At 42.5% G+C, this 72,089-nt stretch overlaps 1 protein-coding gene across 4 annotated transcripts; it reads right to left on the minus strand.

Annotated features, from left to right (window-relative positions):
- Nucleotides 1–12,260: 12,260 nt before the first annotated feature.
- gpr61 (G protein-coupled receptor 61) lies at nucleotides 12,261–26,246 on the minus strand. Of its 4 annotated transcripts, XM_062978403.1 has the most exons (4): nucleotides 25,068–26,205; nucleotides 23,449–23,559; nucleotides 15,487–15,547; nucleotides 12,261–14,130 (listed from the first exon to the last, which is right to left on the minus strand). In XM_062978403.1, the coding sequence occupies exon 4, from the start codon at nucleotides 13,756–13,758 to the stop codon at nucleotides 12,394–12,396; it is 1,365 nt and encodes a 454-aa protein (XP_062834473.1). In that variant the 5' UTR covers nucleotides 13,759–14,130; nucleotides 15,487–15,547; nucleotides 23,449–23,559; nucleotides 25,068–26,205; the 3' UTR covers nucleotides 12,261–12,393. The 4 variants fall into 4 exon arrangements, 3 of the variants coding, with proteins under 3 accessions (XP_062834473.1, XP_003220279.1, XP_062834474.1); XM_003220231.4 differs by lacking the exon at nucleotides 15,487–15,547; XM_062978404.1 differs by lacking the exons at nucleotides 15,487–15,547; nucleotides 25,068–26,205 and adding an exon at nucleotides 24,983–25,005.
- Between the last annotated feature and the right edge of the window lie 45,843 nt (nucleotides 26,247–72,089).

Below are 72,089 nucleotides of genomic sequence, written 5' to 3' on the forward strand. Positions count from 1 at the left end.
CATGAGTCTATAACTACTACATAGTTCTAGGCCAGGCATGGGAAACTCGGGCCCTCCAGCTTAAGTGGCTGAGGGGGGAAATGAAAGGGCCTTAGGCTGTTAGGAATGGTGGGAGTTGAAGTCCAAAACACCTGGAGGGCCCCAGTTTGCCCATGCCTGTTATAGAGTCATGAAGTTATAGAATAACTGAAACTATAACTGCATAATTGTAGTTGTAGTTGTAGAATCTTGTATAAATAAGGCCATGAGACTTTTCTGCCCAGGCTTCCCAATCTGCAACTCCCAGGATTCCCTAATATTGAGCCATGGTAGTCAAAGTGATGTCAAACCCCATTAATTCTGCAGTGCAGATGCATCTTCAGACTGCATGTTGCTTATCCCTTATCTGAAATGTTATGGACCAGAAGTGCTTTGCATTTCATGTTTTGGAAAGAAACGTACTTGCATACACAATGAGATATTTTGGATATGGGACCCAAGTCTAAAAATGAAATCCATTTTTATATACATAGCCTGACTGTAATTCTATACAGGCAGTCCCCAAGTTATTATTATTATTAATAATAATAATAATAACAACAACTTCATTCTTATATTCCACTCCATCTCCCCGAAGGGACCCGGGGCGGCTCACATGGGGACCATGCCTAGCAATACACAATAAATACAATCACATAAATACATTTAATACATAGGCATAAAATCATTAAACATAATACATTAAAACATACTCAAAACCAATTGCTAAGAATTAGTCGCAGTGAACATATTCCACTGTGGGAAAGGCAAATCTTGTCATATAAACCTCTATTGAATGGACCCGAAGAAGTGCAGTAGCTAGATCTAGGTGGAAGTAAGGGAGAGTCATCAATTTATGCCAATTTAGTCAAATGCACATTTAAATAGCTAGGTTTTTAGGTCTTTACGGAATGTGTTCAGTGTGGGGGCTAGTTTACTTTTTTTCGGGAGGGAGTTCCAGAGCTTGGGGGGGGGGCACCGCCAAGAAGGCCCTCTCCTTCGTCCCCACCAACTGTGTTTGAGATGGCGGCGGAAGTGAGATGAGGGCCTCCCCAGCAGATCTCAGAGACTGAAAGCTCGTAGTAGGAAATGCCAGACCCAAACCATTTAAGGCGTTATAGGTGATAACCAGCACCTTGAATTGGGACCAGAAACTTATTAGCAGCCAGTGGAACTTTTTTAATAGGAGGGTTGTCCACTCTCTATAACTCGCTCCCGTTAATAACTTGGCCACCGAGAATTGTACAAGTTGAAGTTTCCCGACCATCTTCAAGGGCAGCCCCATGTAGAGTGCATTGCAGTAATCCGATCTGGAGGTAACAAAGGCATGGACTACTGTAACTAAGTCAAACTTCTCAAGGTATGGTCGCAATTGGCACACAAGCTTTAACTGTGCAAAGGCTCTCCCAGCCACCACTGACACCTGAGTTTCAAGTGTCAGCACTGAGTCCAGGAGGACCTCCAGACTGCGGACCTGTGACTTCAAGGGGAGTATAACCCCATCAAGCACAGATTGCCAATGATCACAGGGACAGAAACTGAGGTGAAATTTTCTAAATAGTGTTTTACTCAGGAAATGAAAATTCAATGGGGAGGCATTTATAGGGAAGAGAGATGTAGCAAAAGCAGCCAAAAAATAATGCAAAGTCAGACCAAATAACATATAAGAAGACTTCAAATGTAGCGAATAGAGCAAAATCAAAGACTAGGAAAAATTGTTAATTTTTTTGAGGTCCACAGTTTGTTCCTTGCAAGTGTATTTTTCTAGCAGCAAAGAGACAACTGTATTCATAGACATCACCTAATGGCTAGTATAGAAACCCAGAAGAGTACATACATATTTGGATGCAGAAAATGGAGAAAAACAAAACCAGGAGCAGAATGTGGCACAGACCATGAATTTCTAATATCAAAAATTGGAGTAGAGCTGAAGAAGGACACTAGGCCAACTATCATGCCAAAATGCAACCCTATAGAATTTAAATATAATGAAGAAAAGAAGCAGCTGCCCAACCCACAGCAGTATCTGGCCCGAATCTTCTCGTCCTACTGCAAAAATAGATTTTGCACTATGAAGCCTTATTCACCAAGAGCCAGAAGAACTCTAATGCCAGGGACTTTGACAGGGAGGAATACAAAAAGACACTTCTGTAGCAAGAAAAAAAAGCAAAGCTTCAGTGGATGACAAATGAAACTTTTCAAGCAGTTTAAGGGCAGATGAAACATAAATGTAAAAAATGGAGAGAAACAGTCAGAACTCTTAATGCAACTGTTTATTGACATGTACACAGGGATAAGAAGAGCTACTGTAAAAGCCAATACAGAGAAAAATAGAAGATGACAATAGAAAAGGATGAACATGAGACTGATTCCAAGATATTTTCTTTGAATACCTAAACTCTACTAAATGCACAATTGTTTATGTTTGAGAAGAAGTAATTTGCCTCTTTGCCTGATCTCAGGTGGCTTAAATGGGAATATACCAGGAGGCTATGCCTATTCAGACAGCAGCCTATTTCTCTTTGTTGACAGCTGTATCTCACTTTAATGCAAAATAATAATATATTTCCAATCCTCAAACACTTGGATCTTTTGAATCTTCTTAACAATCCTCTGGAACTATGGAGCATAAAACATTCTGTTCTCACCCAATTGGACAAGCGGCCAATTTTTAACTAGAAAAACAAATGACAATTGAAACAGAATGTGTCTGTGGATTGCTTGTTACAGGAACTACCCCTAAAAAGGAAATTGTGACTCTTCCTCCTATTTCACAACCTAGTCTCCAAAATAGGGAAGTTGCTGTACATGCTGTTCTGTCGCCCCCTAGGGACCTTTTCCTAATAGTTTCAGTACCTGAAGAAAATGATAAGATTTGGAAATAAATTATTCCAGGGTCAAGTGAACCCCTGAATGACAAAAGATGTTTTATTGTAGGAGTATAGTGCCTCTGAGTTTGGGTTTGGCCAGTTTAGAGAACTTTTCTGTGAATCTGTCCCAAATCCTATATTACAGTGGTAGAGAATAATGTTTTCTACACAGAGAAACAGAAATATTTCACATTTGCTGGGGTTAGTGGAATAAGACTCCCAGAAAGTGAAAAGCCGTGGATTTACTATTTTTTAACCTGAAATAGAACCTTTCAAGAAATTTCTGTATCTTCCAGCATAAATTTTTTTCAACCTTCTATTGGAAGCTGATCACAGAATTGCAATGGAGTACTTAGAGATTCTTAGAGAGGTATTCGCTCTAGAAATCTCTAGGTTTTCTAGGATGATTGGAGGAACTTAGCTATAGGGACACACTGGAGGACCTTAAGATTTCTACAGAGACAGTTTTAATCAGATTCATGAATAACCAAATTCACAAAAGTCAAAAACACAAATGTGAAGGGATGGCTGTATATAATTTTTCTGTAGGAGTTGCTTATTCCCTCCTGCCTGAATTTCTATGTGAAGGAAAAATATTTTTTTATGACAATGACATGATGGAAGAGGAGGGGGGCAGGTGCTTACTCTTTATGAATAAATATAAGGAATAGTTATTACTTTAGTGTAGGGTGAATCTAGTGCCAAAGTTATTTGGCTGACTCTAACAGTGTTTCACACATGCTTCTGGATACTCAATACCTACTCTAGATCAGAGCTTGGGAAAGGTACATTTCTGGACTACATATCCCATCATCCGAACCTACTTGGTAGATGTTGGGATATGCTCTCCAAAAAGGGACTTTTTTAAGCTTTATCAAGACTGCCACTATATTTGGAGCTGATTATCAAAGCATTTTCTACAAACAGACATTAATAAAACATTTACCAAGTCTTTTGACCCAAACAAAATGAGTACAGAATTAGTTTCCAGACATAGGGAGGGAGGAAGAGAGACACCCGTTGCAGATTATAACTCTGTCACTTCCTCCCACTTTAGAAGTAGGTGTGGATGCTCATAATTCCCCAATGAAAACAGACAAAATAATCCTTTGGAACTGGCACTCACAGAGAACATAAACCAGTTTTGCCAGGAAATACACTATAATAAAGGTTTTTGGGTCTGTGTTGCCATCTAGGGACTGCACATCAGAACTACAAGCTGGGATTTCTTACTTACCTTAATAAGGGTAAAGGAAATGCCAAAACCATCTCCGACAATCCCTTGCCTAAGGAAATCCATAGTAATTCACTAGGTCCCCATAAGTTGACAGGGACCTTCACATCACATATACTCACACAAGGATAAAAGGAACTATAGGCAAATATTTTATCTATATGGAAATAGCAACTCCTCATTTATAAATACAGTACAGTCTCACTTATCCAACACTCGCTTATCCAACGTTCTGGATTATCCAACGCATTTTTGTAGTCAATGTTTTCAATACATCGTGATATTTTGGTGCTAAATTCGTAAATACAGTAATTACTACATAGCATTACTGTGTATTTAACTACCTTTTCTGTCAAATTTGTTGTATAATATGATGTTTTGGTGCTTAATTTGTAAAATCATAACCTAATTTGATGTTTAATAGGCTTTTCCTTAATCTCTCCTTATTATCCAACATATTCACTTATCCAACATTCTGCCAGCCCGTTTACGTTGGATAAGCGAGACTCTACTGTAGTTTGCAAAGGAATTTATAATGTTATCTTCTAAGCAACTCTGAAACATTCATTCCCAGTGTTGTAGTCAAAGAATAGTGAAAGCAAGTACAGTAGAGTCTCACTTATCCAAGCTAAACGGGCCGGCAGAAGCTTGGATAAGTGAATATCTTGGATAATAAGGAAGGATTAAGGAAAAGCCTATTAAACATCAAATTAGGTTATGATTTTACAAATTAAGCACCAATAATAATTGGTGATTTAATAATAAATCACTCTGACCAAGAGGTCATGAGTTCGAGGCCTGCGTCTTGTCTCTGTCTCTGTTATATGTTATGGCATTGAATGTTTGCCTTTATGTGTGCAATGTGATCCGCCCTGAGTCCCCTTCGGGGTGAGAAGGGTGGAATATAAATGCTGTAAATAAATAAATAAATAAATAAATAAATAAGACATCATGTTACACAACAAATTTGACAGAAAAAGTAGTTCAATACACAGTAATGTTATGCTGTATTTACTGTATTTACGAATTTAGCACCAAAATATCACGATATATTGAAAACATTGACTACAAAAATGGCTTGGATAATCCAGAGGCTTGGATAAGCGAGGCTTGGATAAGTGAGACTCTAGTGTATGTGTATCAGCTCACTGAGGCTCTAGTATAATGGTTCTCAACCTGTGGGTCCCCAGATGTTTTGGCCTTCAACTCCCAGAAATCCTAACAGCTGGTAAACTGGCTGGGATTTCTGGGAGATAATAATAATAATAATAATAATAATAATAATAATAATAATAATATAACAACTTTATTTTTATACCCTGCCTCCATCTCCCCGAAAGGACCCGGGGCGGCTTACACAGGATTGAGCCCAGGTAAATATGATAACAAAATGAAACACATCAAATGAAAAAACACGCGCAATTATAAAATTTTAAACATTAACATATAAAGATAAAATGGCAAGGTTAATAAAACATGATTTAAACACGAAAATAAAAGTTGCAGGCCAAAACACCTGGGGACCCACAGGTTGAGAACCACTGCTCTAGTAGAAATTAAGGCAGAAACAGATGGTTGTCCCATGTGGAAAGAAAGAGTCTTTTCTTGGTACCTTCTAAGATGAGTGTGATTGCACCCACCACCTTCCCCGCTCTTAAGCCCAATTGTTTTGCTTCCAAGAAGGGTAGGGCACATCTGACTGGATCGAAGAAGTCTTAGCTTTACACAAGTTGAGCGTACAGGTCTGCCCTTTTTTCACCCTTCCCAAGTCTAATCTCACCATGGTTAGGTTTTATGATATGGCACAGTGGAAGCCCATAGCAGATTTAGGTAGGTCACTGACCTCAGGGATCACTGAAGTTGTCTACACTGCCATATAATGCATTTTCACAGTGCAGTTTAAGTGCATTGAACTGCATCATATGACATAATGTAGTGCAATGCAACTAAACTACGTTATGAAATTGCATTTTTAGGCAGTGTAGACTGGACCATGGTCTTCAATATGCCCTTCCTCCCAAAGTCCCCTAAACCAGCAGTAAAGTCTTTTCATCCCTGGAGTAATTTCCCTTCTGTTGAAATAAATGGGGATGGAATCAGAGGATTTGCTTTTCAAAATTACGGGATTAAAACCACCATGTACTTTTTTTTTTCCGTGTCAGGAGCAACTTGAGTCACTTCTGGAGTGAGAGAATTTGCCGACTGCAAGGATGTTGCCCAGGGGATGCCTGGATGTTTTGATGTTTTTACCATCCTTGTGGGAGGTTTCTCTCATGTCCCCACATGGAGCTGGAGCTGATAGAGGGAGCTCATCCGCACTCTCCCCAGGTGGGAATCGAACCTGGCAGCTTTCATGTCAGTAACCCAACCTTCAAGTCACGAGGCTTTAGTCCACTACGCCACAGAGGGGATGAAAGGGGAAAAGGGACACATTGCTTGGGTTGAGTTACAGCTTTACTATAGGCAGAAGGGAATGAAAGGGGAAAAGAGACACATTGCTTGGGTTGAGTTACAGCTTTACTATAGGCAGAGGGGTTCACAACCTCTGGAAAGCGGTGTGTGAAGAGTGATGGCAATAACGGTAGTGTCAGTCCATGTCTTCTGTTTCATCACTCTTTCCAGTTGTTCCTTTCTTTTGAAATACAACCCTATATTTGCCATGCAGCCTTTCTGAGTATTTTAGATTGCTGCCCTAGACCTCTGGTGGAGAGCGCTATCTTATTACCAATGCTAGAAGTAAAACTGCATCTCAGGATAGGAGTCATGCATAACCCTCAGATGTTATTGGATGGCATCTTCCAGCATTGGTTATCATTGTCATGATACTGAAGCTTGCAGTTGAATGATATTGGGTGGGCAGCATGATCCCCAGCTCTGGTGTATCGATACTACACCACTAATGACTTCAGCTAGTATGCCTTTACCTCATGAAGGAATTTGTAGTTTGGTATTTAGAATTCACTGCTAGAGAGCCTTGGTGGTATAGATCAGGGGAATGTGCTTCAATTATTTTATAGGGAATGCTATGCAATAGTATTTCACCAAACTATAAATCGCACAATTCCATAGCACGGAGCATAGCAATTAAAATACTATCAAGCTGCTGTCAACTGACAACCCACTAAATATTTGAGGCTGTTCTAGCCTCAAGCCGAGATATACCTTGGCCTGCTTCTGACACTCCTTACACATTTAGGCATTTCTCTGAACACATGAGGACCATAATTAGGATGAAAGGTGGAGTTGTCCTTCCATCTGCTTGGTCCCCACATTCCTGAGCTCTTCACCTAAATCCAAGTAGAAGATCCATTCAGACTTATCTTCTCAGCCAGTGAGCTTCCTTCCAAGGCCCTATATCCCAGGATCTGATCCCAGGTTTTCTGCTTTAAACTGGATTATATGAGTCCGCACTGCCAGATAATTTGCGACAAACAGAAAACCTAGTTTCTGTATTATGGCTAACAGTGTCAGAAAGAACTAGGTTTTGATTTGTTCTTTGCCAGCTGTACAGGTGCTTTAGTGAGCTGAAATCTGAATATAAACGCTTCCTAGATTTGGGAGTGTGGAAAACAGACTGAAAACCACCCCAGGTCTTCCGACCACAATCTTCTCCATTATGGTTATAAACCATACGGTATCTCTGTTCAGAAGTAATTGCTATAATTTGAGTAAAAACAAGGAAGAATCTTGTGGCACCTTAAAGGCTAACCCATTTTATTTGGCATTTATCTTGATGCATCCAATGAAATAGGCTACAGTTCGCAAGAGGTTATACCAAATAAAACCTGTTAAGCCTCTAAGGTGCAGCAAGATTCTTCCTTCTTTTGCTACAAAATAACTACTCCCTTTAATTTAAGTAATATGCTCTCGTTTAGATTTATATCTATACGTACAAAGCATGTAGTTCTATGCTCTTTTTTATTATGGCTTTTATCTTTTTGGCAACATGGGCATGCCCACACAACTCACACTGCCTCTGAGACTGATGTGGAAAACCTCTTTCCTTCACAGGCTTTTGTGCTGTATGTCTTTTGAGTTCCCAGAGCCTGTAAATTATTCATTGTGTTGAAACTTGCCATTGTTGGCTATATAAAAAAGACATACACACAACATAACTCTTGCTGTAGGGGACACTGGAGGCTGATGACTCTGTAATCAGTGGTATGATAAATCTGAGGTCTCAGTTCACATTTTGAAGGATTTTTCTGTCTATCCATGGCACTGAACCTAAAGAAATAAGTTTAGCTCCTTTAAATTTTAGACTAAAACCCAGAACAGATAAATTGTTCCAATGACATTGTCTCTAACCCTCTGCTGTTGTGGACTGGACTAATAGAAGGTGGAAATCTACACATTCTGTTGGATTTGAGGCTTCAGTTACTCACTCACCTGGTCATAAGCTCCTTTAAACTAACACCCCATCTACACTGACCATTTAAAACAGTTTCAAACTGGTATTAAAGATAGTGGTTTCATCATACAGGCAACTACATAGGAAATCCTGGAACCAGTTTGTGGCATGGATGATGATGACACAAACCACAGAGCCCTAGTGTGCATTAATAATTAAGGATTTTTTTTTTGCATGCTTTTGTGGGAGTTTGCTGTCTGGCCACCGCAGTTGGCGTCTCTAGATAGGTATGGACTGGATGCTCATGTTAATATAGTCCTTGTGATTTCCACATTCTTGTTCAGGTATCAGTCTCCTTGTTATTCTATCAAGATCAAAGGTTTGCATCTCTACAGAACCATTTTGTTTTCTCTCTCATCTGCTACATAGTTAAATGGCTCTATAATCCCAAAGAGTTCTACATTCTAAATAAGTAAAAAAATAGAGATGAAATCTGCCCTAGAATACAGTCTCAGCTGGTTGTATGAAAACACAGGGTGCATTCCCAACCCTATTCACCTGTCTATTCCCGCTGTGTCTCCACTAAAAATTTTCTTGAGGAAAAAATTGGGGAAAAATACATTGAAGATGACTTGGGGGAAAAAACATTTAAGATAGAAAGGACAACAGACAAATAATTTCCTTTTGACTATAACTCAGCAGGTTGCTGATCACAAAAGAAACTAGTACACATCCCCAGTTCCAAGTCAAGCAGCTGGAAAAGCAGCATCAAACTAGGTGATGTTATTGGGGCAACCACTTTCTTAGTTGGGAGCCCATTATTCACACACCAGCAGGAAGCATATTTCATAATAAATAATAGCTTTGTTTCTTACTCAAGAATTCAACTGGCCTACATTTAAAAACTCCTTTTTTTGTGAGGTCTCCTCTTGAAAAGTGTATATGTATGCCAGAGGAAGAGCAAGTTTGGTGTAAGATTTCTGTTGGCATATCACAGAAAGCACATGACCAAAAGTAGATCCCCTTGAGGCCAAGGAGAGAAAGCACCCACAATTGGCAAGGGTTCTCATAGCTAAAGAGCTAAGAAATCTGGGTGGAACCAAACCCAGTTTTGCTTTTTTTAAAAAGGTTTTGGCAATCAAATACATTTCTGAAAATAGATTGACATAACTACATAATGTATCTAGTTTTCTAGTTGCAATATGTTGAATGTCTCTTCTCCTCTGTGCTGGCCTGTGAAATTTTGTGGGGACCACTGCAATGTTAAAAACTGATTCTCAACTCTGGGTTTCCAGAATTGCTGGGCTTCAGTTCCCAGGAACCCTAAGCAGCATAGCCAAGGCTTTCATGGCCGAAATCACTGGGTTGCTGTGAGTTTTCTGGGCTGTATGGCCATGTTCACAGCAACTCAGCATAGCCAAGGTCAGAGATTCTCGGAGATGTGAGCCAACAACACTTGGGGACTCCAAATTGGGAAACATTGTAAAAGACATGAAAAGGGAATATACTGATATTCAAAAGGAAAGGTAATGAACAAAGAAGGCATAACAGGGAGCTCTGTAGTGTACAAAATTCCTCTGATCCTTGGTTGTCCCATTAAACCTTCTTTGGAACTGCTACTAAATAGTTGAGACTGCAAAGTTTCTGGAAAAATGAAATAAAAAATAGATTATTTACTAGCAAGCAATATGTCATATTTGATAGTACAATCATATTCATACAGTGAATTTGTTTGTTTTTGTTGTTTCATTTCGTTTCATTTGCAGGTCACCAAATAATTCAAGTTTGAATGATTTCAGAGTCCCACATTGCATTGCGGACCACTACAGCAGAGGCATGGATTGCCTTTGACCATTGCAAACTTTCAATGCTGTTATCATCCCCAAGTTGCCAACAATTCTTTTGGTCAAGGGCTTATCAGTAAACACGTAGTATATGATTCTGGTGTCTGAAGATGGGAAAGATAACTGCTTCCAACCTTACATTGTGTTTAGCAAGTAACTGATTGTGGGAAGAGGCAAATACAGTGAACCCTTGATATTCCCTGGAGTTTGGTTCTAGGATCCCCTGTTGATACCAAAATCTATAGATTATGAAGTTCCATTATATAAACAGCATAGTAAAATGGTATCCTTTATATGAAACAGCTAAATTAACATTAGCTTTTTAGGGTATTTTCAAACCCTGGATGATTGAATCCATACCTACAGAATCCAGAAGACCATCTGTAGCAGCCTCTACCCATAAATATGGAAGCCCGACTATAGATGAAAGATTGAAGTGGCTACTTATTTGAGCAGTGAGGCAGGAATCACCTCCCTTCCTGGTATATTTTTCAATAAGATCTTGAAATGGAATAAAGTTGACCTTCGACAAATGCCAGTTCTAAGGCAGCACGAACGAGTAGTAGAGTTCAGGCCATTCCTGAAATATGTCATTTGTGCAAGTTTGTGTGTCTGAATGACAAGTCGTGAGCAACTGTGGCTGGTATCTAATGTATAACTTTTGATGACATCACCAGGAGCTGTCACTAGGTCTCGCTTTTTGTCCCAGAAACATCAGGGCCTGAGACAACTCTGAACTGTAACCTTTAATCTTGAAAGAGACTATCCAGTTTTAACAGAGGGACATTGGCAGGGGATGTAATAGAAGTGGATTCACAGAACTAGGTAAGGTCCAATCCAAAGGTCCAATTAGTCATACCTTGCTCCAATGCGATGAAACTTCATAGGGCTTTTCCACACAGCCATATAACTCAGAATATCACATATATGGAGAGATATAGATATAGATACACTCACATACACACTCACAATCCACAATATCTGCTTTGAACTGGGTTATCTGAGTCCACACTGCCATATAATCCAGTTCAATGTGGATTTTATATAGCTGTGTGGAAGGGGCCTTAGAGGTCTCAAGAAGTCATTAAAGGTAGACCCTGAACACAGCAGGCACCAGATCCTTATGAATTCCATGCATTCACTACTTCATCATCACTATCCAGTCCCTTGTTGAGACCCAAACTAAAAAAGTTTCTAGGCCAGAACTCATGCAGAACCCAGAGGCTGTTTAACGAATTGAATATGTAATAAAAATATTGAGTAGCTGTGGGGGCAGGAGGGATTCAAATGGGGTAAAATCTGCCTCTGACATTGATCTTTTTTTGTTTCCTTTTAAGATCAAGCAGCAGTGGGAGTATGTGCTATTCCAGTAGTTGCTGGAGTGAAATCCCCAAACAATTCTGACCAGTATAGCCAGTAGTAAGAAATGAGTTCCACTCCACCACCATTTTTCCCAGTCTTGCTATACAGAAAACACAAGTGGCCTTTAAACATTGTTCCTACACCCCAAGTTTTCTGCCACTGAAACAACTTCCTTCAACCCCTGCATTCTGTTGTGGCTCAGCTACAATATCTAACTCCAAGTGGGGGCTTTTGTATACAGATAAATAGGTAGCCATAAATAGAAGGGAGATGGAAAGAGGAAACCTTGCTGGTTTCTTGTTCTTTAACAGGATTGCTTCTCAAAGAAAAGAAGTTCAAAGCAGATGGTTAAAAATTACAATGAATGCCAATAAAAATTAGGAAACTGGCAAGAGGTGGATGGAAAGTGCAGGGGATTTGACAACATGAAGCTGTTTCTAATTCCAGACTTTAAAAATGAAGGCTGATAGGAGAATGGGAGAGTAAACAATTGCCATCCCACATTGGCTAAACTTGAATGAAATGACTCAGATACTAGTAGCAGCTGTTTCTTGGCTGAGTAATGAGTTGGAGAGATAAAATTCCAATTGTCACGGTTGTATTTATTGAACACTCTCCCCACCACACCACACCCCTCCCATTCCCACTTCATCAGCTGCTATAATCTGCATTATTTCACACATCAGTAAACTAGATTGTCAAGTGCAAAAACAGCTACAGTTCTGGCTTGGGTGTGCATGCTGCCCTGATGTAGCTATCTGAGACAATGATCTCACTATTCATATGGTGGTCCAGGAACTCGGAAGTTTCTTCTGCAATTTGCCCTGGAATTCGGAAATCTATGGTTGTTTGATCCCTTTGGGGGCTAGGTTGGGAAAGATTGTTTCTGGCTTCAGCACTACAACCAGTCCCTTGCAGGAACTGCAAGAAGTTCTCTTCTATGGAGCCATCTCTGCTTGGTAACCTGAGGTCCTCTTCAGGAGGCTGCTTGAAGAAACAAGTGAGGTGCTTGCTGAGTTCTCCTCGTATCTGTCGGTTGAGGCACCCGTAGAAGAAAGGATTGGAGGTGAAGGAAAAGTAGCCAATCCAAGTCACCACATTCTCTGTCTGCTGGCCAGGAAAATGGGAGCTCATCACAGAGTAGAGGTGAAAGGAGAAATACGGCAGCCAGCAAAAGAGGAATTGTCCTCCCACGGCCAGGAGGATGATGACTGCTTTCCCACCCCCAAACGTCCTCTGAGGGGTAGTCCGAGGGGCCCCTGAGCTAGTCACCATAGTGGATCTGCTGCTGAGGGATTCTGATCTCTGCCGTGGGGTATCCATCCAATTGGGAAGTGGGCCATGGTGCATGGCAGCTACCCTGGCCACTTTGAACATACTGCAATAGACAACCAAAATAATTGAGATGGGCAGAAGGAAGTAGAAAATAGCAAAGAAGACCACAAAAAATTTGCAGTAGGCACTCTGACTCCACTGCAAGGTGCAGGTTCGTCCATTGTAGGCTGGAGTACTGCTGACATGGTCTTGAGAAAGCCATCCCAGGATGGGGAGGAGGGACATGACTACTGCTTTAATCCAGACACCAGCTAGGACACAAGCCACCAGGCCTATGGTCATTTTCACTTCATAGCGCATGGGGTGCACCACATAATAATACCGTTCTACATTAATGGCTGAGACTGAGAGTATGCACATGGTAATGAAGCACACGCTTAAGAACAGGTAGGTACGACATATGGCATCCCCCATCACTGTGCCATCAAAGAAGGCTGAGCTGGACAGTATTGCCAGAGGCATCAGGGTGACAGCAGCCAGGAGGTCCACCAGGCAGAGGTGGAACACAAAGACAAACTTTCTCAGAGATGGGGTCTTGAGAATGACCGTCATAATGGCAACATTGCCTACTATGGCTGTCAAGTCAATCAAAAGCATGAAGAAAAGGCCTACAGATTCTGAAGCCACATCTCTGGTCTTGGTACCAAGGCTGGAATTGAGAAGCACAGAACTCTGGGGTGTCTGGAGAAGCTGCCTTACCCTGACAGAACTCTGCATCCACTGGGCAGGTAACGGAGGCTCCATGGAGACTAGCACCTCCTGTCACAAGTCCATCACCCATCCTATTCTGGGTTACCAGAGATTAATCACAGAGAATCAGTAGTTGTAGCAGCAAAAGAGCGACCCGGAACCCTGAGATGATATTTTGGTCATCTTCTGTGCTGGCATTAGAGCCCAACAGGATCGATGTGCCTCTGAGGGTGCCACTCAGTTTTAGAAGTCATTATGTATCACATTTAGCTAAACGTGTCCATTTTCAACTCATTCCAATGGTCCGTCATTGAATTGAATGGCATGGTGATGTCAAAAAATCACGGGACCTGTCCTGATATGAAAAGAAAGAAGCTTTCCTCACTCAAGGTGCAGGACATTCTTCTTCCCAGGGAATGTTAGCACCTAAAATGAAACATATTGATAGGTTAATCCACCTGTTGGCCAAAGTTCTTAAACATTTCCTAAAGACAGTCCTGTCAAGTTCACTCATTTACCAGAGCTTGGGAAAGTTACTGCTTTGAACTACACCTCCCAGAATCCTCTAGCCATGAAGGCCATGATCATTGCAGGGGCTAGGAATGTAGCCCTACAAAATAACTTTGGCAAGTTTTATCATAGTATCATAGAGTTAAAGGAGACCACAAGAGCCATCCTGTACAGTGCCTTGCCATGCAGGGATATACAATCAGCATTCCTGACAGATGGCTATCTCCTTGTTTGGAGGCTTAAAAGCCTCCAAACAAGGAGATTGTCACCAGGGCCGGTTGAACGTAGAGGCTGCTGAAGCGGCCGCTTCAGGCGCACGCCGGTAGGGGCACTGTCGAGGCATCGACAGCACCCCTGTAGCACCGCCGATGCCACCGCGCCGCTGCTGTTGAAGCTCCGCGCCAAACTGCACAGTGCAGATCGCCCATTTCGCCCAAGGCTGCTGGACACAGGCGCAGATCGGCTGGCCGATCTGCGCCTGCGTCCAGCAGCCTTGGGCGAAATGCACCTGCATCCAGCAACTTCGGGCGAAACGGACACACGCATGCGCGGGGCTTTGATCGCTCGTGTCCATGCGAGCAATCTACACTCTGCGCATGAGCACTGCACCATCGCCCAAAACGCAAGCGATCAAATCCGCACAGCGGTCTTGTGAGCGGTGCATGCACAAAACATCTTCCACATGGCGTGTGGGACTGGGACAACCATCAATAATACAACAGCCTTTTTACATAATCCAGGGGATACAACAGGTCTCCAGCAGCCTTCTGAGCAAGGTAATCCAGGCTGTCCGAATTAGTGACAAGTTACAACTAAACTTACAAGTCAATCTTACAGTAGTTTACCAAATGGATGGGCATTTGCTCTTGTGTTTTCATGTTTCCTAGCTTCTTAGTACTATAATCAGTTTTAGCTTTTTTCTTTGTTGTCAGGAGTGACTTGAGAAACTGCAGGTCGCTTCTGGTGTGAGATAATTGGCCATTTGCAAGGACGTTGCCCAGGGGACACCTGGATGTTTAATGTTCCCATCCTGTGGGAGGCATCTCTCATGTCACTGCATGGGGAGCTAGAGTTGACAAACGAGAGCTCACTCCCCTGATTTGAACCGCTAACCTTTTGGTCAGCAGTCCTGCCAGCACAAGGGTTTCTTATTTAAAAACTCAGTTTTAGCTAAGGCTATGTAATATCTTTGATTTTGTACTTGGGATCTGATTGCTGGATATAAATCACAGAACTGTGTTGGGTTCTATTACACCTAATTGAGCAGCATACCTCTCATAAAGGATTATGGAATTTAAAATTGGTGAGTAGAAGAATTCTGGTGTGATTATTTCTGAAAGAGAAAGACGGGGTATAAATAGAGTAAATCAATCAATAAAGTTGACTGTGTGTATCAATTGTACAATATTAAACAGTATAAAATATATAGAAGCATAGAATAAGAAATGGAAGTGGATGGGCCAATTTCTAATGTGTGTGTCCATTCTAATGTGTTAATTCTTTCATCTATGGAATCATATTTTTGTAGTAATGTGAGAAATTATTTCAAAAATGTGATATATTTAAATATTATTTTGTATATGCTTTCTTTAAAAGGACATGTTCTACCTTTTATTTCTTGGTTATTGGGGGGGGGGTTGGGGGGGGACACCAAAATCCTGTTTCGCTTACACTTGAAAATTTCCTTGGGCCGGCTCTGACTGTCACCACTCATCTCTGAATTTATCCTCTCAACCACATTGTGAAAAAGTAGGCAATGCAGGTCCCATCTCCTTCTAAGTTCTGGAATACTGTATCAAGAAACTTATTTGCCTTTAGAAACCAAAGCAGACTGAGGATTAGGAGCAGTAAAATGACTCCACTTCAAAGAATTCTAGTTCAGAGACTGCAAATAAGCTCAAAGCAGAAAGAATAAGAAGATTTACTAGAGGATGTTTCATGCCATCATTTCTTTAAGCAATATGTCAAGGACAGAACGCCACAAGATTCAAAGTAACAGAGTTTATTAGATTACAGAACTCAAAAATGCCCGTAAAACACAAGGGCCAGGCAGTTTTTGCCTTTAGGAGCAAAAAGGGGCAAAAGTAAATGTTCAAAAGATAAACCGGATTAAACCGGAGTTTAATCCGGGTAAAAACAAACTGCTTGCTTCAGCCTGGGTATAAACGAAACGAAAGCCAAGGAACAAAAGGTACAAAGAATGCAACTAATTGGCAGCAGATTCCTCTCTGCTGCCAACACTGTGCTTAGAGTAACTTGCGTCGCTCCCCCACACACACAGCAGACAGGATCTCCAACACGAGTAAATCAGCCAAGGATTGTAGCAGTTGAGTAGACCAGTTCCGTTCCGTAGATCAAAGCCAGAAGCAGACGTTTGTAGTTTTTCCAAGTCCAAGAAGAGGGGGAAGACAAGCCGTGGTCAGTTCAGTCCGAGTTCTCAAAGCAGGAGATGGCGTCCGTCAAGAAGACGACGGAAGGTCAAGCTAATAAGAGTAAGCACAGGTTTGCACAAACAAATGCCCACACAATCCCTCCCGCCGTCTGACCCTGGATTCCAATCAACTTACGTCACAGCACAGGAAAGCACACAAGTCTTCAGGGAAGCGTCCCACACACACACGGATCCCAAGCGTTTGCCCAGATTACCTTGCCCAACGCAATTTGCAATTGCTCCCAAGCCCCATTTTATGCCAGTTACAAATCTTCATCACTGTCAGCTGTCCTCCTTAACCCGGGCGTTTCCTCATCACTTTCCTCGTCAGAGCTGGAACACCTCTGACTACGCCCAACAGCATCTCCAGCTGTGGATCCCGTCCCATCCCTCCAGCTAAACCATGGGTCTAATCCTGAAGGTCCCCATTCATCTTCTGTCCCATCATGGCCAGTGGCACCCACTTCCTCCCTTACCCGAGTCCAATCCATCTCATCCTCCTCTGAGCTAACCAGCCCCTCCTCCATTCTCTCCGTAAACCCTTCGAAAGACTCCTCGTCAGATGGTGCTGCAAATATGTCTCGCAGTCTTTTTCTCTCTCGCTCCTCGAGAGTATCTGACTCTCGAGGAGTCTTACGCCCACGTCTGTCAGTAACAGAGCCATGAGGCTCAATCATAACACTATCCCCTCTCACAAAGGCCTCCTCCCCCGATGGCGAAGAAGTGGCAGTGATACCCTCCGCTATAGCACCACGACGACTAGAGGTATCAAGTTTCAACAGCGAACGATGAAAGACTGGATGGACCTTTAAACTAGACGGTAAACGCAAACGAAACGCAACAGAAGAAATCTTTTTAACGATAGGAAAGGGACCCAAATACTGAGGCGCAAACTTTCCCCCAGCCTGTTTAATATGTTTGGAAGATAACCACACCAAATCCCCTTCTTCCAACTCCTCCCCTGCCTGCCTGTGGCGGTCAGCCTGAGTCTTCTGCGTTGCCTTAGCTTCCAACAGTAAGCGACGGGCAACATCATGCAATGCAGCCATTTCCGAAGAGCGGTACACAGGGTCCGAAGAGACCACATTGGTCGACGGCGCCACACCTCCCCGTGGGTGAAAACCATAAGTTAGCTCAAATGGCGTATGCTGACTAGACGTGTGCACCGCATTGTTGTAAGCAAATTCCGCCACCGGTAACCACTTTACCCAAGCCGTGGGTTGATCTAAACAAAAACAACGCAGATACTGCTCTAAGAGCCCATTAACCCGTTCCGACTGTCCATCCGTTTGCGGATGGAAAGCTGAAGACACGTTTAACTTAGTCCCCAAACACTCATGGAAGTGTTTCCAAAAGCGTGACACAAATTGCGGAGCCCTATCTGAAATAATCACCTCGGGTGCTCCGTGCAAACGATAGATGTGCTTTGTAAATAGTAAGGCCAACGTAGGGGCCGCCGGAATGGTTGAACAAGGAATAAAATGAGCCAGTTTACTAAATAAATCCACCACCACCCAAATACAAGTATAACCCCCAGACTTAGGCAAATCTGAAATAAAATCCATGGAAATGATTTGCCATGGCCTCTCCGGAACAGGTAAAGACGATAACAACCCTCTAGGGCGCCCAACAGGCGTCTTACTCTGCTGACAAACGGCGCAGCTGTCACAAAAGCGCAGAATGTCTTGCCGCATCTTTGGCCACCAGTAGCTCCTGGTGATAAGCTGTACGGTCTTGAACCTGCCAAAGTGCCCAGCCATGGGTTCGTCATGGTGGGCTCTAATCACCTCCAACCTGAGGGTCCCTACTGGTACGTAAACCTGCCCCCTACGCACCAATACCCCGTCTTGATCCTGGAGATGCGGCAGTATGGTACGGTTACCTGCAGAGAGCAGCATCAGTTGCTCCTGAGTCCACACATCATCCTTCTGAGCCTCAAGGATCTGGTCATGTAACCCAAGCTCATTATCTACAACACACAGAGAGGCAATAGGCAAGATGGTCTGACATACTACCTGCTCATTGGTCTTAAATTCCGGCTTGCGGGATAAAGCATCGGCCCGCAAGTTTGCCTTCCCCTCCACGAACTGCACCTTGAAGTTAAACCTGGAGAAAAACAAAGCCCAGCGGATTTGACGCTGGTTTAACTTCTTTGCTGTTTGCAAGTGCTCTAAGTTCTTGTGATCAGATCTGACCACGATCTGGTGCCGTGCCCCTTCAAGCCAGTGCCGCCACACCTCAAACGCCACCTTAATCGCCAACAACTCCTTCTCCCATATGGTATAGTTCTGCTCGAAGGGTGTTAGTTGCCGCGAGTAAAATCCACAGGGACGCAAGGTCCCTGAGGAATCCTTCTGAGACAATACAGCCCCCAACGCGTAGCTAGAAGCGTCCGCTTCTACCACGAACGGTCTGTCAACATCAGGATGGGTTAGTATGTTGTCCGATTGAAAACTAGACTTTAGTTGTAGAAACGCCTCGTGAGCTTCCCGCCCCCACACAAATGGCTGTTTCTTGCGCAGAAGCTGCGTCAAAGGTACCGTGAGCTTTGCAAAATTCGGAATAAACTCCCGGTAGTAATTAGCGAAACCCAAGAACCTTTGTACATCCTTCTTAGTCTTCAGCTCCTGCCATGAGTTGACGGCGTCAACCTTATGTGGGTCCATTTTAAGTTCCCTACCTGACACTACATGACCTAGGAACTCCACTTCAGGCACATGAAAGACGCACTTGGAAGCCTTGGCGAAAAGCCCATTAGCCCGCAGTCGGTGCAGAACCTGCGTGACATGTTGACGATGTTCTTTCTCGTCCTTAGAAAAAATCAAGATATCATCCAAATAAATCACTAAAAATTGGTCAATTAGGTCCCTGAACACATCGTTCATGAACCTCTGGAATACCGCAGGAGCATTACAAAGCCCAAAAGGCATGACTCGGAACTCGTGGCATCCGAAACACGTGTTAAATGCCGTCTTCCATTCATCCCCTTCCCGTATACGGATTAAGTTATAGGCCCCCCGCAGGTCAAGCTTGGTAAAGACCTTAGCCCCTTGCACCCTTGATAACAGTTCCGAGATTAAAGGCAGCGGGTACCTATCCCGAATGGTGTATTTGTTTAGGATCCGATAATCGCAGACCAGCCTAAGTTCCCCAGTCTTTTTGGCTACAAAGAATACTGGTGCCGCAGTTGGAGAACTAGATGGGCGAATAAACCCCTTGGCTAAATTTTCATCTAGAAACTCCCGCAAAGCTTGCCTTTCCGGTACAGTCAAGGCATACAGCCTCCCTGCTGGCAGTTTCGCACCTTCTGCCAACTTGATGGCGCAATCATATGGCCTGTGCGGTGGTAATTTGTCCGCTTCTCTTTTACAAAATACATCAGAGAACTCCCCATACTCAGCAGGCACTCCCTCCATATCAGAATGAGTAACATTTAGAGTGCAACAATCCTGCCTCTTTAAGATCACTTTACGTGTTGCCCAATCTACATGTGGGTTTACTACAGCTAGCCAATCCATCCCCAGGATCACATCATATCTAGGCAAGCTCGTAATATCCCACACAAACGTTCCCGTTACTCCCTGCACCTCCCACGTTACTGCTGAGGTTTCATGGTTAACCACCCCAGTCTCCAGCAGTCTCCCATCTGCTCCTTCCACCCACACGTCGCATGCCTTGCGCACTCTAGGAATGCCATGCTTCCTAGCAAACTCAATATCTACATAGGAGACCGTAGCCCCTGAGTCCAGCAGTGCCAAAGTAGAAACAAGTTCCCTTCCCCCAACAGATAATGTAATGGGTACGAAAACATGCTTCCTCCCCTCAGTTGACTGCTTGAGGAGCCCTAGTGCGTTGGACTCACGTCGCACTAGGGCTGGCCTTTTCCCGAAAGCTGGGAAGGTTTCACATTACAATTTTTGGCAAAATGCCCAGCATTCCCACAGTACAAACACAAGCCCAGCTGCCTCCTACGGCTCTTTTCCTCTGTAGACAGCTTTTTAAAGACCCCAAGCTCCATGGGCTCTTCCCCCATCACCACAGGTGCCCTGGTTACATGCATGGGTGGCGCACACATTGCTTTTGAGTGTTTACGAGCCTCGAACCTTGCGTCTAAACGCAGCACCTTAGCTACTAAGGCGTCCCAGCTTTCAGCCGGCTCCAAGCGTGCTAATTCATCCTGGAGCATATCACTTAACCCGGCAGTAAATAAAAGCATGAATGCATTTTCCCCCCAATCCAGCTGGTGGCGATACAGGTTAAACTTATTTAAGTAATCCAAAACAGTCCCCTTTCCCTGTTTCAACCGATACAGAGCCCACCCAGCGTTCTCCGTGCGGAGAGGATCCCCAAAAGTATCAGTTAACAACTTTTTGAAATTATTCAAATTGTCCTTGACTGGGTCATTTCCCAAAATTAAATTAGTGGCCCATTGTCCTGCGGGACCGGTCAACAAACTCAAAATAAAGGCCACCTTGCTAGTGTCTGTAGGAAAAGCATGAGCACTGAGCTGAGAAAAATAAAGCTCCACTTGTGCCAAAAAGGTTGGCAACTTGCACCTGGTTCCGTCAAAGCGTTCAGGAGTCAAAACATGTCCTTTCACAGCCTGAGCTGTTTGGATAACGGTAAAAGCCGTTTGCAATTGGTCTACTTTGGCCCTTAACTCATCCATCGTCTTCCTGACGGGTTTATTGCTGCAATAAACTTTTTATGGGCGTTGGGCAATCTGTCAAGGACAGAACGCCACAAGATTCAAAGTAACAGAGTTTATTAGATTACAGAACTCAAAAATGCCCGTAAAACACAAGGGCCAGGCAGTTTTTGCCTTTAGGAGCAAAAAGGGGCAAAAGTAAATGTTCAAAAGATAAACCGGATTAAACCGGAGTTTAATCCGGGTAAAAACAAACTGCTTGCTTCAGCCTGGGTATAAACGAAACGAAAGCCAAGGAACAAAAGGTACAAAGAATGCAACTAATTGGCAGCAGATTCCTCTCTGCTGCCAACACTGTGCTTAGAGTAACTTGCGTCGCTCCCCCACACACACAGCAGACAGGATCTCCAACACGAGTAAATCAGCCAAGGATTGTAGCAGTTGAGTAGACCAGTTCCGTTCCGTAGATCAAAGCCAGAAGCAGACGTTTGTAGTTTTTCCAAGTCCAAGAAGAGGGGGAAGACAAGCCGTGGTCAGTTCAGTCCGAGTTCTCAAAGCAGGAGATGGCGTCCGTCAAGAAGACGACGGAAGGTCAAGCTAATAAGAGTAAGCACAGGTTTGCACAAACAAATGCCCACACAATCCCTCCCGCCGTCTGACCCTGGATTCCAATCAACTTACGTCACAGCACAGGAAAGCACACAAGTCTTCAGGGAAGCGTCCCACACACACACGGATCCCAAGCGTTTGCCCAGATTACCTTGCCCAACGCAATTTGCAATTGCTCCCAAGCCCCATTTTATGCCAGTTACAAATCTTCATCACTGTCAGCTGTCCTCCTTAACCCGGGCGTTTCCTCATCACTTTCCTCGTCAGAGCTGGAACACCTCTGACTACGCCCAACAGCATCTCCAGCTGTGGATCCCGTCCCATCCCTCCAGCTAAACCATGGGTCTAATCCTGAAGGTCCCCATTCATCTTCTGTCCCATCATGGCCAGTGGCACCCACTTCCTCCCTTACCCGAGTCCAATCCATCTCATCCTCCTCTGAGCTAACCAGCCCCTCCTCCATTCTCTCCGTAAACCCTTCGAAAGACTCCTCGTCAGATGGTGCTGCAAATATGTCTCGCAGTCTTTTTCTCTCTCGCTCCTCGAGAGTATCTGACTCTCGAGGAGTCTTACGCCCACGTCTGTCAGTAACAGAGCCATGAGGCTCAATCATAACACAATATGCATGCAGTTTTAAAGACGAACACTGGAAGACAGAAGTATCATCTCTCTAGTCCATGCTTCTATATTAATAGATGAACATTCAAAGTGTAACTTGTTACATCTAGCCTGCAGGTGAGGTACAAGAAATAGGTGATTCTCAAGATGTTCATGAGCTGAAGTTCTCAATTCCTGAGCATTGGCTATACTGGCTGGATCTGATGACATTTACAGTCCAATAATATCTGGAACACCACACATTCCCCACTTGTGATCTATTGGAAAGAGCCTGTGATGTAAATAGTTAACAGTAACACAGCTCACACGTGTCACTTAAAAAGGCATTACTTGAGCAAACACAATTGATTGATGAATCAATATCAGATAAATCCAATAGATTGAATGGGTCTGTTCTAGACAGAATAGATCCATAATAGACCATAAAATAAACTTTAGATTGTGAGCTGCATAATTCTAGAAAACAAAGAGTCACATAATGTTTATTAAATATAACAGCCTCCCCCCCCCCTTTTTGGCATCTTTGGTTCCAACTCTCCTGAAAGCATGTAGTACATTTGTTAGAACTTCAGGAAGTTACTTTCTAGCACACACCATCCAGCACAGAATGGGGACAACAGAAACATTTTTTCACCCCTGTAGCGGAATTATCTACCATTTCAGTAACAAATCTCCCAGCAGTGCTTTGAGGTAACTAGCTAATTAATAGTTACAACCAGTTAACTCTATTCAATCCATTTTTGCAATAATAAGGCTTAACTACATCACATTACAATTGTAGCTTAACAGAGGGCCAAAAGCCGAGAACCACGGCTGTAGAACAAAACTATGAGAACACTTGTATCTGTTTCAGGTAGTATGAACACAGGGGTTTCCCACATGGCCTATTTCAATAATTAATTACAAACCCAATGAGTGCACAACTTACCCTCTTGAGTGACACAGAAGAAAAGACAAGTTGGCTGCCCATTTTGCAATTGAGAAGGAGCTTGTTGCAATCCTGAACACAGTCCCCATGTACACCAGTTCATCAGACAGGCTTGAAACATAGAGTTGGGAGAGAAAAGTTTTTTTTTAAAAAAATACCTGTTTGGTCAGAGCAATTTTGGCCCAGCCCCCAAATAACAGATATAAAACATGACTGTGTTCTCCCTGTCTATGTGTCACAACTATCTTGGCACGACAGCTGAAGCCAAGCCATTCCCAGTGGTGGTACAGAATAGGGAGGGAACTTCCCAACTCATCTGGTCCAGTATTTTTCTGAGGCATTCCACAGCAACATCTGCTTGCAGAAGTTCAAATATAATAGATTCTTAGCCTACAGTGAGTTACTTCATCCCTGTTTCCAACCTGTTCATCCTCAACTTCCAGCACAACACCTGCTGTCTACACAGCAATCAGAAATGGAAGGTTTGTTGCCCTTTTTGCCCCAATCAGAATGAGGAGGAGGAGAAAGAGACTAGTTGCTTTAATGCATCCTTATGTCCAACCATGGGGACTGTTGCTTTCTCCTTATTACCTTTCCACTTTTATTTGAGAAGGAAAAATTAAAATACCACTTCAGAGGGAATACGGGTTTCCCCCCATTTTATCGCTGGATATCATATATTTCCCTCATGCCCATACTTCACATTTCTGCAGAACAAAATCACATAAAGTAGTGGTTTAAAATAACATGGGTTTCTGACATTCTCACCTAGCAACTCTCTTGACCCAGGAGCAATTGTGTAGGTCGGTAAACAGGATCTGATCGGACTGAAGAGACACCCACTCAAATGCATGAGGCACACACCCTCTTCCCAAATTCTTGCTCCATTCACACGGGTGTTGTGCATTTAATCGTCTCCCACTGTGCTGCCTCCAACATTGTAAAACAAAAGAACTCTCACATGTTGAACTTTGGGTTTCTTCTGCTGTTCCTTTCCCACCCATAGAAATATACATTCTGCATGAAGAACCAGTTACAGAGCAGCAGCAGAATGTCTCTGTTTGGTAAAGATGTGCTATTTCTGCTACCTACCTGGCTCCTGGTGCAGAATTCTCACCTTGTGCTACCCACCTGTACAGTGCTTGGAGAGATCCAGCAGTAGGCCTCAGCTTATGCCAGAAAAGAAACAGCAAGGATCTCGAAAGCAGAAGTGAATCTCTACTAGGTCTTGCTCATTCCTTTGCCCTGCTGCTAGTACATTACAGGACTTCCAATCTTCACAGGCAAAAAAAAGGATCTTCCCTACACAGTTCAGGTTCACATCCCTCTCTCCATTTTTATGTACACATTGTGAAGACTCAAATTATGTGGACTTGAAATTATGAAACATTTATGTCCTTTAGTCTCTATCATTTCATTCCCCCAGTTCTTCTCTCCCAGTCCATCACAGCTTCTTTGAAAGAATAGACTGTCTTGGTACCTTTCGCCAATTCATAAACACACACACACACACACACACATATAAATGCCCCACCTGGATGCCAGGAATACCCTGCCCTGCTGGCTTGTGCCTAACCAGAACCAGCCATCCTCTTTTACATCTGAGCCTCAGTCCATACCTTCTCTGTGCAGGCTTCCAGCATACTGGGTACCTCTCTCTGCTGCTGCTGCTTCTCCACAGTATCTGATGCACAGATCCACTGCAGTGAAGGGTGAGAGGCAGCCTGAAGCTTGGAGAGTGTCTCAGTTTCTGGGTCCTAGAAGCCTCCTGGTTCCCATCCCAGCCTTTAAAGAGTTCCAGGTTTCACACATGTACAGGCCTTCCCCAATGTGCCACAAGTCATAGGAACATTGAATTCAAACTTAAAAGAAGGGAGGGGGCACTGCTACGTTCAGAATAGCTAAAACATTCAGTTGTACTCTACCAAAACCAGTGGATGGTTGTGAATTAAAACATTTTGGTGGGAGGTAGGCTAAACTCTTGTCGGGCCTTCCCCTAATCCTCTGGAATCTAAGAGTACCATACATTTATTACCAGTACCTGAGTTCATGAAATATGTCTACCTGCCTGGAACTTTTTTTTAAAGCAAAAAATTTTGTGAGGTGTATCTAAAGGATTTTAACAATTTTAACACTTGGCTACACTTCAGTTTTGTCATGGCTTCACCTTAGAGAATCTTGAAATGTGCAATTTGGTGAGGTCCTTAGGACTTTTTTCCAGAAAGCTCCAGTGCTATAGTTCAGTTATAGTAGACTGGCAGAACGAAAATTTCCAGAATTTGGCACAATTAAGTTCTAGTGGTATCAAACTTCCCAAATCTCTACAATATTCCCTAAAACTGATCCAAACTTTCCCTGTTCCTCTCTGTGCGATAATTTGAGAGTTGCTTTTTGGACTATAACTCTCAGAATCTCATTGCAAGCATGGCCAACCTTAGTCCAACTGGTACTGGGGTCTGGGAATTTTTATTAAAAATCAATTACCCCAAGTTCTGCTCCAGACAGAGGGGCTGATTCAAGCAAAGTGAAGTCTTTCCATAGTAACATTGGACCTGATAGGGGCATCTTTCATTTTAATTACCATCATATAAATACAAGGCTACATTTCTGTGTGACTGTGCTCAAGTAAAACATTGCTAGTAAAGTCAATGGCTGTCTCCAAAGTTGTACCACATGGATACAGTCGAGTCTCACTTATCCAACATTCTGGATTATCCAATGCAGTCTGCCTCCCACCCGGATCCACAACTGTTTCCCTAGGCAGCAAGGACTGAACTTTTTATGGATTTAATTTTTGACAATGTTGTTACTGTTAGTGAGATAAAGGGTATATAAAAGATTAATCTACAAACAAAAGAAATTATTAATATCCAGGAATGCTGGTTACAAAATGTTTTAGGTGTACTTACACCAAATGAAAATAAGCTCAAATATTAAAAATAGGATCTACAAATGTATGTAGAAAAGGTTTATGAGTATCCGCACTAACTGAAGTAAGTGCGGCCAGCTTCTGGTCAAAGGAAATCCAGTATAATGCCAAGTTTTAAACTTTGTGTTTTAAAATACATTATAACTGTACCCTCAATTCACTTCTGACACAATAAATAAATACTGAAATAAGTGTAAATAATGTAATGAAAATGTACGAGAAGTGAGGATAATAAAAACTGAATAAAAATTGTAAACACGTGACCTCGAAATTTGCCCCTTCTCTCCTTTTCATATGTCTTTTAGAGAAGATGCAAAATTACTTACAGCATTTTGGGTGCTGAAGTGAACAAGGCAACGAGGTTAATGCTCTGTCCTCGAACCTAGTTGCCCAGGAAGGACTCACTAGGAGGCAGTCATGGATCAGACAGGCTTTCAGCTATGCTTTGGGTTCCAAAGAGGGAGGTATGAATTTCATGACATTATTAAAATCTCATTAATATTTGGCATGTCATTACTTAAGCAATATAAAACTTGCTAGAAGCAGATTTTAAAGAAGGCCCATTAAAATTTGGAAAGAGGAATAAGTTTTTAAAAAGCTGTCTCTTATAGTGCTATTTTAACTAGCCATTGATAGGTCTGGCAGCAGAGAGCCCCAAGGGAGTAATTTTATCGAAGATACGAAGCTCCATTGAAGCCATTTATTCCTTTTGGGGAGACTTCTCAGGCAGCGTGTGTGTGCATACTTTCAAGTTGCCTATGGACTTACGGTGACCCATGAACTTCATGGTGTTTTCTTCGACAAGGAACACTCAGAAGTTTTTTTCCCCTTTCTCTAAAATATATAGCCTACAGCAGTGGTTCTCAACCTATGGGTCCCCAGACGTTTTGGCCTTCAACTCCCAGAAATCCAAACAGCTGCTAAACCGGTTGGGATTTCTGGGAGTTGTAGACCAAAACAGACTAGGGTTGGGGGGGGGGCACTTGGGCTCATAGGCTACAACTGCCTCCTTGTACCTTAAGGGACAGGTATTTGGCTTGAAGTCTAACTCCTCTTCATATTGCCAAGTGCTCCTGCTAAACATGTAGTTAGCATTCTTGGCACACTGTTTCCAGTGCTCTTGTAGGAGGTTATGCCATTCCAGTGCTAGAGCTAAACTCAAGGCATTTGGTGTTGGTCTGGACTCAGATATCAGACTTAAGAAGCTCAAAAGTGTCAGGATTTTCAGGTTCCAGGGCTTCCTGGTTTTTCATTGCTGCTTGGGTTCATTGTCCTTTCTGCTCAATTGGTTACAGAGGTTACTTGGTTTTTGTGGATTTCTAGGTCAAGACACCAATTTTAATTGAAAGAATATACACACTGTTTTACAGAAGACTTAATGGAAAGCTCCTGTTTGAAAATACATTATCTTGCCAGCTTTAAAATATCAACCAAAACCAGTCATGTCTGAACTAGAATGAACCATTGGCAAAACTGTGTGTAATGGGAATGCACATAGCTTGCTGTGGGACTCCCATTTCTCTTTCATCTCCTGAATTACACCGCAGTATGTGCAAATAATAACAATAAGGAGCCCCTGGTGGCGAAGTGGGTTAAACCGCTGAGCTACTGAACTTGCAGAGCTACTGAACTTGCTGACTGAAAGATCGGCAGTTTTAATCAGTGGAGCGGGGTGAACTCCCGTTGTTAGCCCCAGCTTCTGCCAATCTAGCAGTTCGAAAACATGCAATGATGGAGCTGTCCTTCCTTGTTCTCACCAAACAATTAGATATGCTTGCCTTACCATAACTAAAGGGGCCCCCGGTGGGGCAGTGGGTTTAACCGCTAAGCTACTGAACTTGCTGACCAAAATGTCAGTGGTTCAAATCTGGGGAGCAGGGAGAGCTCCCGCTGTTAGACCCAGCTTCTGCCAACCTAGCAGTTTAAAATCCTGCAAATATGGGTAGATCAACAGGTACCGCTCCAGCGGGAAGATAACGGTGCTCCATGCAGTCATGCCGGCCACATGACCTTGGAGGTGTCTACAGACAACGCCGGCTCTTTGGCTTAGAAATGAAGATGAGCACCAACCTTTACCTTTACTATGTGCAAATACATCTCTGTCACCATGAGGACAAGAGGCTTTGTTTTAAGTGAGAGTTGGAAACCTCTGCATGGGCACTCCCCCTTCCATTTTCAAAACATGTGCTTCTGAGTGAATAAAAGGCAAAATAGACATAATTATGCTTATGTCCATCTGCTGCTATCCTCTCAAGCAAGCAAAAAACCTGGGGTATGGAAAGAAAGTCCTGTGTACCACTGAGACCTTCCTCCAGGTGGGAAGAGATCTATGCTCCTATTTAGGGATGTGCTGCTGCTGCTTTATTTATATCCATCCCTTACTTTTCTCTTGCATCATGTTCTCAAAAAATGACAAAAATAGCAACAGCCAGGGGCTGCTGCCATTTTCCCACAGCCGTGGCCAGCCACAGACTGCTGTAGCATTTCAGAGCCTTCCTGCCCACACAGTTAGACGTTTAACAGCTGCTGACACCCTAGAAGAGCGAGAGTGAAAGAGGCTGAGCGCCTCACATCCTTTGTAACTGCCAAGCCACCCCCCATTTATCGAGGCTCTCCGCCTGGAGAAAGCAATGTATATTCATGCTGCAGCCACTACTGATCACGTGCACCTATTGCTAGGTTACAAGGACCCAAAAATAAATCCTTCCAAACTAGATTAGAACAGAGGGACCTTGCATGAACTGTGTTCCCAGCACTGTAGTAGGGGACCCAGAGCTAGATATACTGCAGATGTTAATGAGAGGAATAACAGGGGGAAGCACAGGGAAGCCTCCGATGGAGGAAAATGGGTCTCCCTGACCCAGGGATCTTCCTCTGGGGGCACATATTCCTCTGTGTGGTGGACAGTGTTCTTGTTTTACTCTCATAGTCGCTGCAGAGGGCAGTAGAGCTCAGTTGTGTTACACCAGTTTGGAAAGAGGTCAGGTGTACACTGCAGGGCTCTTGTGCTGGTGTTTTGATGCAATCCTGGCTACACCTATAAGGATATCTTTGGGGTCAGAATTCTTCCCCCTTCAAGAGCTCCTCATCTGGCATTGGAAGACTATGAATACACTATTATAGAAAATAAACAAACAAGAATCCTAAACCTACAATTGAACAATATCTTTTATGAATCAGTGAAAAAGACACGCATATATGTATTTTTTCCCCAGTTCTCCAGACCTCTTTTTCATGTTTGGTAATGGAAAAAGCAAGAGTCAGAAATATATCCAAAATTCCCAAACCCTGGGCTGATGTTAGGACCATGAAGTCTGTAGTCTAGACTCAAGGAATGGGGATGCCTGCAAGATTAACTCAACATGCTATGGTAATTTTTATATACAGTAGAGTCTCACTTATCCAACACTCGCTTATCCAACATTCTGGATTATCCAACGCATTTTTGTAGTCAATGTTTTCAATATATTGTGATATTTTGGTGCTAAATCCATAAATACAGTAATTACTACATAACATTACTGCGTATAGAACTACTTTTTCTGCCAAATTTGTTGTCTAACATGATGTTTTGGTGCTTCATTTGTAAAATCATAACTTAATTTGATGTTTAATAGGCTTTTCCTTAATCCCTCCTTATTATCCAACATATTCACTTATCCAACATTCTGCCAGCCCATTTATGTTGGATAAGTGAGACTCTACTGTATATATATATATATATATATATATATATATATATATATATATATATAAAATTTATCAATATATAATATACTAGCTGTGCCCGGCCACGCGTTGCTGTGGCGAAGTCTGGTGGTATGGGAAATAAAGTATTGAGGAATTGGTGGTAGTTAAGGTCAAGGGTAAAGGTTTTCCCCAGACATTAAGTCCAGTCATGTCTTACTCTGGGGGTTGGTGCTCATCTCCATTTCTAAGCCGAAGAGCCGGCGTTGTCCGTAGACTCCTCCAAGGTCATGTGGGATGACTACATGGAGCGGCGTTACCTTCCCGCCGGAGCAGTACCTATTGATGCACTCACATTTGCATGTTTTTGAACTTCTGGGTTGGCAGAAGCTGGGGCTAACAGTAAAGGCTCACTCTGGTCCCCCAATTCAAACCTGCGGCCTTTCAGTCCAGAAGTTCAGCAGCTCAGCACTTTAACACGCTGCGCCATCAGGGGATATTATTTCCTAAAGGTTGTGAATATATAATATTTCTGATTGGTTTTTTTTGTTTGTTGGAGGCAAGTATGAATGCTGCAATTAGGAAAAATGATTAGGATGTAATGGCCTTGCAGCTTTAAAGCCTGGCTGTTTCCTCCCTGAGTGAATTTTTTGTGGGGAGGTGTTAGCTGGCACTGATTGTTTCCTGTCTGGAATTCCCTTGTTTTCAGAGTGGTGTTGTTTGCGATATTTTATGTGCTTCTACTGTCTGTGGCCCTGAGAAAACAGAGGAGTTGCCAGACTTTGATGATGGGAATACTTTGTTGGGAGGTGTTAGCTGGCCCTGATTGTTTCCTGTGTGGAATTCCCCTGTTTATTTACTGTCCTGGTTTTAGAGATTATATTGTTCTGCATTATTCTATCCCAGTAATTATTTCATATTAAAGAAGAATCTCACTTATCCAACATTCACTTATACAATGTTCTGGATTATCCAACGCAGTCTGCCTTTTCATAATCAATGTTTTTGTAGTCAGTGTTTTAAATTCATTGTGATATTTTAGTGGTAAATTTGTAAATACAATACAGTAGAGTCTCACTTATCCAACATAAACGTGCCGGCAGAATGTTGGATAAGCGAATATGTTGGATAATAAGGAGGGATTAAGGATAAGCCTATTAAACATCAAATTAAGTTATGATTTCACAAATTAAGGACCAAAACATCATGTTAGACAACAAATTTGGAAGAAAAAGTAGTTCAATACACAGTAATTCTATGTAGAAATTACTGGATTTATGAATTTAGCACCAAAATATCACGATATATTGAAAGCATTGACTACAAAAATGCGTTGGATAATCCAGAACGTTGGATAAGTGAGTGTTGGATAAGTGAGACTCTACTGTAAATACTACATAGCATTACTGCGCATGGAACTACTTTTTCTGTCAAATTTGTTGTATAATATGATGTTTTGGTGCTTAATTTGTATAACGATTACCTAATTTGATGTTTAATTGGCTTTTCCTGAATCCCTTCTTATTATCCAACATATTCACTTATCCTGCCGGCCTGTTTACGTTGGATAAGTGAGACTCTACTGTATATTTCTAATCTTATATTATCTGCTCAGAACTGGATTATATGAGGCCCCTTCTTCACAGCTGTATAAAATGCACACTGAAGTGGAGTCAAGATAATCCAGTGCGGAGTCAAGATAATCCAGTGCAAAGCAGATAATATAAAATTATAAATGGATTATATAGTTGTGTGGAAGGGCCTTGAGTCTACACTGCCATATAATCCAGTGCAAATTAGATAATCTGTGGAAGAAGACTCAGTGAGGCCTAAATCTGCCTGTCCCCTAACTGAAACCTGGCTGTCCCTTGGTTGCTAGGCAACCAAGTGGGCAGAGATTAGCCCTCTAAACTGGCAGCAATTGGATAAAAAAAATTATTGCTCTCCCTCTAATTAGGACTTTATTTTTCTTTTCTTTTTGTTGTATCAACCTTGAGGCGTGGATGATGGGTTGTGTTGTCAAATTTTGAGGTTGGGGGGCCTGTACTTTTGTTGTTTTGTGAATTGCCGTGATGCCGTCACTTTTATATATATAGACTAGCTGTGCCCGGCCACGCGTTGCTGTGGCGAAGAATGGTGGTATGGGAAATAAATTATTGAGGAATTGGTGGTAGTTAAGGTAAAGGGTAAACGTTTTCCCCTGACATTAAGTCCAGTCATGTCTGATTCTGAGGGTTGGTGCTCATCTCCATTTCTAAGCCGAAGAGCCGGCGTTGTCTGTAGACTCCTCCAAGGTCATGTGGGATGACTGCATGCAGCGGCGTTACCTTCCCGCCGGAGCAGTACCTATTGATGCACTCACATTTACATGTTTTTGAACTTCTGGGTTGGCAGAAGCTGGGGCTAACAGTGGGGGCTCTCTCCGCTCCCCCAATTCAAACCTGCGGCCTTTTGGTCCAGAAGGTCAGCAGCTCAGCGCTTTAACATGCTGTGCCATCAGGGGATATTATTTCCTAAAGGTTGTGAATATACAATATTTCTGATTGTTTTTTGGGTTTTTTTTGTCTGTTGGAAGCAAGTATGAATGCTGCAATTAGGAAAAATGATTAGGATGTAATGGCCTTGCAGCTTTAAAGCCTAGCTGTTTCCTCCCTGAGTGATTTTTTGTTGGGAGGTGTTAGCTGGCCCTGATTCTTTCCTGTCTGGAATTGCCTTGTTTTCAGAGTGGTGTTGTTTGCGATATTTTATGTGCTTCTACTGTCTGTGGCCCTGAGAAAACAGAGGATTGGCCAGACTTTGATGATGGGAATACTTTGTTGGGAGGTGTTAGCTGGCCCGGATTGTTTCCTGTGAGGAATTCCCCTATTTTCAGAGTGTTGTTCTTTATTTAGCGTTCTGATTTTAGAGATTGTATTGTTCTGTTTTATTATACCACATTAATTTTTATATATTCTGATTTTAGTGTTTTTGAATACTTGGAGCCAGATTGTATTCATTTTCACGGTTGACCGCAACATAATAATAATAATAATAATAATAATAATAATAATAATAATAGTAGTAGTAGTAATGATAGTAATGATAGTAATAATAATGACTTTGGCAATACATAGTGCTTCACTGCCTTCTCAGCTTCCTTTCTGGAAGAATCCTTTCTTGGGAGGTGTTAGCTGGCCCTGATTGTTTCCTTTGTGGATTTTCCAATTTCCTTGCTTTATTCACTTTCTTTATTTCTTTATTACTGTCCTGGTTTAGAGATTATATTGTTCTGCATTATTCTATCCTAGAAATTATTTCATATCAAAGTAGAATCTCACTTATCCAACATTCGCTTATACAATGTTCTGGATTATCCAACGCAGTCTGCCTTTTCATAATCAATGTTTTTGTAGTCAGTGTTTTAAATTCATTGTGATATTTTACTGGTAAATTTGTAAATACAGTACAGTAAAGTCTTACTTATCCAACATAAGTGGGCTGGCAAAATGTTGGATAAGCAAATATGTTGGATAATAAGGAGACGTTAAGGAAAAGCCTATTAAATATCAAATTAAGTTATGATTTCACAAATGAAACACCAAAACATCATGTTAGACAACAAATTTGGCAGAAAAAGTAGTTCAATACGCAGTAATGCTATGTAGTAATTACTGTATTTATTAATTTAGCACCAAAATATCACGATATATTGAAAACATTGACTACAAAAATGCGTTGGATAATCCAGAATGTTGGATAAGCGAGTGTTGGATAAGTGAGACTCTACTGTAATTACTACACAGCATTACTGCGCGTGGAACTACCTTTTCTGTCAAATTTGTTGTATAATATGATGTTTTGGTGCTTAATTTGTATAATGATTACCTAATTTGATGTTTAATCAGCTTTTCCTGAATCCCTTATTATCCAATATATTTACTTATCCTGCTGGCCTGTTTATGTTGGATAAGTGAGAGTCTACTGTATATTGATAATCTTATATTATCTGCTTAGAATTGGATTATATGAGGCTCCTTCTTCACAGCTGTATAAAATGCACACTGAAGTAGATTATATGGCAGTGTGGAGTCAAGATAATCCAGTGCAAAGCAGATAATATAAGATTATAAATGGGTTATATAGCTGTGTGGAAGGGCCTTGAGTCTACACTGCCATATAATCCAGTGCAAATTAGATAATCTGTGGAAGAAGCCTCAGTGAGGCCTAAATCTGCCTGTCCCCTAACTGAAACCTGGCTGTCCCTTGGTTGCTAGGCAACCAAGTGGGCAGAGATTAGCCCTCTAAACTGGCAGCAAATGGATAAAAACAATTATTGCTCTCCCTCTAATTAGGACTTTATTTTTCTTTTCTTTTTGTTGTATCAACCCTGAGGCATGTGTGATGGGTTGTGTTGTCAAATTTCGAGGTTGGGGGGCCTGTAGTTTTGTTGCTTTGTCCGCTGCCCTGATGCCATCACTCTTTTATATATATAGATTGTATATACATATAATATTGATAATAATATTATAATGTAATACAATATTATACTAATAATACAATATAATAATATTAATTATATATTATATATTAAATGTAACATTACAAATAATATTACCATATAATGATATAGTACAATATAGTAATTTAATGCTTATATTGTGCTATGCTAGTAATATATTGTATGTACATTTGATTTGTAAGTCGCTCTGAGTTCCCTGTAGCTTGACGGGCCTTCCTCTTGGCACGTTTCTCCCTTAAGCCCTCCATTCATGCCTCTTCGAACTCCAACCCTGACCAGGACCGCCTTCCACCTGGAAACCGATGTCCTCACTGTGGGAGAACATGCAAATCAAGAATAGGTCTCTTCAGCCACCTAAGAACCCACCCCCAAGACACCAAAGATGGAAGACAATCCTCCTCGAACTACAAGGTATCGCCTAAGTAAGTAAGTAAAGTAAGTAATAAATGTAGCAAATAAATAAATCAATAAGTGGTTTCTGGCTGCTTTTGTACACTTGGGTTAATGTTGCAGGCATCCCTATTCCTTGAGTGGTTTCTGGCTGCTATGTGAAGACATGGGCAATGGCAAAAGGTTTTCCTGGTGTTTGGGGTGCGCAAAGGAAGCCGGATGGTGTCCATTAGTGGTCATAGGTAGAGCAGTGCCTTGTAGCCATCCTGATGCTATTGGCCAACTAAGGCAAATATGTGCAAGGAGGTAGTGAACCTCCTTACAGTAGTTACACTGGCAAAAATGCAGATTACAGTATGTCATCTTAAATCATCGACAGGATTCTTAAAATGGAAATATTTTCTAAGTGAATGGTACTAGTTGATGTTGCAGGTCTCATAATATTATTGGCAATGGCTGATCTTTATTCCTGAAAAGTGAGAGGATGGCTGCAGCTCAAATTTGCTTCTGGTCCTGAGATGGTATAGAGTAGAATGCTGTTGCACAGTATGGGAAGTGGTCCAGTGAAAAAGAAGGTACTGTTTCCCTCTGGGAAACCTGTGTTCATTAATCTCTGTTACTGAAACAGCATGTCTAATCAATAAGAACAATGTGTAAATGCAAGGTCTGGAATTCCTCTTTCTATCCATAAAGGCTGGGTTATTTGGGGACAACTCGTCCTACGGACAGGCAACAAAATGTGTGTTCTTTGTCATCTACACAGATTCTTTCTTTTCTTTTTTTTGTATAAAAGCCGGAATTGCACTATTGCCTGTTAACAGAGAACAACTGAACCCATGTGAAAACAGCATTTGAATAAAGGGATGTTGAGGGTCTAGAGATCTTCGATAGTAAGCAGCCCTGCTACTTGTGTCTAAGTCTGATGAAAATGATTTTTAAAAGACATCTGTTTTTTCTCTAATGAAGTTATGGCAAAGATTAGATTCCCATACTGTCAGGGGAAGTTCTCTAACTTAAAAGAAAAAGCATATAAAGACAATAACATTTTTAAGCAGCCATATAGGATATATGAGGGTGACAGTTAGAGATGTCTGTTGAGCCTATTAGAAGTCAGACAACATTTCCATCTTGTCTTCTGTGCCATCAGCTGAAGGCCCCTTCCCCTATCACCAACTGACGCTCTGGGGTGAAGAGGGGAAGCTGGGAAGACATTTCCATCTTGTCTTCTGTGCCATCAGCTGGAGGCCCCTTCCCCATCACCAAGTGACGCTCTGGGGTGAAGAGGGGAAGCTGGGAAGACATTTCCATCTTGTCTTCTGTGCGATCAGCTGGAGGCCCCTTCCCCATCACCAAGTGACGCTATGGGGCGAAGAGGGGAAGCTGGGGAGACATTTCCATGTAGTCTTCTGTGCCATCCTCTGGAGGCCCCTTCCCCTATCACCAACTGACACTCTGGGGTGAAGAGGGGAAGCTGGGAAGACATTTCCATCTTGTCTTCTGTGCCATCAGCTGGAGGCCCCTTCCCCATCACCAAGTGACGCTCTGGGGTGAAGAGGGGAAGCTGGGAAGACATTTCCATCTTGTCTTCTGTGCGATCAGCTGGAGGCCCCTTCCCCATCACCAAGTGACGCTATGGGGCGAAGAGGGGAAGCTGGGAAGACATTTCCATGTAGTCTTCTGTGCCATCCTCTGGAGGCCCCTTCCCCTATCACCAACTGACGCTCTGGGGTGAAGAGGGGAAGCTGGGAAGACATTTCCATCTTGTCTTCTGTGCCATCAGCTGGAGGCCCCTTCCCCATCACCAAGTGACGCTCTGGGGTGAAGAGGGGAAGCTGGGAAGACATTTCCATCTTGTCTTCTGTGCGATCAGCTGGAGGCCCCTTCCCCATCACCAAGTGACGCTATGGGGCGAAGAGGGGAAGCTGGGGAGACATTTCCATGTAGTCTTCTGTGCCATCCTCTGGAGGCCCCTTCCCCTATCACCAACTGACACTCTGGGGTGAAGAGGGGAAGCTGGGAAGACATTTCCATGTAGTCTTCTGTGCCATCCTCTGGAGGCCCCTTCCCCTATCACCAACTGACGCTCTGGGGTGAAGAGGGGAAGCTGGGAAGACATTTCCATCTAGTCTTCTGTGCCATCCTCTGGAGGCCCCTTCCCCTATCACCAACTGACGCTCTGGGGTGAAGAGGGGAAGCTGGGAAGACATTTCCATCTAGTCTTCTGTGCCATCCTCTGGAGGCCCCTTCCCCTATCACCAACTGATGCTCTGGGGTGAAGAGGGGAAGCTGGGAAGACATTTCCATCTTGTCTTCTGTGCCATCAGCTGGAGGCCCCTTCCCCTATCACCAACTGACGCTCTGGGGTGAAGAGGGGAAGCTGGGAAATCATTTCCATCTTGTCTTCTGTGCCATCAGCTGGAGGCCCCTTCCCCATCACCAAGTGACGCTATGGGGCGAAGAGGGGAAGCTGGGGAGACATTTCCATCTTTTGTGCCATCAGCTGGAGGCCCCTTCCACATCACCAAGTGATGCTCTGGGGCAAAGAGGGGAAGCTGGGAAGACATTTCCATCTTGTCTTCTGTGCCATCAGCTGAAGGCCCCATCCACATCACCAAGTGACGCTCTGGGGCGAAGAGGGGGAGCTGGGAAGACATTTCCATCTTGTCTTCTGTACCATCAGCTGAAGGCCCCTTCCCCTATCACCAACTGACGCTCTTGGGTGAAGAGGGGAAACTGGGAAGACATTTCCGTCTTGTCTTCTGTGCCATCAGCTGGAGGCCCCTTCCCCCTCACCAAGTGACGCTCTGGGGTGAAGAGGGGAAGCTGGGAAGACATTTCCATCTTGTCTTCTGTGCCATCAGCTGGAGGCCCCTTCCCCATCACCAAGTGATGCTCTGGGGTGAAGAGGGGAAGCTGGGAAGACATTTCCATCTTGTCTTCTGTGCCATCATCTGGAGGCCCCTTCCCCATCACCAAGTGACGCTATGGGGCGAAGAGGGGAAGCTGGGGAGACATTTCCATCTTTTGTGCCATCAGCTGGAGGCCCCTTCCACATCACCAAGTGATGCTCTGGGGCAAAGAGGGGAAGCTGGGAAGACATTTCCATCTTGTCTTCTGTGCCATCAGCTGAAGGCCCCATCCACATCACCAAGTGACGCTCTGGGGCGAAGAGGGGGAGCTGGGAAGACATTTCCATCTTGTCTTCTGTACCATCAGCTGAAGGCCCCTTCCCCTATCACCAACTGACGCTCTTGGGTGAAGAGGGGAAACTGGGAAGACATTTCCGTCTTGTCTTCTGTGCCATCAGCTGGAGGCCCCTTCCCCCTCACCAAGTGACGCTCTGGGGTGAAGAGGGGAAGCTGGGAAGACATTTCCATCTTGTCTTCTGTGCCATCAGCTGGAGGCCCCTTCCCCATCACCAAGTGATGCTCTGGGGTGAAGAGGGGAAGCTGGGAAGACATTTCCATCTTGTCTTCTGTGCCATCATCTGGAGGCCCCTTCCCCATCACCAAGTGACGCTATGGGGCGAAGAGGGGAAGCTGGGGAGACATTTCCATCTTGTCTTCTGTGCCATCCTCTGGAGGCCCCTTCCCCTATCACCAACTGACGCTCTGGGGTGAAGAGGGGAAGCTGGGAAGACATTTCCATCTAGTCTTCTGTGCCATCCCCTGGAGGCCCCTTCCCCTATCACCAACTGACGCTCTGGGGTGAAGAGGGGAAGCTGGGAAGACATTTCCATCTAGTCTTCTGTGCCATCCTCTGGAGGCCCCTTCCCCTATCACCAACTGACGCACTGGGGTGAAGAGGGGAAGCTGGGAAGACATTTCCATCTAGTCTTCTGTGCCATCCTCTGGAGGCCCCTTCCCCTATCACCAACTGACGCTCTGGGGTGAAGAGGGGAAGCTGGGAAGACATTTCCATCTAGTCTTCTGTGCCATCCTCTGGAGGCCCCTTCCCCTATCACCAACTGATGCTCTGGGGTGAAGAGGGGAAGCTGGGAGGCCATTTCCATCTAGTCTTCTGTGCCATCAGCTGGAGGCCCCTTCCCCCTCACCAAGTGATGCTCTGGGGTGAAGAGGGGAAGCTGGGAAATCATTTCCATCTTGTCTTCTGTGCCATCAGCTGGAGGCCCCTTCCCCATCACCAAGTGACGCTATGGGGCGAAGAGGGGAAGCTGGGGAGACATTTCCATCTTGTCTTCTGTGCCATCAGCTGGAGGCCCTTCCCCTATCACCAACTGACGCTCTGGGGTGAAGAGGGGAAGCTGGGAAGACATTTTCGTCTTGTCTTCTGTACCATCAGCTGAAGGCCCCTTCCCCTATCACAAACTGACGCTCTGGGGTGAAGAGGGGAAACTGGGAAGACGTTTCCATCTTGTCTTCTGTGCCATCAGCTGGAGGCCCCTTCCCCATCACCAAGTGAAGCTCTGGGGCGAAGAAGGGAAGCTGGGGAGACATTTCCATCTTGTCTTCTGTGCCATCAGCTGGAGGTCCCTTCCACATCACCAAGTGACGCTCTGGGGCGAAGAGGAGAAGCTGGGAAGACATTTCCATCTAGTCTTCTGTGCCATCACCTGAAGGCCCCTTCCCCTATTACCAAGTGATGCTCTGGGGTGAATTTAAGGGAGATGTTGACAAGCTGGAATGTGTTCAGAAGAGGGCAATTAAAATGATCAAGTTTCTGGAGAGCAAGCCTTGCGAGGAGCGGTTTAAAGAGCTGGGCACATTTAGCCTGCATAAGAGAAGGCTGAGAGGAGACATGATGAGGGCCATGTATAAATATGTGAGGGAAAGTCATAGGGAGAAGGGAGCAAGTTTGTTTTCTGCTGCCCTGGAGACTAGGATGCGGAACAACGGCTTCAAACTACAGGAAAGGAGATTCCACTTGAACATTAGGAAGAACTCAATTTTCATAGAGTTGGAGCCTCTGACAAGGTTTTGCCTGATGTTCTGATTCCACCTGAACATGAGGAAGAACTTCCTAACTGTGAGAGCTGTTCAGCAGTGGAACTCTCTGCCCAGGAGTGTGGTGGAGGCTTCTTCTTTGGAGGCTTTTAAGCAGAGGCTGGATGGCCATCTGTTGGGGGTGCTTTGAATGTAATTTTCCTGCTTTTTGGCAGGGGGTTGGACTGGATGGCCCATGAAGTCTCTTCCAACTCTATGATTCTATGATTCTATAAATTAAAATGAGTCAGAAAATCTGTAATCTATAATTAGATCCATTAGTTCTGCAAAACAAACAAAACAAAACTGGGGCCTTTCATATTTCACAATATAGCCTGTGACTTCACTGTAATTCCAAAGCCGCATACTATGCAATCCTGGAATTGTAGTCTGGTGAGGCTGAAATTTTTAATACACCTCCTTTAATTGCAAGACCCAGGGTACCAATGTATGGAAACATGGCTAATGTAGAACATAGCACAATAACTGTATAGTGGGAATGGCCCCCTGCTCTTGGTGGGGATAAAAACAGAACTAGATTATATCTGCGGCTCAACACAGAAACTTCTACTTTCAGGCCTTGAACTCTCCTTGAGGCCATGGCTATGTGGATTTTCATAATGACCACCTAATCTTCTTGGATGTTAGGAGAAGTGGGCACTCTTTTATTTCAAGTACCTTGCCCAGTCTTGCAACCATTGTTATGCTAATTCTAGGAAATAAACTGCTCTCTTAGTTAGGATAGGCTTTACTTTTTTACCTATAACCTAAATAACATGCAAAAACCAATAGGATAACAGTCCTGCTACTGTGCTGATTTGCCACCTCCGTGTGATAAAGTTTTTAGTATTTGGGCATGTCTAAAATACATAATTTGCATTATGTTTTTGATTCAGGATTACAATATGATAATACCATGGTTGAAATATTTTAAACCAATTAAAGCAAAGGGCAGCTGGAAAAGGGGAACCATCTTCTTTGCCCAAGTCTTTCTGTATTCTATACCAGACACAACATAGATTTTCTCCTCTCCCATGAAACTGAATTTTAAAGCTCCCAGCTCTGGGAACCACATGAGAATCATTAAAATAAAGCTGGGAAGAAAGTAAGAAGATAAAATAATAAGCCGTATCCTTTGCTTTTTACAAGCCACCTTAGATGCTGCATGAGGATAAAATCAGGTTATAAGAAATCAGTCAACCAATCAGTCAATCAATCATTCAATTAATCAAATATCTAAGCCCACCTTCTCATTCCCGCCATGGTCAACACCTCACAAGTCCTCAATAGCTCTCTCCTGATGTTATTTTCACTGAGAAACATGCTGCTGATCTCTCAACAGCAATACAAAACTTCACTTTCTGAGGTTGTTTGAGGAAACCTGCTAACAGTTAAATCTGGGTAGAGACTGGCTTCATAGCTGTGTGTAGGAAGAAGACACCCCCATGGTTTCTTGGTAAAGTGTGTGGGCAACATTCATAGACATATTGAATGGTAGACACAAATGCATCTTTAACAAAGCAGCTAAGAAGTTTGACTGGTGCAACTGCTCTTGAAGGCACCACCGCGTGGCTATATACAAGCTGTGCCTGGAAGAGTAGCATGGCATTAAAATTTGGCATGGAAAAAGAGTACAAGAACACTGTGGACATTGTTATGGATTTCACAGTTTAAAAGCCTGGGTTGAATGTTTTTCTATCACTGGAAATATTTATCACAGGGAACATTATTGACATTATGGGTACATGAAGTCCAGGACTTTGCCCCAGTCTAAGAAGAGAAGGATTTGTTCTACCAACAACTTAACAGTACCAGCAACAGACACCTTCAGGATGAATGACAGCTAATGGTCTGGTGGTGCTAAACTTATATCTAGGCTTTGTTCACAAACTGAATACTCAAGACTGAAGCCTCCCTCCTGTAAATCAAAATGAGACCTCCGCATGTGAAAGTAGAATCTCTTCAGATGTTCCAACCCTCAAGAGGTTATGATCAAATTCCCATCATTGGCCATGAAAATGCTCAGTTTACCTTCCAAATAAATGAGGCTAAGTGGGAAAGTGAAGGGGTAGAGGGGGGGGGGGGGGAGAATGTGTGTCTTCATCCCTACTTTAAAAAAAGTTACAATAGCAAACAGTGATTGATTTAATGTGTTTTTGAAGGCTTTCATGGCTGGAATCACTGGGTTGCTGTGAGTTTTCCAGGCTGTATGGTCATGTTCCAGAAGCATTCACCCACATCTATGGCAGGCATCCTCAGAGGTGGTGAGTTATGTTGAAAACTAGGCAAGTGGGGTTTATATATCTGTGGAAACTCTTGTCTGTTTGAGGCAAGTGTGAATGTTGTAATTGGCCACCTTTATTAGCATTGAATAGCCTTGTAGCTTCAAAGCCTGGCTGCTTCCTGCCTGGAGAAATCCTTTGTTGGGAAGTTTTAGCTGGCCTTGATTGTTTCCTGTCTGGAAGTAGTTTTAGGTGCAGTAGCATTGCATTTTGAAAGCATCACCTCCTCTTTAACAGCCTGCAAATCTTCTTCCTCATTCCATCTTAAGACATCACAGTATAGTGCTTTGAATGTTGGACTAGTATTCTCAGAGACCAGGATTCAAATCCCCACTGAACCATGAAAACCTGCTGGTGTAACCACCAAAATTAAAGTCTTATTTAGTCTTTTAGTCTATACGTTTTTATGTAGTCGAACTCTTTTTTTTTTTTATTATTCTTTCTTCAAACATTTTTAATACAATTGTATTTGAAAAAAACTTGCAATAAGAAAGGGCATGTCACAATCTTTCAGACAATAGCAAACCACCTCTGGATATATCTCCCCAAGAAACCCTCATAATAGCGTTGTGATAAGTTGGAGGCATACAGCAGCAGCAGAAACCACAATTGTAGGCTATTTTGGGAAACCAGATGTAGCTGATGCCATAATGTTTCATGCAGACTTGAAGAAACCAAACAACGGATTGTTTCACCTATAGATTGCTGAACGTAACGTTTATTGTTTCCAAGGCAACTCCTGGATACATCCTATGGCAGCCCAGTTCTGGGCATTAATAGCATTGCATGGCATCATGCCCCTCATCTCTTTTTAGCTGTGTCAGTAGACATGCTGCCTTTTATATCTTCTAGGAGGAGGGAAAGCTGCAAATGAGAGAAAGGAGCATTTTCATTTTCTAATGCTAACAGAATCTCTTATTTGTTTATATCCCACCTTTTCTCTATAGCCCCGGGACTCAATTAAATAAAAACAGGCATGGGTAAAAAGCCTTATAAAAAGGTTACTGTTAAAATGTGATTAAAGAATTAAATACCATCTATTACAAGCAATTTTCTTAAGAAATAATCAGTTCTCAAAAGGCTGTAGTACAAGTTGTAACTTTTTTTTACTATGCGAATGGAAGAACAGTAAGGAGAAAGTTGGTTCTTTCTTTCGGCATATTATAAGCATCATTTTTAGGCATTGCTATAGATGCAGACCAGCTCTATTTACAACTCAGATTTCAATTTAGTTTTAGATTTAGTTACCAGCTCAAGTTTACTTTTCTTTTCTTTTTTTTTTTTTAAAAAAAACATTATATGTCTAGGAAAACCCACACAGAGAGAGGTTCCTTATGAGTCAGGTCCTTGTATTCCCAGAAGACCTCTTACTGCACACCTTCTCACCACACGCATTCTTCATTCCCTGGGTAAAAATAATCCCATCCCCAGGAGGTTCATCTAAAACCAAGTTTGAATTTTCCTTCACTGGAGTCTGCTACAGTCGGCGAACTGATCCTCCCACACTGTAATCTTGACTGAGTGTATTTCATGCCTTTATCTCAACAATGAGACTCAAGGTGGCTAGCAATATATTTAAAAACAATAGAGAACCACGCTAAACAGTGGGTTCATAAAAGTATAAATATAAAAAAATTAAAACCAATTAAATAATTGCTAAAGTTAGAAACATTGAACATTTAAAACATTTTTATTGTGTCAGAAGCAACTTGAGAACATACTGAAAGTAGCATCTGGTGTGAGAGAATTGACCGTCTACAGAGATATTGCCCAGGAGATGCCTGGATGTGTTACCATCCAGCTTGGAGGTTTCTCTTGTGTCCCCTCAAGCTAGAGCTGACAGACGAGAGCTCACCCTGTCTCACAGATTCAAACTGACAACCTTCAGGTCAGCAACCCAACCTTCTGGTCAGTAGTTCAGCTGGCACAAGGGTTTAATCCATTGCGCCACAGCGGCTCCCTATTTAAAACATTAAAAATGCATTAAAAGACAACACGAAAACCTTTAAAACAGCAATGTACTGCTATAAAAACCCATCTCTGGCCTCATCTACACTGCTATATAATTCAGTGGAAAGCTGCATAATATGGTCAGTGTAGATTCATATAATGCAATTCAATGCTGTCAAAGCTGACCATATAATGCAGTTTGAAATTGCATTATCTGGCAGGGTAGATGGGGTCTCAGTTTCCAAAAGCCTGACAGCATACGCATTTTGTGATGTGCTGAAAGAAGGAGAGCAATGATGGAGCTACCCTTCCTTGTTCTCACCAAACAATTGGATATGCCTGCTCTACCATAAATAAAGGTGCCCCCAATGGTGCAGCAGGTTAAACCACTGAGCTGCTGAACTTGCTGACTGAAAGGTTGGTGGTTCGAATCTGGAGAGCAGGGTGAGTTCCTGCTCTTAGCCCCAGCTTCTGCCAACCTAGCAGTTTGAAATCTTGCAAATATGAGTAAATCAATCCAGCGGGAAGGTAACGGTGCTCCATGCAGTCATGCTGGCCACATGACCTTGGAGGCATCTATGGACAACACGGGCTCATTGGCTTAGAAATGGAGATGAGCACCAACCACCAGAGTTGGACATTACTAGACTTAATGTCAGGGGAAAACCTATACCTATACTACCATAAAAAACTGCTGTGATTTTTATTTTTGGTAGTTGAATTTGTGTAGAGCACAAGGACCATATTCAAGGTGTACATATTTTTTCTAAAGAAACCCAGAGGTGTCTGGGGTTTTTCGGATCCCTTTAAACCAATAAATTTATTTATTTATTTTATTTGCAGTATTTATATTCTGCCCTTCTCACCCCGAAGGGGACTCAGGGCAGATCACATTATACACACATAGGGCAAACATTCAATGCCCATAAACACATCAAACAGAGATCGAGACAGACAGACGCAGAGGCAATTTAACCTTCTTCTGAGGGGATGTTCGATTCTGGCCACAGGGGAGAGCAGCTGCTTCATCATCCACTCTGACTGCACTTCCTCATTCCAGGTCGTAAATTAGTTAAACTTGCCTCCCCACTTTTATAAGTGGTACCTTATTTCCTACTTGATAGATGCAACTATCTTTCGGGTTGCTAGGTCAGCAACGAGCAGGAGCTATTTTTTATTTTTAATTGACGGGTGCTCACCCCGCCACGGGCTGGCCTCGAACGCATGACCTCATGGTCAGAGTGATTTATTGCAGCTGCTCAACAGCCTGCGCCACAGCCCGGCCCCATAAAATAAAAGCTGTGTTTTCTTCAGTGCTCAAGCATAAGGATTAAGACCTTTTGGTCTCATATGCTGGTTTGTTTTTTTAAACAAACAATTATTTCAGAAAATTGGGTCTTCTGAAAGATAGTTTTGTGTCTTTTTTTTAGGGTGCACAATCTTTAGGTTATACTGTTGATGATGTCTACCTTGCTACAATATCTAATAGGAACCATATGAACCACCTATTGTACGTGCTATCTTATATGTTGTACATACTATTCCTATAAAATTCTGGTAGCAGTATAAAGTCAGAAGCCAAATTCTGTAATTATTTCTACAATTTTTCTTTATTTCTTAATTAGTCGCTCTCCACCAGAGTGCTCCGAGCGACTTACAATTTAAAATCTGTACAATTGTTTAATAAATAAGGTTTACCGAATCTAAATTAGAGCAACAAGAATTGGAGAAACTAGCTATAAAAGTAGAATCATAGAATTAGAAGAGACCTGATGAGCCATCCAGTTCAACCGCCTACCAAGAAACAGGAAAATCACATTCAAAGCACCCCCGACAGATGACCATCCAGCCTCTGCTTAAAAGCCTCCAAAGAAGGAGGCTCCACCACACTCCAGAGCAGAGAGTTCAACTGCTGAACAGCTCTCACAGTTAGGAAGTTCTTCCAAATGTTCAGATGGAATCAAAACATTAGGCAAAACCTTGTCAGGTGGAATCTTAACATTATGGCAAGACCTTGTCAGAGACTCCAATTCTATGAATCCCCAGCTGACAAAACTTCTGAGTTTCAGGGATACATCATCAGGAAAAAGGATCACAATGCTATCAAATTCAAGATATATTTATGTAAATAATACAGAAGGAAGCCAAAATTATCTTCTTCTTTTTTTACTTCAAAATAAATTATTTCCCAAAAATTATGACATAGTTTTTTTTAAAAAAGTTGAAAGTAAATGTCAGCAGGGTCAGACCTCTCTGGAATGAGTGTGGGTTATTCAAAACCATAATAATAAATGCTTAGCTCTATCTCAGATCAGAAAAAGTGACTCAGAGGCCAAGAGAATGCCAGTGCAATATTGAGCAGAGTCAAGTAAGCTATTAGAGACAAGACATTGTCTTTCAGAAACAGAAGCCTCATATAAATGAGAATAAAAACTTGGGCAAAAGATATGCAAGTATGCAAATACAAAATGACTTCCATTCATCCATGTTTGACAAAATACATCCTCCCGAAGCATTTTTAAAGTTATCCAACATGATCCTATGCTATTTGTGGACTAGAAGTCCTTCATTTCAATAAAGTTTTCTATTCAAAGTTTCCCATAGCTACATGAAGTGCAGAAATTTATTCCCATGGATACAGGGGCAGTACTGTAATAAGTATTGGAGAAGAATATCAAGAATAGGCCATGAAAGCCTTCAACAACACAGTATCAAGAATACTTTAAATACATTAGAATGAGAAAACCAGCTCACCAAGTTGAAGCTTGAACCAATTAGCGACATGGTTTAAAGGTGCAATAAAGGAGAATAAAGAGATTTCAAAAAAAGCTGGAAGAATTATTTGCCTACCTTTTCAGTGTAGAAAGAAACTAAACAGCGAATTCTTATTTTTAAAATGACATTTTCAAGAAGGAAGACTGAAAAAACAAGACAGTTATAAGAAGAGATGAGGTGCTAGGCTTTATCAACCAATTAAAAATGTGAAGATTATTTGGTCAGCTTGCTCTCTGCTGCCTAAAAGGTTTTAAGAGGTCTCAAGTATGACATTGCTAGTTATCTAACAATATATATATACAATTCCTAAGATTGGCCTCCATTCTTAAACTGAAAAGCAGCCAATGTCCCATTGGCAGGAACACAGAAAGATCTAGGCAGGATGAAGGAAATACAGACAGGATGACAGACTGGTTGACATGTCAGTTCAAGCAGATTGGTAGAAAATATGACTTACAATAAAATTGTCAAGAAGTCTTGGTGAAGAAGAATCAGTGTCCCTTTCTCTTGTGCACCTTTCAGAACATACTTGAGAGTGTTATAATAATTACTTGAATAGGGATGGTACAATAGACTTGAGGTTTGTATGATAACTAAGTAGGGATAGAAAAGAAGAGGGGATGCAAGGCTATAAATGCTGGTTTCCACACCTTTCCTGATATGTACATGTTCAGTTCACATGAGGAACGTCTCCATATGGAGACGAGCTCTGCCCTCCATCCACCTGCTCTTTTGTCCTTTGACTGTTGGGCTAGTGTTCTTTACAAACTCAGAAGCTAGCAGATTTTGTGGAAGAAACAAAAGGGAATGCTTTCATTTTTTTGATAGAAAATCTAGTGGGAGTCAGGGCCCTTCCGCACAGCCATATAACCCAGAATATCAAGGCAGAAAATTCCACAATATCTGCTTTGAATTGGATTGAGTCCACACTGCCATATATTCCAGTTCAAAGCAGAAAATGTGGCATTTTACTCAGCTGCTTGGAAGAGGCCTCCGTTGGAAATAGTTGGGGAAGTGAATTCCCTCCTTAGCAGTGTCAGCTAGTAGCTCTCACGGTAGTGAGATGGGAAATCCATTCTGAGTTAAGCTTTCAAGGAGCTGTCTAAGGTGCTGAACATATTTGGGCTCCTTTAAGGCCTGAATTAAAATCTGAAGTGGACGTACAAAGCCACTGACATGGAAGCAACCAGTCGCCAGTGCTACTAGAAGCTTGGCTAATCCTAGGCCTATTCCATTCATATCTGGAAAGTCAGATATTACTTCACTTTCCAGGAGGTTTTTAATAAATAATGTTAGCTAAAGATAAGTGTTTTGCATATTCAAATGGGCCTTTCAGAATTTCTTACCAGAGCATCCTCAGCAAGCTCCAAAGACATGAGATAAGAACATGGATTGCTCACCAACTGATTAGAGAAATGAAGAACAAAGATGGATATCAATGGCCAGTTCTTGCCATGGAGTGATAACATCATGGCACAGGAAAATATTGAAATGACCAACTCCCAGCCAAGTCAGAATACACAGCTGGATTCCACCTAGAATAGGGACTGCTGCTTTTAAAGTTTTTAAAGTAACACTCTGGAATTAGAGATGGGCAGTGAGATGCTTCCTCAAAGTATGGTAAACCATCTGGTAGAGCAGCTTTGGTTGTTGTTTTTTCCTAAGCTGTGCTACTAGAGAAAATGCTGTTGGTCAAATGTAGGGTGACTACTTGTACAGTAGCAAGTGATTTTGTGCTGAGCCAAAAGCAATCTTCTTGCTCACAGAAAGCCAGAACACAGAACAACCAAAGAGCAATCGCTTTCTATTCTGCAAGAGGAGTAGTAATCCTGCTCTATAGCAAAATGCTAAATGGGCAAGGAGACACAAGGATTCTGGATTCTCAAAGGAGCAGATGAGATCACTGCAAAAAATGTCTTGCAGATGTCTGCGTTGCATGTTTTTGCCTGGACCGCTAGAGGTCGGCATTGCTGCAGTTTCAGTGCCCTGAGACTGAAAACATGTCACCAAGATTCCTATACAGGGCAATGAGTATTTCAGCGTACAGTTCTAGCATATTCCTTTGCTGCTCCATTATCTCAGGAAATAACCATATAAAGGATGTGTATGACGATTCCAGCTCTTCAATAAACACTTTTCCCACTGGCACTCAACTGTATCCTTTACATGACACAAGATCTTGTGAGAAATTGCTAGCCATATAAGAATAAAATTGAATGGAATGGGTGGTGTTTTTACAATTTGAAGATACATAGCAAAAATGCAAGCAATTGGACCAAGGTCCAGTCTCCGTAGGACTTCTTGATTTTAATTGCTAGGCTGAAGCAAAAGCAAAACATTTAAGGACATTTTGTTTGCTTTTATTGATTCAAGGTAGATCAGTGGAACCTGGGAATTTTTGTGGCAAATAGAAGAAGAATCCATTCAGGGATTTAGTCTGATTTTTAAAGGGGATAGATATCTGCATCTAGGAAATCTCCTTAAAGTTCATATCAATACACAGTATGGATTCATTGCCACACTGATAAGATAGTCACCACCTGCTACCAGAGCTGCTTCAAGCACTTGTAAGTTGCCTTTCATGGAAGAGAGGGGCATTGCAATAGAAGGTCTCAAGTACCTTCTTACACAACAGCCCCAAATGACACAAAATGGCATAAATCAAGATTAGACTGGCATTAGCAACTAATAGGATTCTGTTTGAGAGAAAAAGAGAACCGTTTCCCCCCTGAAATTGTTGGATTTATCATCACGCACTGAAATCCTAGACCCAGTTACTTGGGAGTAAGCTCAAATGAATTCAGTGGGCATTAATTCTAACTAGTCAGGCATACAATTACATTGCTATGTGTAGTTTTAATTCTGAATTGAATATTATAGTATAGATAACTGTACTGAAACCCTGCACCATGAAAATGGACTATAAATTGAATGGATGAACAAACAAATATTCTTAAGCTCAGATAATGTATTAGTTGTTTATTACTCAGATAATTTATTAGTTACTAGCTTGGGGTCCCGGCGGTGCCCGGGTTATTAGTAGACGGCATTGAGGTGTTTGGGGATGTGAGGAAATATCACTTAAGTTTGGTCCAGATCCGTCATCAGCTGGGTTCAGTTCTGTCTGTATAAGGGTGAACTACAACTCCCAGAGCCAAAGATCAATCACCCCAAAACCATGCCTGTATGCACAGTTCGGCATGATAGGGCTGTGTGCCAAGTTTGGTCCAGATCCGAAGTCAGCTGGGTTCAGTGCTAACTATATAAGGGTGAACTACAACTACCAGAGCCAAAGGAGAATCACCCCGAAACCCTGCCTGTATGCTCAGTTGGACATGATGAGGCAGTGTGCCAAGTTTGGTCCAGATCCGTCATCAGCTGGGTCCAGTGCTAACTATATAAGGGTGAACTACAACTCCCAGAGTCAAAGGAGAATCACCCCGAAACCCTGCCTGTATGCTCAGTTGGACATGATGAGGCAGTGTGCCAAGTTTGGTCCAGATCCGTCATCAGCTGGGTCCAGTGCTAACTATATAAGGGTGAACTACAACTCCCAGAGTCAAAGGAGAATCACCCCGAAACCCTGCCTGTATGCTCAGTTGGACATGATGAGGCAGTGTGCCAAGTTTGGTCCAGATCCGTCATCAGCTGGGTCCAGTGCTAACTATATAAGGGTGAACTACAACTCCCAGAGTCAAAGGAGAATCACCCCGAAACCCTGCCTGTATGCTCAGTTGGACATGATGAGGCAGTATGTCAAGTTTGGTCCAGATCCGAAGTTGGCTGGGTCCAGTGCTAACTATATAAGGGTGAACTACAACTCCCAGAGCCAAAGGAGAATCACCCTGAAACCCTGCCTGTATGCTCAGTTGGACATAATGAGGCAGTGTGCCAAGTTTGGTCCAGATCCGAAGTCCGCTGGGTTCAATGCTAACTATATAAGGGTGAACTACAACTCCCAGAGCCAAAGGACCTAGCAACCCAAAAGATAGTTGCATCTATCAAGTAGGAAATTAGGTACCACTTATAAAATGGGGAGGCAAATTTAACTCATTTATGACGTTGGAATGAGGAAGTGCCGTCACAGTGGATGATCTCTCGGTTCTATGTGTATATGTATATAATGTGATCTGCCCTGAGTCCCCTTCGGGGTGAGAAGGGCGGAATATAAATACTGTAAATAAATAAATAAATAAATAATGTTGCCTAAGTACCTGATGTTGCCTGGGTTCATTTGGTAAGGATATATATTAGAAATATGCATTTTTGGATTTTGGATTTTAAGAATAAAGCTATTAGAAAATGCATAACCATATAAACAGAACCATTTATATACAGTAGAATCTCACTTATCCAACATAAACGGGCCGGCAGAATGTTGGATAAGCGAATATGTTGGATAATATGGAGGCATTAAGGAAAAGCCTATTAAACATCAAATTAGGTTATGATTTTACAAATGAAGCACCAAAACATGTTAGACAACAAATTTGGCAGAAAAAGTAGTTCAATACGCAGTAATGCTATGTAGTAATTACTGTATTTATGAATTTAGCACCAAAATATCACGATATATTGAAAACATTGACTACAAAAATGCATTGGATAATCCAGAACGTTGGATAAGCGAGTGTTGGATAAGTGAGACTCTACTGTATATATAAAAAGATCACATTATATACATATAGGGCAAACATTCAATGCCCATATACACACAGAACGCAGAGGCAATTTAACCTTCTCCTGAGGGGATGTTCGATTCTGGCCACAGGGGAGAACAGCTGCTTCATCATCCACTGTGACGGCACTTCCTCATTCCAATATCGTAAATTAGTTAAATTTGCCTCCCCACTTTATAAGTGGTACCTTATTTCCTACTTGATGTGGTGCTACTTCCATCAGCCCAAGATCAACCTATTTACGTACTGCCGCCTTACCTTGTTGAAGGAGAGTGCTGTATCCAAAAGACACAGGCAAAAGCTGCTCTGCTTGGAACCATATGGAACAGGGAAGATGGCTGCCTCTTTTGCAGCCTAGCACAATGGAGCCAGGCTGCAAGGCCTGAAACGTGTTAGCAAAATGATCAAAGTAGGCTTGGATTGGGGCTTTGGGGGCTAGAAGTGTTCATAAGCATATCATTAAAAAGATAATAACAATGTTCTCTGCTGTCTTTTGAGGAAAGTAGGGCCTTACAAAGAAGTTGAAAGCTGAGGCAAGATGGCGTCCTCCTTTTCGGCCTAGCAGCGAGGGGCCAGCCTGGAAGGCCTTAAATATGTCAGCAGAGGGGCCAAAGGGGGCCATCCGTTGTCAGTGGGTTCATGGGGTGATGTGTGTCAAGTTTGGTCCAGATCCGGCCTTTTCTGGTGGTGGCAGTGGTGTTTTGGATTACCAAAGTGTAGGCCGAAAGCTGTTAACTGTCCCAAAGCTAGCGTCGTTCTGAGGAGAGAAGTAGGCCGAACGAAGCCAGTTGGTAGTAGTTTTTCCCTCAGCGATCCCAGTGGCCTATGAAAGTGGCGGCCAATCAGAAAGCTGGCACATTCCGCCCAGCCAATCAGAAAGCTGACCCATATTCCGCCAGGCCAATCAAAACGCGAGCACATACACCGCCCGACCAATCAAAATGCTGACACAAACATACAAACATTCACTTTTATTATATATATAGATATAGATTTAGCAGTTACACTTCTATCTCATCTTTCCTCTGATGAATTCAAGATAGTGTATATTGCTATTTCTTCCTTCTCACTTGATGCTCAAACAACCCTATGAATAGATCAGAGAGAGACAACAGGCCCCAACAGGTCACCCAGTGGATTTTATGACTGGGTGGAGATTAACACCTGGATTTAGGAATCTAATCACCATACTGTGCTAGACTGACTCACATTATGATTCCAAGCAGTGTGTGGGCCAGAGGTAGCCAAAACATATCAACAGTGTTCCTTACACCCCTGAAGGGCATTTAGAGACAACTGGAGGCAAATTTATTCAGATTTTTTACAACCTACCAGACCTTCAGATCCATGAAAGCATCCCCTTTCTGGCCATTTTTATATTTTGGAGGACAGACCCATTCCCCAACCTTTAAAACTAGCTGCCATCTTCATGAGTACTGGAGGACTCTACCTCTTAGTAGTATCAAAGTAAAATTTAACTGTATTTGTTGTTGACATCTGTTTATATGGGGGAAGAATAAAGAACCCTTCTTCTCTTTTCCTCAGTGTCCCAAATGCTTTTGGCTGTCCAGGGAGCAGATATCCTGAAGGAGAAGACACTGATGGGTTATCTGGCAAAATTATCTGCATTCACACCCATCGAAGCTTGGCCTTCATAACCTTGAAGGCATAGACACATTTCCCTATGATATGGATCCTGTATGCATGCTCTTTGATTTATACCTTGAAAATGTTTCATAAGCAAAATTCCCAAAGTGCATTTCTCCATGTTTTTCAGGCATATTTGTACATCAGCCTCTTCTGTTCTGTGTATGCCATGCTGTGAGGCATGATAGAAGTTGTCGTCAAACACATCTGTATGGGCAGCCTTGGTGTGTATGTGGCATATATTCACTTTCATTCTGGAATATCAAAATAATGATAATATAAGTCTTCCTTCTGAGCTTTTGTTAAGCATCATCTTTCATTTAGTTTTAAATACCTCTCTTTCATTGGGTCTGGATGTTGCTTGAGGCTCTTTTGTATACACAAACCAGCATTTTCCCTTAAACCCTGGTCTGTTCTTTACCAACCAGACCATGTTTTTCTAAACTGGTGAAGCCTAAGTGTGTTCTTGTACATGATCTAAGTAGATATAAAATCATGACCCATAAGACTGTGTGTGTAAACATAAGAAGGCAAGCGGATAATTACCATGAAAGTTTCCTGGGTTTTATTGTGAACTTTAAAGGAAAGCATTCAAAACACTGAATCTATCTTGGAGGGAATGCAGACAGCCCCTTAAAAACTGAGAGTGAAACTCAGAATGGTTAGTTGGCCCTGCTAAACATGGCAGTCATCAATCACTGCCAGGTAGGAACTATGCAGATACACAGTTTGCAGACTCAGGTTTTGTTTTTTTTTTTGTGTTATGAGGGCAACGTTTCCAGTGTCTCAGTTTTTGGGAAGATTTTTCCCCCTATGATGTTAACGACAGATGCCTTCTCTGTTTGCACTAATGTGCCCATATCCTGATTGCTGCAAGACTTCTGGAAACCCTGCACTCCCTGCCTCCCTGCCTCCCCCTCCTCAAACACATATACGCAATTATACATTTTAAATTCTGACATTATAACTGTTATGTCTTTACTGGTGACATCGAGAGCCAATGTGGTGTAGTGGTTTTAATATTAGACTTACACTGGAGACCAAGGTGCGAATACTCATCCATCCATGGAAATCCACTAGATGATCTCTTGAGTCGCATTATCTCAGACTCAGCAGATGGCAAAGGCAAAAACCTCTCTGAACAAGTCTTGCCAAGAACAAGCCATTATATTTTCATCTGAGGATCATCATACATTGCTGTATGCAAAGCATCCTCTGTGTGTGCATTCAGATTATTTCACACAGCAACAAAGCAACACAGAGAGGGTGCTTTACATGCTGTGATGTATACAGAATGATATGGATATAGGAGAAAAGGGTCAGTCCCTATATTTTTGAGTCAAAAGGAAAGAAAGGAGATGTGTAGTCAAAAGCAAAATGGGCAGGTTGTCCAGCTGTTACAATAAAGCCTCAAATTTGAGCAGTCTGTGCTTGGTTGGCTCATTTCTGTGGGCCAGAAAATAACATCCAAGCCAATGTTGGCAGCATCCCTTTGATTTCTCCCAGAACCAGGAAGAAGTGTTTAGAAGCTGCTGACAGGTTTTGGAGAAAGAGCTGATCTGCCTTGCTCTCCAGCCTGTGAGGAAATCCTTTCTGTTTGATGATCCTCTGACATCCTACCAGGTCACAGAGGACATATTTACTGCCCCCCTTCCATCTGGCCTTTGCTAAGCAGCTGGTGAAGCCACCACACACACACGCACGCACGCACACACACACACACACACACCTCCATTCTAGTGGCAACAAAAACTCCAGGTTCCCAATGCAACAGAGAGAAATGGGCATTATTAGACCAGGAAATACATTGTGGTGTCCTAGAAGCCTTGCTATAAATATGGGGATGGAGTGGGTGTAGGAGTGCTTTATTTACAACTGCAGTTGAGGATTGAGTTTAAATAAATTAAGTGTGTTGCTTTGAAGTTATATGGCAACTCCATGGACCTCATAGGGTTTTCATAAGCAAGGAATAATCAGACGCTCCCTTCTCAAAGGCCAGACCCTCCTTAGCTTTCAAGATCAGATAGAATCTGCTACTTTCAGAGTAATTAAAAACACAAACTATAATTCAACTTAAGATATTGTATGGATAAGATTTCAAGTATAACTGAGATTAGAACCCTCCTCCCCAACCCATTATTTCAGTTTATTGAGACTTTAACCTACGGTCTCTCAGCCTTGGTTCTTCCAGATGTATTATGAGGATAATCATACTGGTCCCTAATGTGAAGGTTTATTTTTTTTTCGTGTCAGGAGCAACTTGAGAAACTGCAAGTCGCTTCTGGTGTGAGAGAATTGGCTGTCTGCAAGGATGTTGCCCAGGGGATGCCCGGATGTTTGACCATCCTGTGGGAGGCTTCTCTCATGTCCTCGCATGGTGAGCTGGGGCTGACAGAGAGAGCTCACCCACTCTCCCCGGATTCAAACCAGTGACCTATTAGTCAGCAGTCCTGCCGGCACAAGAGTTTAACCCATTATACCACCAGGGGCTCCTAATGTGAAGGTTACTAGATAGAATTATATGAAGTCTTTGCAATATTTTGAAATAAGCATTATAAATATGGTTGTGTTTTTCATATGACGCTGGTTCTGTTCAGAGCAATTTCGCCTCATTTCTATATCTGAGCCTTTGAGGAAAAGCAGACCACATAAACCTACCACCCTAAAAAAAAAAAAAAAAACCCTGAGAGGAGGTGTCTTGGAAAGAAAGCCATGATTCCCCAAAGCCTAAAAGAACCAAGAACCTAGTTCATCGCTCACTCATCTTGTAACAGGAAATCATATTAGGTGTTAACTCTGTACCTCTTGAAATCTGTCATTTCCCTGGAATAGTTTCTCTTTGACACAAGAAATCCCAAAAATGCCAGAAACAGTCAGAGTTGTATCCGACTGCTTCCCAGCGCTTTCTTTCTTCATCTTCCCCTCGCTCGCATCTTTTTCCTCTTGATTCCCTGGCTACAGCTGATGCCAACAGTACCAGTCTGTGTTATAAGCTCCATCATGGCTTGCCAGAGCTGCAATTTGCTGGAGCAGCTGGTGTTTGATTAACACTCAGCTGAGCCAGAAGGAGGGGGACAGGCAAGGCTGGTGGAAATACAGTTCCCTTCCTGGGCCAGATGTTCTTTACTGCCTTCCGCTGCTGCGCAACAGCCAGCCGATATCTGCCCTACAGCCCTTCTGGCTCACAGCTAAGTGCATCTCTGGCAAGCAGACAGAGTCCCCTTTTTTCCAAGTTCGGATGCCTTGCCTAGAAAATCCCCTATTCATCCTGCATACCCTACAGAATGTCTATTGGCTTGGGAATTCTGGAATTTGTAGACCAAAACAGTAGTGTTTCCTACTTCTGCTTAGAACATTAGGGGGGAGGGAATCATCCTGTTTGTTTCTTTTTTCCATTGTAATCTTTTGGTGCAACTGGAAAATCTGTTTAGCACCTGGCAGAGGTTAATCTCATTAAGCCCGCACAGCAGCAGAAAGCATTGGGATCCATTTTCAGAATGTTTTACTCTGGTGATTCTGTGGCTTCTTTTCTATTTTCCTTTTGGCCTGGACAAATGAAGAATTATAGAAAGTTCAGAAATCTCTTGAATGATTTGTTGACAATGTGTTACTTTGAATAAAAGTATTCCATTAATACTGCCTCAAGAAGTCAAATTGGCGGGCTTTAAAAATAGATTGGATACATTGATGAGGATTAGGTCATCAACAGCTTCAAGTCAAGATAGCTACCGAAATATCAGAGATGAGATATTACTAATATCAGAGGCAATAAACTCAGGAGCATGAAATGCAGACTATAGTTGCACCTCAGTGCTTTGAATGCGATTTCCTGCTACTTGGCAGGGGGATGGACTGGATGGCCCATGAGGTCTCTTCCAACTCTACTATTGATTTTATGATTCTAAGAATTTGGTTTCTCCCATTGAACAAAAATCTGAATTTAGGGCCCTTCTACACAGCCATATAAACCAGAATATCAAGGCAGAAAATCCTACAATATCTGTTTTGAACTGTGTTTTCTGAGTCCACACTGCCATATATTCCAGTTCAAAGCAGAAAATGTGGGATTTTATTCAGCTGTATGGAAGGGGACTAACAGATAAGTCTTTGGTCTGACCTAGTATGGCTCTTGTTATGGTCTTGTACATTTGATGTAGTCTCAAGCTTCCAATATCTTGTAAATCTTACTACACATGGAAGCAGAAATATGTGGTTTTAAATTAGGTTTGAGAAAGCCAATACAGAAAATCCCAGACTTTGAAAATCAAATAAAATATTAAAATATGGTAAGTAGGGAAGATAAGTCTAGTTCCATCCTTTACAATATGAGTAAGAAGACACAAGAAAGCAGCACATCAGGGCACATTCTCTGTTGCTAAGAGCAAGTGGCTTTTCTATAGCAACTGCAAAGTAGTTGCAGACACTGCCTGCCAGTTATGTGGGCATGGAGCTGGACCTATAATTATTACACTGCCAGCAATAACATATCACTGATGAAGGGGGAACATTACTGAATGCAAACCAACCAGCAGCTTCAAAGGTATAGTCTAGCAAAAGCTTTGACATTCTGCTGAAGCTATTAACTGGAACCTAAGGGCAAGAAACAGAACTTGGAAGTATTACTTTTTTATCTACAACTCTGCAAATTGCCTAGCCAGCATGGCCACTCATATAGTAGTCCAAATGCCTACCAAATGCAATGCATGTCTCGATACGATGCCACATGAACTTTGAATGTATTTTGTAGTTGTTTTTCTTGACCTGTTTATTTTATTATGCTTATATTTATGTGATGTACTCTGATTGCTGTTTATGTGATTTTAATATGTTGTAAGCTGCTCTGGGTCCCGTGAGGGAGAAAAGCGGGATATAAATAAAGATTTATTATTATTATTATTATTACTACTACTACTACTACTACTACTACTACTACCAGATATTAGTTGTAATTCAAAAGAGTAAATTTTCCAAGCTCTGGAAGGGAATGTGGCAAAGGAATATATAGCCCAGGGGTCTCCAAACTAAGGCCTGCAGGCCGGATCCAGCCCCCCAAGGTCATTTACTTGCCCCCTTATGCTGTTATTAGCACCGTGATGCTACTGCCACACTCTTCTTGCTCCTTAATTCTTTTTTTCCATTCCTTTACTTTCTGTTCCTTTCTCTATCTCCCTCCAAAATAAAGGGATATTCCCCACCCCTCTCTTGTGTCTTAACTCTCCTTTCCTCTTATCTCCTCTCCTCTCTCTATTTTCCTCCATAACAGAGGCAATCCTTTCCACCCCATTTTTCCTTCCTCCAAAACAGAGGGAAAGAGGAGGGGAGTAAGAAAGAAAAAGAAAAAGAAATAAATAAAAGGAGGTAGGAAAAAGTAAAGGAAGGAGAAAAGAAAGAAAGAAGGGTAGGTAGGAAACAGAGGGGGAAGGAATTCAGAAAGGGTGGTGTAGTGCAGAGGTTCTCAATCTGTGGCTCCCCAGATGTTTTGGCCTTCAACTCCCAGAAATTCTCACAGCTGGTAAACTGGCTGGGATTTCTGGGAGTTGTTGGCCAAAACACCAAGGGACCCACAGGTTGACAACCACTGGTGCAGTGGTTTGAATCTCGGATTGCAACTCTGAACCCACTGGGTGATGTCCCACTCTCTCAGCCTCAGAGGAAGACAAAAGCAAATTTCCTTTGAATAAATCTTGACAAGAAAACTCTGTGAGAGAGTTGCCTTAGAGTCACCCTAAGTCTGAAATAACTTGAAGGCACACAACAACAACAAACTATAGTCCTGCTCCCCATAGGGTTAAGGGACTAAGAACTGGCCCTCAGTTTACAAAGTTTGCTCAGGCATGGGCAAACTAAGGCCCGGAAGCTGGATGCAGCCCCCTGGGTGCTTATCTCAGGCCTTCCTCATTCCCCTGTCCTTTTGGCATAAGGACATGGTGGCCCGTTCCATCTTTATGCAGAAAGGACAGGGGAGGAAGATACACAGCATCTGAGAGCCCTCTGGAGAGCTTTCAGCCACTGCATATCTTGCCCTCTTCCTGGGATAAGGATGGTGTGAGTGACCCCAACCTTATGCTAAGAGGATGGTCTGAAGAAGGCACATAATTGCTGAGAGCACTCCGGAGCGCTCTCGGCCATTGCCTGTCTCGCCCTCCTCCCGACATAATGCCAAGGGAACAGCCCAAAGATCAGAGGAGGAGGATCGGGACAGTTGCCACGTGTCTCATTTCCCTCCTAACATAAGGATACGGTGAATAGCCCTGTCCTGATGCCAGGAGGACAACCTGAGAATGACCTGGGCCCTGCCCCGCCCCTCCCGGTCCGAGCTTTCCCAGGATCTCCCCCTCCTGGGCCCCTCCCACCCAGCACGTGCCTGCCTGCTCTCTCTCCTGGTCTGACTCTTTCCGCCAGGCCCATAATGCTTCCCCAAGGCAAAAATGTTTGCCCATGTCTGCTATAGCTAGTGAAAGTTACAAGCTCAACTAGTCAGAGGTTTTGCTGCCTGACACAGAGCAGCAAATAGCACCTGTCATCTGCTACATTGGGAGTACTTTGTACATAAAACCTTGATACAAGAAGCAGAAAATCCCACACTACTCCCTTTCATCCCCAGAAGTAAAAATACAATACCAGCAAATCAAATAATGAACAACTTGCTGCCTTTTTGTGATACTACCCGACACACCCTTCACAATCTGTCTAATGATTTTGGCTTTGGATGTATGAGAGCCAAGGCAATTAAATTGATTTGGGAAGGAGTTAGGAGGACAGGCAGGGAGTTCAGTTTTTATAATGACCAGCTGAGATAGAAACCGTTCAGGTAATTTGCTAGAACGCCTGGTGTTAGATTACTTGTAAGGGAAAATGGTGGGCATTTGGTCTCAGCAATAGATCTTTTGTTCTGCAGCCCTTCTAATGCCTGCCACACATGCTTCCTCCTACAGTTATGGGGAAAGCATGAGGGCTGCAGGCGGCCCAATGCCTATGTTCTGCCTCCCTGCTTCCCCATTTTTTCCCCCAGATGTCCTTGCGTGGTCAACTAAGGATTGTTGAACTCTACAGTCTCAATGGAAATTGCCTCGTTGCTCTCTTGAGATTTGTTGCTAGATAAGGCACATGCCATTTCCAGAATTCACACAACTATGAGACTCATAAAAACCCTGTTAAAGTGTTAACTAGTTTGACTCAATGCACTAAGAGGTCCTGCCACCCTTCATGCTTTCATGAAACTTGTGTACCAGTTGCGCCCGTACCTTGAGAAGTCAGACTTGGCCATGGTGGTCCATGCTCTCTTTACATCTAGGATAGACTATTGCAACACGCTCTACATGGGGCTGCCTTTGAAAACTGTTCGGAAGCTTCAAATAGTCCAGCAAGAGGCAGCCAGGTTAATAACTGGGGTGGCGTACAGGAAGCACACAACTCCCATGTTGTGTCAGCTCCAGTGGCTGTCAGTTAGCTACTGAGCACAATTCAAAGCACTGGCTTTGGCCTATAAAGCCCTAAATGCCCCCAGCCCAGTTTACCCGTCAGAACACATTTCTCTCTATGAACCACCGCAGAGATTAAGATCTTCTGGGGAGGCCCCGCTCTCCTTCCCACCACCGTCACAGGTGCGATTGGTGGGGATGAGAGACAGGGCCTTCTCAGTGATTGCCCCCCAGCTATGGAACTCCCTCCCTAGCGAGATTAGATCAGCCCCCTCCCTCCTCTCCTTCAGAAAGCTGGTAAAGTGGGACCAAGCCTTTGGGCCAGTGCAATAATGGCAGCAATAGGAAATTTCACCCTGCTGACCAGATACAGTGCGGCAGTCTTGCGGTGGTTTTAAAGAATGGTTTTAATGTGAAGAGAACTGATTTTAGTGTTTATGTATATTTATGGTTTATTTTATGCTCCGGCATTGAATGTTTGCCACATATATGTTGTGCTCTGCCCTGAATCCCCGGGATGCGACGGGGTGAGAAGGACGGAATATAAATGTTTTAAATAAATAAATAATAAAATGCAATTTTGATGAAGAGAAATTCCTGTTTATTTGGAGACAAGCAAGGACACTGGAAAATGCTTTAGTGGTTTCTAAACTAATAGAAATTCACTTCTCTTCAGAGGAGAAAGTGAAATGGATAAGGCTTGATGTTCAGATTGGGTAAGAAATACCCGAATGAAACTAGAATGTTTCTGAGAAATAAAGTGTGCACAAACCAATACAAATTTCAAAATCTGAATAGCTAAAAGGAGCATAATAGACAGGATACAGAAGTAGATTTAGTCAACGGGGAAATTTAATGAATTGTGCATTCTAGGAAAAATTCAATGAAAATTGTGTAGATTTCAGTGTAGGAAAACAGACAGTTTTGTAGTCGGTATAAAACTAGAAGGGAAAAGAGTACATTTGGAGAACCTCATCAGAATAAGCACTAAAAGATTTTCACATTCTTAATATCTGTTCCTCACTCCCCTCTCCATCATCACCACCAATGCCTGAAGAGGCTACTGGGCTGCCTCAAAGATGTGAAGCTTGAAAGCAAATGTGCTATTTGTTTTTTCCAGTGAGATGAGAAATCCTGCCCTGGGTAACAACTGTTCTTCTGAACTAGCATTGGCATGCACAACTACTGCAAGTGTACCCAATTCAATGACCCTGCAAGGAAGGCAGTTTCAGATGTCATTCTTCAGAAAGTTTTATTCATGCATAAATCAACCAGGATTTGAACATACAGCTCCTAGCAGTTCCTAACACAATCATCTCTCCTTCATTTAGCTGATTCTGGTCTGGATGCTAAGCAGCAGCAAATAAATACGTTTTCTGACCATATGGCCACCAGAGGGCAGTATTCACTTCTCAGTTCATCTTTCCAATGGCAGAATGGAAAAACTTCAAATTGTTTAGTTTTGCTGAGAACTGTCTCTGAGCTCAAGATTCAGGATTCAGAAAATGATAATTGCGCAATGTGAAAGAGAACTGGATCACCAATTTTGACTCTTCCCCAAAGTTTTTTCTCTGTAGAAGAAATCCCCCCTGTGAACATTTTCTTGCAAATGATTCTCTCTCCCAGTTGGTGTAAACTAACCCCATGAGCATTTTATTGCATGCTTGAATATTGTACTAACACATGTAATACATCTATATAAAATGCTATTTTGACAGTTAAATCAATGCTGAGTATGCTTGGTGCAACAACAAGGCCAGGGCAAATTGTATGCAGGAAATCCCCAAGTTATAAATGACTGATGGTTAAGAACAAGTGTGTGAGAGAGAGACAACAGGAAGTGAGAGAAAGGGAAGTTCACTTCTGAAAGAGTTATCATGGGGAAAAGGTTTCTCAACTGAAGCTTTATCACCAAACCTTGTTCCCAAGACAAGTCAAATTTTTCAAAATTCAAATATTACAGGGACAGAAAGTGAGGTGAACTCTTCTGAACAGGGGCACAGACAGCAAATCAAACACCACAGGGGTGTTAATCCTGCTTTTTGCTATCCAAAGCTTCTATCTATCTATCTATCTATCTATCTATCTATCTATCTATCTATCTATCATCTACCTATCTAGATTTATACTTAGAAAATACCCATTCCAACTTGCATGCAAATTCAACTTAAGAACAAACCTACAGAATCCATCTTGTTTATAACTTGGGGACTGCCTGTATATCCAGAAATGAGTGTTGTTCTCAAGGCAGATGTTTGTGGCTCTATCCATGGCCATGGAAAAGGGGCATATGAACTCTCAGGGCTGTTTCTGTGGTCTTTGGCTCCTTCAGAATTCACGAACCATCCCTTGTATGAATAAAAAAAATCAAATTGCTTCTCCTTGGAGCTTCCAGGGACAGCAATGCATCCTTTAAATGTATTGGAGGAGCATCTCAACTCTTTAACATCAGAAACAGAGTTGAATTATAATTCCCAGTATCCTCCAGCTAGCATAGAGAATTCTGGGAGCTGTAGTCCAAAAAAAAATTACCTTTTCAAAATTTTGAAAGAGTGATATCTAATGTACAAATATCACAATGTTATCTGTTTGCACTGTCTATTATGCCTGGCAGAGATTTGATATGATTAGTATTTAAGAAGATATACAGAATACTTAATTGAACAAACAAATATATATTTGGTGTTAAAGGGATTAAAACACTGAAGAATGAACACAATCACAAAAGGATTGTCTTTAGAAAGAGGGCATAAGACAGACTTATTGTCCACACATGGAATACTGCGTCCAATTCTGGGCACCACAGTTGAAGGGAGATGTTGACAAGCTGGAAAGCGTCCAGAGGAGGACAACTAAAATGATCAAGGGTCTGGAGAACAAGCCCTACGAGGAGCGGGTTAAAGAGCTGGGCACATTTAGCTTGCAGAAGAAAAGGCTGAGAGGAGACATGATAGCCATGTACAAATATGTGAGGGGAAGTCATAGGGAGGAGGGAGCAAGCTTGTTTTCTGCTGCCCTGCAGACTAGGACACGGAACAATGGCTTCAAACTACAGGAAAGGAGATTCCACCTGAACATTAGGAAGAACTTCCTCACTGTGAGGGCTGTTCGGCAGTGGAACTCTCTCCCCCGGACTGTGGTGGAGGCTCCTTCCTTGGAGGCTTTTAAGCAGAGGATGGATGGCCATCTGTCGGGGGTGCTATGAATGCGATTTCCTGCTTCTTGGCAGGGGGTTGGACTGGATGGCCCATGAGGTCTCTTCCAACTCTACTATTCTATGATTCTATGATTCTATAATGCTGTCATTAGGTTTTCCAGACCGTCTTCCCATTTCCCAGCTCTAAATTCAATTAGCAGGTTAACAAGAGCATGAGAAAGTGTTACAACCAGACAGCAAAACCCAACCTGAAGATATTCACACTCAATACACAATCAGTCAGGTCTTTCTGGGAATCTGATTTGCTTTGCATACCAAGATTATCTTAGTTGTAGATTTCTAATAGTTTTCCATTAGGTTTGTGCAATGTTGCTGCCTTTCTTTCATACATTTGACTGGAGGCAAAGTCAAATGACTCATTTAACATATTTTGTTCTTTGTTTTGAATATAAGTAAAATGAAGCCTGTGTAACACAGGACAGAGAATACATTATCTGAGAGGCACAATTATGTCTTGGTCTAATCTTATTCAGCCTAGAGTAGTAGCAAACTATTGTTTGGGTTACTTTGAAGAAGGTTTATAAACTTCAGCTGCTACAAAGAGCTGCATCTACCACAGTGCCTTTGTTACAACAGCTTTAGTACCTACGGTTTCATTTCCAGGCACAATTCAAACTGTTAGTTATGACCTATATAGCTCTACATGGCACAGGTCCACACAGACCATATCTTCCCTGTAAACCTGCCCAAACAAAATGCTCTTCAGAAGAGAAACTTCTCTTGATCTGACCATCTTCACAAACATGTTGGGTAGGGGAGGGCCTTTGCTGTAGCTGCCCCTAAACTCCTTTCCTAGGAAAGTTAGTTTATTTATTTAGAGTATTTATATTCTGCCCTTCTCACCCTGAAGGGGACTCAAGGCGGATCACAATGTACGTATACATGGCAAACATTCAGTGGCATTAGACATGCGACATATATAAACAGACACAGAGGCAATTTAACATTCCAGCTTCTGGCTCGATTCCGGCCACAGGGGGAGCTGCCGTTTCACCGTCCACTTGTGACACCAAGTCCTTAATAGAGTACTTCCTCATTGGAAGGTTTTATGGTGTCGTAAATTAGTAAAATTAGCCTCTCCGCATAAAGGCATACCTAAATTTCCTACTCGACAGATGCAACTGTCTTTTGGGCTGCATAGTTCAACAGCAAGCTCGACTATTTAATGGTTGGGAGCTCACTTCAACCCGGGCTAGCTTCGAACTCATGACCTCTTGGTCAGTAGTGATTTATTACAGCTGGCTACTAACCAACTGCCACAGCCTGGTCCTTAAACTGGTTCCCATGTTGTCTAGTCCCTTTCTTGGGGGGAAAGTGATGGGTGATTGATTGAACAACACACACACCATAGACCACATGGACCCACCTCACTGTTTTATGTATGCCTCCACTCAAGCATCCCCCCTACCAAATACACTACTAAAATTTGGCAAGCCACTGAAAGCTGCCAAAGTTGGCAGAAAATGTTTGCTTTAGCAGGAGTTTATGACTTCATACTGGAACTTGGCATTGAACCAGCCAAGCCTTAAGCCCTTTGCCACTGAATGTCAACCATGTGGCAAGGCTGCAAACTGCACCAGGTCTCAGGGCAGCATACACCACTAAAATTGGCCTCTTCTGTCATAGGGAGAGAAAAGGAGGGTGGGGGATATATATCTCCATTTATATTGACTCTTATTCCCTGAATGTATTCTGGCACATGTGGAAATAAGATTATAGAGGGTCTTCTACAGAGAGGAAAGAGCAAATGAATAAAAACTCTGGGTAGCAGCCAATGATTCTCACTAGGACTTTGGCTATTTGTTCAAATGTGAGAAAACATAAAATAGGGCTTGGCACAGGCGACTATAGGAGATGAGGGAAAATGTAACTTGGAAGTGATCTTACAGACAAGAATAGGGATGGGGAAGGTAAGCTGATAGGATGCAGATTTTGACCACAATGAACAGGCAGAATATTGCAGATAGCTTTGTGCTATTTTGGAAGGCATGGATACACTCTCATGTCCTTGAAAATATATGAAAACTACTGTGAGGTGCACATTTCATGGCAAAAGAAAATGTTTCAGAAGGGAAAATGAGATATAATTCTGAAGTTTGGCTCTTTTCATAGCAAAATGATCCCAGAGTGCCAATGCTATCAAACTTTCCTATTGCTACTTAGTACCTTTAGCATGCCTTTGTATTTATATATTTTAAAAGTTGCCTTCTACCCCCAAGATGGCACAGGTTCCCATAATTACAGTGGTTTCAGTTTCAATAGAGCAGTGAATTTGATTGGATTTTAGCCTGAAGGAAATATCCAGCACATTGAACCCAAGCCCCCAAATGGGTTTCAGAACTTTGGACAATTCCTTTGAAGTTGTGAAACAGATTCATTATCCCATTAATTTGGGGTGCATATTCACTGTAGAGTTAATGCAGTTTGGCACTACATTAATTGCCAAGGCTCAATGTTATGGCATCATGAGAGTTGTAGTTTGGTGAAGGATCAGCATTCATAGAATCAAGCCTTAGAATCATGGAATAATATTATTCTATGGAAGAGACCACATGGGTCATCTGGTCCAACCCTCTGCCATGCCAGAAAAGCTCAATCAAAGTACCCCTGACAGAGGGCCACATACTTTATTTTTTAAAAAAACATTTATCTGGCAGAGTAAACTAAACAGCTTGTAAAACTGAATTGCTTCTACAGTGCAGATGCACTCTTGGAAGCTCCCCTCAATCTCTATGAACTAGACTCAAATCTCAGTGGCTTCCATTGAATTCAATGGAACGATGAGGACTCCAGTCTGAGGGGAAAGAGGGACCTGCTCCTTCTACAGCAGTGGTTTGCAACCTATGGTCCTCAACCCAGTAGTGGTGCGCAAAAATAAAAATCTGGTCCTTTTTCATTTATTTATATTATTTTATTAATTTGATTTCTGCTCCTTTCCACAGTACTGACCAGTGCATTGGATAGACTGCATCAGCTCTAGATTATTAAATATGGTTTTCTGTGGGCGAGCAGATGGAGACTACTGGATGGCATATGTTCTGTATCAGAAACTAAAGCTGATATGGTCTTACCAATGCCATTTTCTGAATCACCCCAAATAACCAAACCAAATCTAAAGTCAACCAAAAACTGATTTGTACTCCTTTTGGTACTAATGTTGGAGAGTGGTCTCTGGTGAAAGTGGTCCCTGTTCAAGTGGGCCCTGGTCAAAACAAGGTTGGGAACTACAGAAATGACTACTAAAGCTCTGCAATCCATTGGGGTTCCATTGAATTCCCATTTCCTATTGCTATGTAAAGGTAGCTGAAGATGGATGGGGCAGTTCTATTTCAGGATGGGGAAGTGTGACCACAGGGAACATCTGAAGCTACCCCTTTCATGCCCAGAAATGCTCTCAGTTATTTCACCTGAAAGTCTACTTCCTTGTCCTCCCTCTCCATGAACGTGGCTCCCTTCTTGTCGGATGTGAGAGAAAAGTGGAAGGGAAGTGAGAAAAATCTTCCTTTTTCCCTGTGAGCCATTTCGTGCCATCACCAGCTGCTGGGGAATCCACGTCAAAGGAGATTAGGCAGTTCTTCCCACAGCAGGGAGGCACCCACAAAGCTGTGAGGGAAGCTGTCAAGAAAGCTCAAAGCAGTGTGTTGGTGGGGGAAGCACAGCAGCAGGGCATCACAGAGGGTGGGTAGAGAATATACCCTTTAGCTACACAGGCCTGCAGCTGCTCAGACTCCAACTGACAATTATCACTCAGTTCTGAGAGAAAGAACATACCCAGGCTAAGTCAGGGGGGGAAGCCGGCTTGATTTTCCGAGAGTTGGGCTTTGGGGATGACCAAGAAAAGGATGCAAGCACTGCTATAATAACATGCTGTCTTATCTTAGATGGTGAGGAAGCTGCAAAGACTAGCAGTGATAGCAGATAGCTAATGTAGCAGCAGAGCAAACAACCCAGAATTGCGGGCAGCACTGGTAGGGTAAGAGGAAATACCTTTTCCAGTCCATTGTCATTCTCACATGTCTTATAAGTGCACTATGTACACTTAGGTGTCCTCTATGTGTTCAATATAGCTCACTCCTGAGGACAGATCTCAGGAATGCCTGATGGCTCAATGGGTATCCATGTCTCCACATTGCTTTGAGCTCAGTCATTAAGGACAATTCTGCTTGAACATTCCTAAGGAAGCTCAACTAGATCAGGGTGTTGTTGGTTCAATTTTCCAGATCATTACAGGACGTCAGCCCACTCCCAGCCCAGTTTTCATGGGGCTCCTCCTTCCTGTTCTCATTCCGGGGTCTATGAAGAGGAATGTTTAGGAGGAGAGTCACATTTGTTGTAAGCCCAATAAACAGGCTTAGGCTATAATTTTATCAGCTACACCTCCTAAGTATAAAAAAAGGAAAATGAGATGTGGCTGAGAAGAAGGCATCTAGCAACATCTTCAAGACTGACTAAATAATGGGCAAGTCATGCGCTCTCAGCCTCAGAGGAAGGCAAATCCCGCTTGAACAAAGTCTTATCAAGAAAACCCATAAGCCAGAAATGACTTGAAGAAACACAATGACAACAAAAGTGATCATATTCTTTCTGGTGCTTCTTTCTGTCTCTTGCATGAGATGGAGCTGATGAAGGAGCTGCAACATCTAGTAGGTAAAGCTAACCAACTTGCCATTTGTTTACCTTTTTTGTTTTAACTTGCTAAATCTTCACCTTTGTTATCATAAAAATCGATAATATAAAAGTGGTCTATGTTTCTCTCTAAGTGTCTCCTCCACCATCATTAAGCTAAGTGTATTTTGCCTAAGGATAGCAGGGACTCTGAGGAAAAGTCTGAACTTTGATCAAAACCTTAATCAGAATGAGCTGTTTTCTGCAGGCACTAGCAAATGGGCTCATTCCTTTCCCTAAAGCACAGGCAGCAATAAGGCTCCAACAGTGCCCATATGAGGCACAAAGTAGATGGGCATTGCTTAGCAGTGGAGGTCAACTTTTCTTTTGCAATGTGGTCAAGTGGGAAGAGATGTGGCTTAAGTGCTGGAAGTGGGCAGAGATGAAGCCAATGCTACATGAGACCAGAGCCCAAAGTGGGCAGCACTATCTCCCTCACCACATTTCTCTCTCCTTCTTTCTCCACCATCACTTCCCCCATATCCCACAGACTTCTGAGAGGTGAACAGATCATTCTTGCTAGAGTTCTTTATTGGATTTTAGCCAAGTACAGTAGTTTTCAGTTATTCCCCAACAGGATAGGGAAAGATTTTTAAACACACAAACTCACATACACATATGCCCAAATCTCTTCTACTATGAACATGATGCCCTAGGTGAAACTTAAGGTGTGTGTGTATGCATGCATATGTGTATGTGTGCCTTCATAGTGCTTGCCAATTTATGGTAACACCACAAATTCCATAATGTTTTCTTAGGCAAAGAATGCTCAGAGGTGGTTTTGCTAATTCTTTTTTCTTAAATCTAGGCCCCTTCTACACCGTCAGATAATCCAAGTTATCCACATTATCTGATTATCTGATTTGAACTGGATTATCTTAGTCTACACTGCCATATAATCCAGGTCAAAGCAGATAATATGGATTTTATACAGCTGTGTAGAAGGGGCCCTAGTCTCATATATACTTATATAGGTCTCCCATCTAAGTACAAAGCAGTGCTGACCCTCTTAGCTTCCAAGGTCAGATGCAATCTCCCAGTCTAAATTCCTCTTTCCATACACAATTGCAATTGATGCACACACATCTAATTTGTCCTGCTGCTAGAATCTTTGATAGGGAAAAGGATCTGAATATTTCCTTTGCCTATTTCTTGATCCTCATGGGAATTAACTAGTGCTGAGCTGCTAACATTGCTGGCTGTAATGATGACCGTAATCCTGTATTATTGTTAAATAATTATTTAATGGAACCACTCAGACACTTCTGGTGGATTTGCTTTTGTTTACTAGCTATTCATCTCCAGTCTTTCTTAGAAGGGACATAAACAGCTGAGAGGACAGTCAATAATCCAGTAGTAAATTACATGCTTTGCACAACAAAGACTCCAGTTTCCAGCCTTGATATCTCCAGTCATGGTAATATGAGGAATAGCTCACTGGCCTGAATGAACAAGTGGACTGACCTGATATATTGCACCTCCCGGTGTCTTTTTTATAGTCAAGTGCTCATCCACACAAAGAAAATGCAAGGACAACATGTCTGAGACCATATCTCTGACTGCATAAGGAGGAAATCCATGGTTTTTCATCACACACTTTTACCAGTCACCACAGATTGTTTGCTGAGTTTTTCTTAATGAACTATAGAACCTCATTCATGTTAAGTAGTAACTGCCGTGTTAGTGGGGGGGATTCTAGTAACTCTCTTGTTAAGAATCGTTTCCCAGATCACTTGTTAAAAATCACAATCATATGCTTATGATGAAAGACAAATAATTCAGGGACCTCTGGTCATTAAGAACTTGAAGAAAGTCAATATTTTATTTTCCCAGGGTAACTGATGGCATAAGCAAACCTTAGATGAAGTTTCTCGGCTTGCAAGGTGAAATACAGGGCATTATCTGTCTCCTTAATCAATGAACAGAAGATGGAATTTCAATATATGTTGCTTGTCAGCATGAGCATTTAAAGTACAGGAGTCCCGTCCTGTATTTCATTAGAGGTTCCTGACCCTAGATGTACTGAAAAAGAGGACAACTCTCCACAAAATCACTGTAAAATGTGTCCTCTCTCCAGCAGCAAGGACATATATAAATGAAGTTGCAAAGTGAGTCAGTAGTTCAATGCATATTTTGATCTCTTCTGGATCTTTGGGCCTGGTCTTCATACTAAAAAGTCAATCCTGCTCTTTGTGGCTAAAAAAAAAAAGTCCAGCCGTTGTCTTGCAAAGCAACTCTGGCTGACAGAAGCTGTCAGGTGGAAGCCAAGGTAAGCTGAGCTCAGAGGCTTCTTTACGTAACAGGAATTATCTCCACCCAAGCTGCATACTCCATTTAATTAGAATCCTGTAATCATCAGCAATCATCCCCCTAAACTTATTATGGCACCCAGCTGGGTGCTATCTGGCTGGAATACATCCTCTTAAGCTTCTTTGTTGTCATCTGCATCTAAAATGCTTGCAGATCCTTCATTAACTCTCCTGCATTGAAGGAGCTGACAGGCAAGTAGCTGTGCATTTCTGACTGAGGATATCTATGTATATTGAACTAGGAATTGTTCCTTTTTCTGACTACAGTATCCAGAATCCAACAGCCTGCATTTCCAGATCCTATGCTGGTAAGGCGAATTATGGGAGGCGATAGCTTCCAAGTTAGTGAGGTTATAAAGTTGCTCCAGGTTAGGCAGAATTATGAAGAAGCTGTTCAGGGTGCTGAACCCAATTAGAATCTTGCATAGCTATTAGCTTCTTAATTTTTTTTAATTAAAACCTTGAGCAGATTCACTGCCTCACTGATTTAGACAGTCCCATCTAGAATTTATCCATGGGAGCAATATTTTGAATAGATATAGACTGATCTATCTATCTATCTATCTATCTATCTATCTATCTATCTATCTATCTATCTATCTATCTATTGTGTCAGAAGCAAACCTTTGACCGGTCACTTGGAGTGCCTCTGGTGTTGCTATAAGAAAGTCCTCCATTGTGCATGTGGCAGGGCTCAGACTACATTGTAATAGGTTGTCTGTAGTTTGCTCTTCTCCACACACACATGTTGTGGACTCCACTTTGTGGCCACATTTCTTAAGGTTGGCTCTGCATCTTGTGGTGCCAGAGTGCAGTCTGTTCAGCACCATCCGAGTTACCCAGTCTTCTGTGTACCCAGAAGGGAGTCTCTCATTTGGTATCAGCCATGTCTTGAGGTTCCGGGTTTTAACCTGCCACTTTTGGACTCTCGCTTGCTGAGGTGTTCCTGCGAGTATCTCTGTAGATCTTAAAAACTATTTCTTGATTTAAGGCGTTGGCATGCTGGCTGATATCTGAATGCAGTATATTGCATCTATATAAACCAAGAAATGCAGCCCAATTCTTGTTTGCATAGAACTTGATTTTCAAGGAAGGATTAGATTTGTAGCAACATTCATTTCTTCGATTCTATTGAGCTGAATTCTGCTATTAACGTGAATACTAGTGCACGTATAGGCAGAGGAATGACTCTTGAATTGTGCAGAAAGTAATGCACTTCAAAACTACAGGAAATGTTCATCTAAATGCA

The sequence above is a fragment of the Anolis carolinensis genome, chromosome 4 (assembly GCF_035594765.1).
Source record: "Anolis carolinensis isolate JA03-04 chromosome 4, rAnoCar3.1.pri, whole genome shotgun sequence".
In the NCBI taxonomy this organism is placed as follows: domain Eukaryota; kingdom Metazoa; phylum Chordata; class Lepidosauria; order Squamata; family Dactyloidae; genus Anolis; species Anolis carolinensis.

What these genes read in the sequence shown, in the direction of transcription:
- gpr61 (XM_003220231.4), bottom strand. Translation starts at nt 13,758, where the DNA reads ATGGAGCCTCCGTTACCTGCCCAGTGGATGCAGAGTTCTGTCAGGGTA.